General features: G+C 42.5%; 7 protein-coding genes and 1 pseudogene across 10 annotated transcripts in view; 4 read left to right on the forward strand and 4 right to left on the reverse strand.

The window, feature by feature from the left end:
- Positions 1-1773: 1773 nt before the first annotated feature.
- cops8 (COP9 signalosome subunit 8) lies at positions 1774-16513 on the reverse strand. Its single transcript, XM_080786536.1, has 7 exons — positions 16441-16513; positions 14685-14755; positions 13901-13949; positions 13368-13500; positions 5062-5169; positions 4260-4322; positions 1774-2494 (listed from the first exon to the last, which is right to left on the reverse strand). The coding sequence occupies exons 1-7, from the start codon at positions 16510-16512 to the stop codon at positions 2415-2417; spliced, it is 576 nt and encodes a 191-aa protein (XP_080642662.1). The 5' UTR covers position 16513; the 3' UTR covers positions 1774-2414.
- Positions 8594-10269, reverse strand: trim63b (tripartite motif containing 63b). Its single transcript, XM_080786535.1, has one exon. The coding sequence runs from the start codon at positions 10108-10110 to the stop codon at positions 9064-9066; it is 1047 nt and encodes a 348-aa protein (XP_080642661.1). The 5' UTR covers positions 10111-10269; the 3' UTR covers positions 8594-9063.
- A 2517-nt stretch (positions 16514-19030) lies between the features above and the next one.
- On the forward strand, positions 19031-20648 carry LOC308330936 (diacylglycerol kinase delta-like; annotated as a pseudogene). Its single transcript has one exon. The product of its transcript is annotated as a diacylglycerol kinase delta-like (transcript).
- Positions 20649-22807: 2159 nt separating this feature from the next.
- LOC308330937 (uncharacterized protein) lies at positions 22808-28159 on the reverse strand (the record flags this gene model as incomplete). Its single annotated transcript, XM_080786004.1, has 2 exons — positions 22808-24793; positions 26294-28159. 2 exons carry the CDS (start codon positions 28157-28159, stop codon positions 22808-22810), a joined length of 3852 nt encoding a protein of 1283 aa, XP_080642130.1.
- A 1913-nt stretch (positions 28160-30072) lies between these two features.
- On the forward strand, positions 30073-45272 carry stk17b (serine/threonine kinase 17b (apoptosis-inducing)). The gene is made up of 7 exons (XM_080786550.1): positions 30073-30545; positions 34393-34605; positions 36380-36515; positions 37087-37213; positions 39100-39148; positions 39592-39771; positions 40188-45272. The coding sequence occupies exons 1-7, from the start codon at positions 30424-30426 to the stop codon at positions 40426-40428; spliced, it is 1068 nt and encodes a 355-aa protein (XP_080642676.1). The 5' UTR covers positions 30073-30423; the 3' UTR covers positions 40429-45272.
- cUnh2orf69 (chromosome Un C2orf69 homolog) lies at positions 41214-49694 on the reverse strand. The gene is made up of 3 exons (XM_080786551.1): positions 49242-49694; positions 47470-47708; positions 41214-47175 (listed from the first exon to the last, which is right to left on the reverse strand). Exons 1-3 carry the CDS (start codon positions 49488-49490, stop codon positions 46698-46700), a joined length of 966 nt encoding a protein of 321 aa, XP_080642677.1. The 5' UTR covers positions 49491-49694; the 3' UTR covers positions 41214-46697.
- Positions 49695-52014: 2320 nt separating this feature from the next.
- Positions 52015-57656, forward strand: ftcdnl1 (formiminotransferase cyclodeaminase N-terminal like 1; the record flags this gene model as incomplete). The annotated part of the gene is made up of 5 exons (XM_080785680.1): positions 52015-52129; positions 52716-52811; positions 54275-54430; positions 55896-56084; positions 56805-57656. The coding sequence occupies 5 exons, from the start codon at positions 52015-52017 to the stop codon at positions 57233-57235; spliced, it is 987 nt and encodes a 328-aa protein (XP_080641806.1). The 3' UTR covers positions 57236-57656.
- Positions 57657-61723: 4067 nt separating this feature from the next.
- LOC308330567 (nck-associated protein 5-like) overlaps positions 61724-71262 on the forward strand; it is a 65025-nt gene continuing 55486 nt past the window's right edge. For all 3 annotated transcript variants that reach the window (XM_080785489.1, XM_080785491.1, XM_080785490.1), the window contains exon 1: positions 61724-62198. In XM_080785489.1, the coding sequence (XP_080641615.1) occupies positions 62083-62198 (116 nt within the window). In that variant the 5' untranslated portion in view covers positions 61724-62082. The remainder of the gene's footprint in view (positions 62199-71262) is intronic.

Consider the following 71262-nt stretch of genomic DNA (forward strand, 5'->3'; position numbering starts at 1 on the left):
ATTGTAAAAGAAAATAAGAAAAAAAACCCTAGTGAAACAAAATCTCTCTCTCTCTCTCTTAAAATTTGGGGGACATATGGATATATATGCAAAACGTTTGGTGCAACAAACGACTTCCTTGCAGCATCTTAAACATGTGGCGGGATGTCCTTGTTTGCATGATCTAAACAAATGAAATGTCATCTGCTTCCTTCTTTATAGCAGCATCAAGTCAAAACTGTGGATCAAATAAATCCTACAGTTGTGTTTCTCATTCTTTTGAACAGGAGAATAGTTGGCAGGCATATTGGACTGAGCACATGGTAGCCAGACAATGGGCCTTAAACTGATTTTACATTTTCACGGCTTGCCTACTGTGCGTTTCCATTACATAATGCATATCTTCAATGTCGGGCAGAAACCTCGTATGCCCATCGCCATGATTCATCTTAAATTCTTTCAGAAATGAATGTCAACCGAATGTGAAACCTAGTATAACTACAGTATGTACAACTCTTTAAATAAAGAAACGTTAATCAATGAAAAGCAATCATCAACAAGAACTTGTCTAATAATGATCCATTGGAAGTTGGAACACAGGTTCCTTTTACTAATTGCACAATATAGTGTTACCAACGGTAACACTATACCCTACAGTATTTGCTGTATGTTAACATCCATTTTAACAGCCCTATACTGACTAAATAGCAGTGGAGAGTGGTGGAAAAGTACTAATTTTTTTTACTAAAGTAAAAGTATCAATACTGCAATGTAGGAAAAAAAAGTCTAGAATTTCAAATTTGCGTGACTAAAAGTATTGGTATCAAAATATACTAAAGTACCAAAAGTATGCAGTATTCAGAATGTCCCATTTCTCAAGTTTAAAAATGCACATTACCTTCGGGGGCACGGTGGCACAGTTGGTAGTGCTGTCGCCTCACAGCTAGAAGGTCCTGGGTTTGATTCCCGCTCGGGACGCTGTGGGTGCTGGCGGTGTGTTTACTCCTCCGCGTCATCAGTGCCCATACCCGAAGGCGGGGTTGGCGAAAGGGCCTTTCTGTGTGGAGTTTGCATGTTCTCCCCGTGTCCCCTAGGGTAGGTACCCTCACAAAAACATGCAGTAATCCTGGTCACTAAACTGCCTCCCCCTGGCCAGCCGGGGCGCCTGATGGAGGGGAAAGGAACTGGTTGGAATAACGTGTTCCTTCCACGCGCTACGTCCAACCAGGGAAACTCCCCCCTGTCAGGTGTAAAGGAGCAACTTGGACACTCAGGCATGAAGGAAGCATCAGTTCAAGTCCGTTGCTCTCCCCTTGTCCCCCATATATGGGGACTAGGTTGGTGGAGGGTGTGTCTCTACACACCCCAGGATCACATTAGATGATTGACACAGGGGTGAAAAATGGGTTACAAAATCGTGGGATAAAAAAAATATATATATATCTTTTTTTTAAGAAAAGCACATTACAGATCTTCTGAAAATAGCATCTGATCTACAAGCTCGCAATGTGCCGCTGAGCTTGTAGATTGGCTATTTTCAAAAGGCCGAAACGTAGGTCTGACGTTAATGTATGTTTTGTAATAACCAGTAAGCTGCCCTGAGGACGAGGTTGCGTGTCTATATATATGAGCTTGTTTTCAAGAGTACAAGTACAAGAGTACGCAGGATTCAGAATAAATTCAGACCTTCCTAACATCTTGAAGCGATCTGCAGCGGATTCTAAAAGATGAAAATAAAGTACTTCTGAAGAAGAAGAGACGAATTCTGAATTACAAACATCAAAATATTTATTCATCAGTCGAAACATAAAACTTCAAACGCCTAACATCTAAAGATGGGAGAAGTTAACATCTAAAGATGGGAGAAGTTAACATCTAAAGATGGGAGAAGTTACTAGAGAGTTTGAGGCCAACAAGTGAACCAACTCTCATGCAGCGGCACTGCATGCACTGTATGGGACTCTGATGTATCGTATTCATCACTTCCACCTGGCGATGCGTGCAAAGACGTCTGTCACCTGAACAGATTACAATTGTCTTTTTTGTTTTAGTTCTATATGGCTCTATATTCTATATGGAGACCACGATGTACTGACCACCACATAAGACAGAAATGAGAATTCAATATCCTATGACATCCGTGTCTAGTCTGAGCTTGGATCCAAGTACTGGACATACAATCAATCAGCTAGGAAAAAAATAAAACAAACAAATAAAAAGGGAGAATAAGAAGGTACGGTCAAACTGAAGCAGGTCTATCATTCTGTAAATATAAATAGGCGAGTCAAGTTGACAAAAGCATGCCCCAAAATACATATTTGCGCATGTACTTGTATGAGCGTGTTCTGCATGCGTATCTTATCCAAGAGGGGAATCCTGGTGACAGTGATGAGGGTCTCCTCCTGGCTGAAGAGGATGGAGGAGGTGGGGTTCAATCAATTCTCCAGGAAAGCCACGTAGTCAGTGAGTCTGGCCAACTGCTGCTCATTTGGAACCAGCGAGACCGGGGGCGGATCTGTTGAAAGAGAACGTTTGTTGGAGATGAAGAAACAGGGAGAGGTTACAGGAAAAGCTTGAGAGAGGTGTCCTTCGTCTTTGTCTCTTAAAGGACAACTCTCTCTCTCTCCCTCTACCCCCCCCCCCCCCGACACGGTCGAGGCAGATGGCCGCCCACCCTAGAGTCGGGTTCTGCCTGACGTTTCTTCCTAAAGGGGAGTTTTTCGTTACCATTGTCGCAATATTGCTTGCTCTGGGTGGATCTTTGTTGGTTGTAAAGTGTCTTGAGACAACTTGTTGTGATTTGACACTATAATAAAATTTAATTGAATTGAATTGAACTTTAGTTTTTTTCAACCAAGGTTCATGTTTTAGGTTGTTATTAGAGAAAGTAAAAGATGAGTGTTAAATGTTTTTTCATTTGCTGCTTTCTTTCGTTTTAGTGATTTTAGCTATTTTTACAGGGGGGGGCGGGCATTCGAATATGGGGCTAAATATGGTATTTTATTTTACTAAATGTAAAAGAAAAGGAAAGGAATGTGAAGGGGGTGACAAACTGACATGCTGAGCCATACAACACAGTATGACAGCCCCCTATAGTACCCCCTTCACATTCAGTAGATCCTGTGATATTTTGTGGCCAGATGTAATTTCCTTGAGTCTAGTAGGACTATAGTAAATAATAAAGAAAGAAATAGCTATAAACCTAAAAAGAATACATATTTATTTTTAACAAAACATTGATAATCACTGCCTTCAACTCTCCAATATCGAATGTTGGGCATTGGACCCAAAAATATGGCACCAGTCAGCTATTGGGCAACTTAGAATGTCGGTTCAGTGAACTTTGACCGGCTGTCAACAAAGAAGCACATGTTTGACCCCACTCGTCAAGCTCTCCTCCTACAGTTTTCTTTCAGTGAGCTGGACCACCCCAACTTCAGTTAAGCAAAAGACACACCTACAAATCGATTTCCATGCGCGTCACCACCAGCACTACCTACACATCTTAAGACTAGATGCATTTATACGTTTTAGACACTTAGTGTGACCGTACCCAAATTGGAACAGAATTGTTTTTGCACTCTCCATGGTTTTGAGAGGTCTTAATTTCTGACTTAACCAATCATCTTGTTTGCAATATTAACGCTTCTAAAGAACAAGAGAGATCAGACTTGACAGTGTGAGGTTGTAATGGAACATTATACCTCTCGGTTTTGGGGGAAATGGAAGGCGGGGCTTTTCAGATTAAAATCTGCCATCTGCTTGGCACTCCTATCACCTTTATTCTGAAGAACCCTGGCACCATCATTAGTTTTAAGGCACATGCATGTCTTTTTGATGATATGTTTTGGGGCGTTTTTTTAAGCCTTTATTGACAGGGTACAGTAATTGGACAGGAAAGGGGGAGAGATATGGGAAGTGACAAACGCCGTCTGGCTGGCTTGGCAGCCTACAGTAGGTGCCCAGACGGTTGAGCTAACCGTCCGGGCCGGCACATGCATGTCTGCACTCTGCACAGTAAAATCCTTTAACTATGAAGAGTGTAGAAATGGAACCAAATGGGAATGTAAAATTAACACTGGGGATTAGATAGTGATGGATGGGACATCCTGCCAGTGGAGCTCGACCAAAGAAGAGAAAAGCAAAGATGTGTGAAAAGACTGATGGAGTTTGAGTCTGCCCTCCACGCTTGGACCGCACACGTGTGCTACAGGTGTGTGTGTGTGTGTGTGTGTGTGTGTGTGTGTGTTGAGATGGGAAAGAGCGACAGTGCCACCTACCTGGTTTTTGGGGCATTACCATCCTAGTTGCAGGGTCTGCCTGCCAACCCTGACTCACCACACCTAGAGGGAGGTAGGGAGGGAGGGGGAGAAGGAGAGAGAGAGAGAGAGAGAGAGAGAGAGAGAGAGAGAGAATGAGAGACACAAGAATATCAGTTATTAAATTAGGGAGATGGAGTCATTGGCTAAAAATACTGATAAACCTCGTCCCCCTGATCAGAAAAATATAATTTAAGTTTGTATAAAGACAAAAAAAAGAGTCACACACACCAACTAGCTCCAGTTTGAAGCACCATCTTTACAGTAGTGGGAGTGGTACTTTGAGCAAATAGCTCTTTCTAAGATGATATAAACCATGAAAATCTAAAATAGTAGCCTGATTTTACACTGTAAGATTTCCTGCGTAAATTCAACTCTGACAGGGGGGCTACACTGGGGACAGAACGTAACCATACCGCGGGCGGAACGGAAGCAGCTAGGTGGCTCCATCGACAATGTGTCTGTCCCGCGGGGAGTTCCGTATTTACGTTTTTTCCCCCTCTGAAGGCGATGTGAAGAGTTGCGTAACCCCCACGTACACGCGGAAAAATAGAGCACTTGGGCGGAGCTTACGCACCACCTGCGCACCGCACCCGCGCTCGGTGTAGCCGGGTTCCATTGATTATAGTGGCAGCGTACCGTTGCGGACTCAATTCCACGCCCAGTGTAGCCCGGCCCCCAGAGTATACAAATGTACATTCTTAAACTTAAATGAACAAAGAGGACTTTTCTGTGTATGATGGATAAAAGTTAAAAGAGTCACCTTTGACAGCTTCCTCCACAGAGTAACCTACGAAGGCTGCAAAGTCATCTGCTGCTATGGAGGTGTAAGCCTGGGCCACCAGAGCGTACGCACGCTGACGTGTACTTTCTGTGATGCCAAAATGATACAATATAGTTAAGCAAAGGTTAGACATGAAGCAATCAACACAATCAAGCTACCCTGGATTTTCAGAAGTAATTTAAAACAAATACAGCTAGTGTCCTCAAGAGTTCCATATTCCATGGGGCTCACAATGTCCCAGGCTGTATGGCCTTTTATGGCCTTTCAGGCTTTCATGAATGCATACTTTCTGTGGAAGCAATGAGAACCTGCTGACTGCAATTTATAAAAGGGTCATTTTAAAACGGTGTTTGACAGACAACATCATATTGGCTGGGTACTGGAGACCATGTGCCATGTGCTGTTTACGTCCTGTGGGAACGATGAGTTACAAGAGTTAGATCTTAGATGGTGAGCGCAGCAATACATGGTGGGTAAAAATAGAGTGTAAAGGTTTTAAGTAAGTAAGGTATTAAGACAGTATGACTGACTGAATGTGTCACATCATGGCACATTTTAAGATGTGCTGATTTAGCCATTTATGAAAATTGGTGATCAACACCACAAAATAATACAAATCCACCTATAATGATGTGACCAAAATAGGGATGTCATTCGCCAGGTTCTAGTGGTTACATTTATTTTGGTTTGTCATAGCTAGATGGATGAGAATTAACACTGGGTGCATACATCAGATTGTCATTCTAAATGTATTTCTGTACCACTGGGCTGAAAGTGAAAAACCTCCTATTAAGTAGAATGAATGCATGAAGAACATCATGCCAGCATTATACACTTGGGTGCTATGTGAAGCTAGCTCTACATGTTCTTCTGTAGGGATATGTTGATAGCAAGTATGGTAAGCATGGTATGTCTGTGATCTGTGTGCGTACTGTAGAGGTTAACGTTGCATTCCTACAGTATGACTCAGTTAAGATGGGAATGTACGTCTGCTCCACTCTTCACACTCACAGTACATTGTTTATGAAAGCACGTAAATAAAGCACATGGCACATATGAGACAGAAATACATGTTGAACGTGTGTTAAGTTTTAACATCGTATTCAAATTGCATGTCTGTTATGCCTCTGCCACTGACTGACCACTAGGAGACTATTATGTCTAGATAAGCAAGTCAGTACATGACCTTACTTACAGCTATTGTATATCATTGTAGTCTAACAGCTGACCGCATTATAACTGATACACTGACAATAAAACATACTTAATACATATGCTACGGGAATAAGCTATGAGTTGTACTCCATTAGTCATTAAACATTGAGCTGTCACTGTGCCACGTGCCAATGCACATTCCTTGTATGAAGGTCCAACTTGGCTATGATTTCATGTATTTGGTGAACTATCATACACCGTACTAAAACATTCACATCTAAAACAACATGGGATAAAAGGTTATGTGGGATGGATTCATTATATTCCATTCCTTTTTACGGTTGCCAGTTCTCTTCCATGTGCACCTGGTTCTGATGAACAGGATGCCCTCAACCACCCCATGCACTCGCATGAGAGGTGTTCTGGGGGTAAGAAAGACTACCGTATGTAGGCTGTCCAATCCAAGGCCCACCAAAGAGCAAGTCAAAATCTCAAGGCACCCCTGTATCTGTGCAAAATAACCTCCATGACGTGTTGTCACTTACTTACTCTATAAAAGTTTGTTTTTATCTACTAATGCCAAATAAAAAGTGTATATACAGTATATTGATATCAGTACCATGTTATTAATATCTTGTATTGTATGTAGTTGGATAAGGGCATTATACAAGAGACAATTGCTCTGCCCGTGATACACAACGCTGTAAGTAAGTGCCAGACAGTTCCATGAGTGCTGGGATTAATAATAGTCAATAATAATAATTAATACAGAAGTGCTTGACCATATCAGCCAACATGAAATAGACAGTGGACACATGCCATTAGTGGCCACGTAATCTTCGAACCGCCGAATGCAGCAGAGCGGGGATATGTGATCATAACGGCGAGCTGATACAACAGCTCTGTGTCGCTGGGACTTGTTTGTTGCTGCTCGGACAGCTATCATGTAAATACCTGAGAGGGTTATGGCCTGTCCTGCTTTACAGCCTAGCAACGGTTTGTGTGTGTACCAACAGCGACCCCCTCCTCCCCCCCAGCATTAGCAGCAGTAACAATAACAACAGGGATGAGAAAGGACAGCTGTGAGCGGGAAAAATGCAAGGGGATTTGTTAGGAGGATTTTTCCCCCAGTTCTGCTGTCCAAAAGGCGCTTCCTGTTAACCCTGTACTCGTTTTTGCTTCTGTCTTAATGCTGAAATTGGTGGAAACCAAGGGAATGAAATATGTTCACTTGGCAGACTATGTGGAGACCTCATTTCCTCAGATTTTCTTTCTTTTTTTTTTTAAGTCCAACGTATGCTGGAGCTGCAGACGTGGTCTTTGGAGTCGGACACAAAAAATATGAATCATATAAACAGAAGGACTGCCTCTCCGCCTTTAACAAATGTGCTTTCATAGTTATTTTTTATGAGGTGGAGCACATCTCTACAGAATGAATACTTATTTTACGCAATCAAACTTCTTTTATGTAATCACACCAATAATGTACAGGAATTCTATTTATTTTTTAATACACAATATTGCGCTATTGGCGTGATTTCACAGGTCTAACAGCTGCACTCACTGTACATTAAAAAGGAACAGGGACTTTTATGAAGTCATTATTCCAAAACTAAGCCAAGCAGGTCACCTCAGGGTTTTTTTTTGCTGGTGTATATTTTTACCACAGCCTCTTGACCGATAGGGTGCTATCAAGATATGAGTCATGTGGCGCCTGGCCATGTGGCCGGCCCACCCGCTCCAATCTCTGCCCCACAAAATTCTGCTGCCGAGGAAGGCCAGTCCATGGTGGGGGTGGGGTAACCCCACCTGCCCTGCACAGACTGGTCTATTCCAGGGCTATCATTTCTCAGCCTCTCGCCATTTAAAAATAGACGCCGCTCTTCACCAGCAAAGGCAAAGCACAGAGCATTTGGCAAGGACTTTAGATTCATTAACCCATTCTGACCGGGGACCCATTTTGGTGTTGGCATCATGTTATGCTTTAGCTATTGAAAAACAGCAGATCTACAAGCTCATAGCGCGCCACCGAGTGGCGCGCTACGAGCTTGTAGGTCTGCTATTTTTGAAAAATCGAAGAACGACTGACATTTTTTTTTATCTGATCTCAGGTCAGAATGGGTTAATCAGACCAGTGTATGTCCAGTGGAAACCTCGTATGAATCTGATCTCAGGTCAGAATGGGTTAAGTGAGGCCAAGTAAGTGAAACACTGAGGTGTCTGCAAAAATATAGTACATCGTCAGGTAAAGACTTAAGTTCAGCATAGTTGTGGTTTTGACCATGTTTTGGGTTTAAATAGATTACTTCACATTGCTTGGATGAGTTGAGGCCTGATAATAAAAACGTGAATCAAATTCAGACACCTTGTTTATTTTCAGCCTCCATTGAAGACAGAGCTTGTTGATTTTTATAGTCAATGATTCAAGTGCACACGATAACTTCCAAGCATTAATTAAATTATAATAAATCATTTGTACAAACGAGAAGTCAACAAATAAATCACTAATCCCTTAAAGCTGTGTGTGTGAGGGGAAAAGCAGTGTCTTACATCTTAGAAGACAGTCAATCTGCGTCAATCTATAATTCCATTACATTAATACTACCAGACTAAATCTGGCATACAAGTACAAAAGTATAAAAAAAAAAGGTTAAGAAAGAGTGAGTACAAATGTGAAGTCAATTATTGCACTCGATGGTTAAAGCCCATTATAACTCTGTTACTTTCAATAACAAATTGCAACTCATGTCCCTGCCATAATAATAGCGGTTTAAGAACCTACAAAAGTACATTCATCATTTCAAAAAGTCTCAATTTCCAAGTTTATCACTCCTCTTCTTCACCCTCTGCATCCTCAAACTCATCATCATCAACAAGTCCAAAGTCCATTTTTGCAAGAACCCTTTCCACATGCTCCGTTGACAGCGTGAAGTGGTCCATCTTCTCAAAACCTGGTTCTGGTCTCTCTTCACCCAGCGAGCCCTTGGCAGCATCCTTGGTCTGTGAGATTAGGCCCTTGGATGCCAGCAGGAACTCTGCAGCGCTACTCTGCTCCAACGCCCTCACCGCTGTGTCGGTCAGCTCTGAGCTGGATTGCAGACGCTCACCATAGCGTTGAGCCAGAGCCCGCAGGGCCGCCACCTTGTCGTCCTGCTCCTTTCCAACTTGTTCTAGCAGCAGGCCTTTGCGCTCTTCCAGCACCGCGTAGAGCAGGTCGAAACGTTCTCCGAGCTGTTGCTTGGCGCGCTGGGCGTTCTCTTGCACCACCCGGCAGGCATCTTCCATCTGGTTGAGCAGGGCCTGGAGACGGCCGTTGCTGGCCACCAGGGCATCAATAGCATTACTTAGTTCACCCTTCTGGGCCTGGTAAATACTAGCTAGAGGTGACACCTCGCAGTCCTTGTGCTGGCCAAACACCTTACACATGGAACATGTTGGCATCTGGCAGGTCACGCAGTAGATATTGATTCTTTCCTCCTCGTGTTCTGCGCACATGGGCTCAAGGGATTCCTTGGGTTTCAGGGTGGGTTCTGTGCTTCCTCCGCTGTCCACACTACCCTCCTGCTGCTGCTTGTAGAGATCAATGATGTTCTCAACCAGGAGGTTGCGTTGCAGGCCGTGGACACCATGTCGATCCAGCACGACCTCAAAACGACAGGTAGGGCAACGGAACACGCCACCAGAGAAGCGGTAGGGGTTGCGCGAGTCGTAGAGGTCGCTGGCACAACTGCGGCAAAGATTGTGCTGGCAGGGCAAGATGACCACGGGTTTGGTGAACATCTCCAGACAGATGGGACAGCTCAGCTGCTTCTCCAAGCTCTCCATTGGGCTGGGAGGACGAACCACCGACCCTCCTGTCCTCTGGACGTCCATTATCTTAAAGCTAAAACAAAGGAAGCTCCTCTAAACTAAGAAACTAAAATGTTCTTTTTGTGTTCGTGTCCACAAGTTGGTAAAATGTTCAAAAGCAGAGACCTTCTCCTTCAGTGTCTGACTAACAACTGTTAGGTGGTGATATCTGTTCTGGCTAGCAGCTAGCGACCCCCCTGTCCTTTATAGCAGCCCTTCACAGACACTGATACCCGATATCTTTCTACCATCCAGGTCATATATTCCTCCCTGCTTGTTTGCCAGGGATCTTTTCGGGGAAACTGGCCCCCACCCCACCGGCTGCTGCATGTGTCACATGTCACAGTGTGAGCCATGTTCCCCTCTCGCAGTGACAGAAATCGGACAGAAGTCTCCTGGGGGAAGGTAAACACGAGGAACCCCATGTGCCTGTCCCATGAGTTTGCAGGGGTAAACAACATGTCCCTGTTGACACCCTTGTGATGCAGTTGTTGTGTCTACATGATTACAACGTTACATCATGCCACAGTGCACTACAGGGAAACTTGAAGCCAAACTAGACGCATCGCATCCCATGTACTGTAAGATAGGGACTCGTTTGTCGAAAACTGATATTGTGAGCTGAATGGAAACATTTTCCTGGCATCATAGTATTTTTGTCGTAATTGGGAAATGCATTACTAAGGGGTGGAACGTGGAAGGTCTTTATTTTTTTCTCGTTCCATTATTCATTATAAATTATCATTCATTTGTATACTGTATGTGCAGGGCGTTGCTGACAAAGAGCACTTGTGCTCAGCTACTATTACCCTGAGTAAATATAATTAAAGAAAGAACCGATCATACCAGTGCACGCAATGGGAGAAGACGCCGATCAGACCACCCATATATTCACTCGTATACCAAAATTAGTTTTAAAATGCAATTCTTTTCGATCAATTAATTAATTACAATGTCTCAAATTAATTAGATTCATTTTATCGAGTCCCAGCCCTAGTGTTTATTATAGCAATTCAACTATCACTCCATATTTAAAACTTTAGATTGATTGAAAATCATAGCCAGTAAAAATGATAACTTTAGGTCATTTCATTCCTAATCTTTCCTCCATAACAAGCACTGGCGCTCTCTTTTGTATTGTTGTACTGTTGTTTGAGTGTTGAGTGTTGAATATTTAATTGGCTTGCCACTACAATGGAAAGTGTTTTTAACCTATTGTACTGCTGTAAAATATCAATAAAATATTCAAGTAAAAAATAGTCAATCGATCAAAACTCTCAGTGGTCAGACTGTGCATAACAGCTCAATGTCAGGAACCACGACAAAGGGACAAGCTATTCTTAAACTCTCTTACAAAGCAAACATGTGATACATGAGGTGTGATATACAGGGTAAATATAAATCTATATATCCAATTGATTCAATGGTCTTAAGGAACTATTTCTGAGCAAAAGAAAAAGAGAATCCCCCCCACTGTACAGCTGATGTGATGACTGAGCGGAGATAGTTTTTCGTACACCGCACTGCTGTACTTTAGTGCCTTACAAAACAAAGTCAAACTGGCTGCCTTTAATTGCCCAACGTGTTTGTTTGCCCCAGCTGGGACACAACTTGAATGATGTCATGTGTTCAAGTGGAGCCCCCTGCTGAGTGTACAAAGATAACAGCAGTGCAAAGGAAATATAAGGCATGTTTTCTTAATAGAATTAATTTAAAATTGGGAGAGAAACCTGATAGTTGTGAATTATGTTATCATGGAATATGCTTGTAATAAATAAAAAATATAAATACTTTTGACTTGAGTAGATTAACAAATGACATGACATAACAAAAATGTTACTAAAAGGTCTAAACTGCATTGAGACAACCCACACATTGCTAACTGAGAGGTATATTGGACTAGCTGTGATGAAATGATAAAACTTGCCTGAATTTAAAAGGACAATACATTGACGCAAAATCAACAGGACATCAAAATGGACAGTCAGTTGAAAATAAAAAAAATCACACCCATGTTCATCGTACATCATCATGGCGTAAAATAGACCCTATGTATATGCTCAGACATATTTGTCCCTTCATTGTCAATGGGAATTTAATGTTTGTGTAGGACAAAGTTTGTGCATACACACCAAAAGCTGGACATCTATCTAATAATACAACAGAATATCTATCTAATAATTTAGCGATCGCTCGCCCGCTGTCTATTTCGCTCGGTCGCTGTCTGTCTGTCCACTTCCCTAGCATAGAGCAAGACAGCTGCTTGCTTCCAGCACCTCCTCACAACGCCACAGCCCTGAACGCACCCAGCGTGACTGCGTGACACACTGAACATCACCATCACAAGTATTCATAGGTTATGATCCAAAAGATATAAAAGTGCACAGGATTGTAAGTTTGTAACTGTTGCCAAGGGAATTCCCCGTCCGGGTGGACTTAAACAATGTTGTTGTTAGATCATCTGTAAACAATTCCCCCCCTATCAGTAATGTTGATCTATTGCATTGCATTACCCACACTGAACATCATTTGCTGTTCATATATTCAGAACGGGTAAGGATCAACAGAGCAAAGGCAATATAGCGAATTGCTAAACTTTCCTATTTGGTTCTGGTGCTGTTCTCTTATGTTATTGTTACTCCGAGATGGCAGCACTGTGCCTTAGCGCCATCTGGCGGTGATGTCAAGATTTCAAGCTGACATGCTGAGCCATACAACACATTATGACAGCCCCCTATAGTACCCCCTTCACATTCAGTAGATCCTGTGATATTTTGTGGCCAGGTGTAATTTCTGGCCTACTTAGAACGATGCAAGTTGGAAATGCAATAATGCATGCCCCACCCAGATATTATGCGTTGGAGCCTCTACAGCGGTGCCCGTTGGGCACTGGCCTACTTGGAACGGTGCAAGTTGGAAATCCATCCCCACCCAGATATTATGTCTGTGTCCCTTTTATGCCCATATATGGACTTCTTTGTCAGGCATGCCCAAATATGGAGTCTATACAGAACAGACCAGCTCCATCCATATGGACACTGGGCAGGGGCACTGTCCAGACCCGGGCAGAGGCCTTTAGGGGACAGTTCTGGACAACCGTGGGTCCCACCGACTTGACACCGGGCACTGCACTCCCTGTGGGGGTGCGGAACGCGTGTGTCGAATTTCTCGAGTTACGTGGATTACAGACGTACGTACAGACGTACACACAGAGACTTGGTGCATTTATAGTTAAGAGTTAAGTATACCGTAATCTAAAAAACACTTGATTTATTCAGTACCTCGCAGGGCCTCCATGACCGGCTGGATGTTTTCAGACCACTGGAAAGCTGCAATCGACGTGTAGATGCCAGGGAAGTCTCGCTGCCAAATGCGTTGTCCAACAGCCCAAACGGCTGCTAACTCTGGGTTTGCCTGCATGTAACAAGAGCCACGAAAAGTCACGGTAATGCTTGTCATGAGGCAGCAACTCAACAAATTGTTTGTACAGTATGTGATCCTGCTGATCTATCCTGTATGTTTTCTTCAATTGAAATTGTGAATAATGTATGTAATGCCATTTTATTTTTGTATTTGATGCAAATATGGGGAAAAGTATTGAAGTCAAGGTATAGTAAATGTATCGAAAATGTCTGAAGGATACAATACAGTGGGTACTGCACCATATAATTAATTGATTGTTGTTATTCTGAAACATTCAGTTTATTGATCAAGTTCCCTTGCCCTTTTATTGTTGAATCAGAAGTAGTGCACTTTTGTGATGGCCTTGAGCAATATTTCAGCAGAGCAGCTATGAGCAGATAAACCTGCTTACCGATTTTATTGCTTGAGGAATCCTCTTCCAGAGATACCTGGCATTATTCCTGTTGGAGCAGCAACAACAAAATGAGCATGTGTGTTAAGAAACGTATGATACAACATAATTAACTGCAGTTATTTAATCCAAGTCAAAGGTGATAAATTAAATATGCCAGTGAGAGCATCTTTCATATTCAGTTAAGTGGCAAAAACCCATTAATGACACATACATTTAATGTAAAATACAAATCTACAAGCTTTAGGCACAGTATAGCACAGTCACATCTTTACATTTCTGGTGTGATTTTATTCGAGACTAGAGCCTGCAATGAAAGTAACCCATTCTGGGCGGGAACCCATATTGGTATCTTACCCCCTCAGGCCGGGAACCCATATTTGGGTTCTGTACAGTATGTACAGTATTCAAAAATGTAATTTTTTTGATGCTGCTATATAAATATTTGAAGTTTTTCAGAAACCTTAGGTCAGGATTTAGAGGCATTTTTAGAATCGGCCTTAGGCCTAGTGAGTACCGGTAATCAAATGGTTCTGTAAATAATTTGAACATTATTAGTGTGTGTAAGTGTAATTGTAAGTGGGTCACAGAAAATCAAAGATGGGCCCGGACGGCTGGCGTAGATGGAGGGGTGGGTGTCACCCCTCCATCTCTCCTTTCCCCATTTTCAGACCATAAAGGCAGAAAACCTTAAAATATCTTTAAAAAATCAAGTCAAAGATGTCTCAACTCTGAAGGTGCCACCACTAAAACTGAACAATCTGAAAATGAAGGGTCAACTTACATGTCATTTTGAACTAAATACAGAGAAAGCAACTGAGCGTAGACTTGAGGTGTTGCGATGCCTCCTGGTGCCTGTTAGAAATAAGAGCACTGGTTATACTGTAGGTAGCCACAATTTGCAACACTCAATTATTGGGTGGTGCTAGCCACTCCTATACGCAGCTATGTGTGTCCGTATGTACAGTATGTCCCTGTGTCCATCAGAGTACGGAAATAACGTTTGTTGACCACCAAGTGTCACTGTTGTGCAGCCTAAGGGCCGATTCATACTCCTATTTTAGAGCCGAATAAAACTCGGTTCGGCTCTGTAGAGCCTACAATTTGACGTCATTTGAGGTTCGGGGGGGCGGGTACCGTCCTAAAGTCGGCTCTTCGGTGCTACTGAAAATTTCTGACGAGCCGAAATCATTTCGGCACTACAGCGCCGAAACAGGAGTATGAATCGGCCCTAACACACACAGGCCAGGGAGGAGGGCTTGTACAGTACAGTATTACAGCACGAGTTTAGTACAGCACCACTCAGTTCAGATGGGTCTCATTTTTATAATGGGTTCAATCTAGAGTTGCAACATCCTCCATTGACAGCCCATTCATCCAAATAGAAAAGTCTGATCTGCTTGTATTAAACGGTGTTAAACTCACCAATATTGCAGCTGTAATGCCAGAATACTCTTTCAATCTGCAAAGCTGAGCTACTTTCTGTTAAGAAATTCCATGCAGGTGATCATTTTTTCTAAGTGTTGGAGTTTGGAAGCACTCGTTTTCATTAATTCATCATGCAAATTTGAAACAGGTGGTACGCAGGGCCATTCAGTGACTTCCGAAAAGCGCTTCCAAACTCCAACACTTAGAAAAATAATCACCTGCACGGCATGTAAGTAGCACATAACATGTATAGTTGTGAAACAAATGCTTTTTATGAAACAAACGCTTTGCAGATTGAAAGAGGATAATTCAAGCTTGCCTTACAGCTGCAATGCTGGTGAGTTTAACATAGTTTAAAACTAGCAGATCAGACTTTTCTATTTGGATGAATGGGCCTGTCGATGGAGGGGGTTGCAAGTTCTAGATTCAACCATTATAAAAATGTGTGTTGCAAATTGCGGCTAGGTTATAGGCTGAAGCTCTAACATAACCCAACTGAAAAATATAACAGACTTACAGTACAATTAAAAAGCCACTTTCACCAATTGGCTTTGCCAGTAAGACACCAATTATGATGATGATATAATATGTTATATCATATTGATATCAATATGATCATATATAATATGATGATAATGATATTAGCCAAGGAGTTCCTGATATAATGATTCTGGTGTCTGAGGAGATGAATAGTCGAGTATATCATAGTATGGTTGTGTGTAACGTGTTTTTTAGTTCATTGTTTCCGTGCTTATTCTACTGTTAATAAAGTTTCCAATCAATCAAGCCCCTAAATGTTGATATGTATATCACTTGGCTGACATAAACAACCTGTGTGGACTTGACTGTCACAAGCATGTATCGCGCTCCATTACTAATAACTATAAAGCATGGCAACATCAGCTCGTTAATTGGCATTAACAGCAGCTAAAACGATCCTTTATTACGAAGATAGCGTAGCTTTAGCATTAATAGCTTTAGCATTGGATACCATCAAGCTAACACTGGCTAAAGCAACCGTCAATGAGTCAATATATAGTTTATAAACCACCTGACGAAAAGACAACACATCACCTTATTATTTATTTTGTAATAATATTAAAGTATCTGACCTCAAGTTCTTGTGCTTCACACTGTTCAAGTAGTTTATCATAATTCTCCTCCATAATCACAGCAGCCGGCATGTTGATGCACCAGCGTCAACCATTGGCCACACTAGCAGTAGCAGTGTCTTTTTGGCAAATTTTAGACTTCTAGTGGACGGTCTCTTCAAAATAAGAGTATCCTCTAGAGTAAACTGAAACCATTGAAAAACTATTCATTTGCACATTGAAACTATAGATAATGTAAATAATATAGATAATGTAAATAAAATAAAATAGACGTAGGCCTATACACAGGGGAGGATTATCCAACGGGCCTGTTGGGCCCGGGCCCCTGAGCTTGAGCGTCCGCGTGACCGTGAAGAGGCTCAAGCTCAGGGGCCCCCAAGGGGTAACAGTGAATAACAGTGACACACACGGTCCTTGTCACTGTTATTAACAAGGGGCTCATTCATTTGTGTCAATAAAATAACTCCAAAAGTCCTAAACCATCATGATACGGCATACGGTACATTACTGCAAGTGTTTAAACCCTCAGTTTGAATTTATTTGGCTTAGTTTTTGGCTGTATATTATTTTTTAAGCAATCCCTTGCTGTAAATTCTGAATATCGCAGGCCTATATGTCATAATTGTTATGCGTAAACGTGTGCAGACAGTATGCGCCACGCTCCGGGGGGTGGTGGGCCAGGGGCCCATCATTTCTATAGATCTGCCTATACATTATTAATGTGTGCCCATTTAATGGGCAGTAGGCCTACATATAAGTAGCCTACTCTAGTATACGCCATTTAAAAAGACTATCATACATGCATTTTTGAGCCCTCCTATATGTACAGGTTTAATGTTTGTTTTTAGTTCAATGTTTGTTTTAAAAACGCCATTGACAATAAAGAGAATGTAATGTTTGTTTTGTCTCAATGTTTGTTTTACATCATCATGTTGTAAGATGATATAAAGAGCGCCCCTCACTTCACACAGGTGTGATTTTTAAAATAAATGTATGACTTTAAAAAAACATTTATTACCAAGCTCTTATTCTGACTTTGAAGGCCTTATATTTGCTAGCTCACCACCAGAAAGTAAACAGGAAGTGTTGTATTTGCTCGAAGGACAGAGCTGCGACTCTCGCCTACAACAAAGATTGTCTATATACAAAGATATACGAACTCCATTGGAGCCAGAGGCGCAATGGACTACAAATCCTACAAATGGTCTTCTGGGCATGGTTTGCTCCTCCTCTCTCTCCCAGGCTGACAACAACTGACAACGTCGTGTGGATGAGCATTGAGAGCATTATCTTCTACTAGACTTGTAGTGTGCCCGTCGGCCACCGGCCTACTGTATATGGAGATATCTGTAGAATGCAGTACCTGTTGTCATAGCACCCATTTTAACTGTCTGTCTCCACATGGAGATCTCTGTATCTGTCTGTCTGCCTGTATGTGGAGAGTGCAAACTGCAAACTGACAAAAAAGTGGACTGGTTAAGTAATCAATTGGCAGCTGTGGGGTTGACATGGCAATCAATTGGCTGAGGCAGAGGCTGGAAGTTGCACAGGTGAGGGGATTTAGGCTGATTAGGCCCACTGGCAGAGCCTGACCAGAGCCTTTTGTGGTGATTCTGGAGAACCGTGGGTCTGCCCGCAGGGAGTGCAGTGCCCGATATGTGCACTACAACCGTACACACACGCAGACACACACAGAGACGTGGCGCATCTCTGTGTGTGTACGTATGTCTGTACGTCTGTAATCCACGTAACTCGAGAACCGTTCGCCCCACCTACTTCAAATTCGACACACACGTTCCACTTCCACACCCCCACAGGGAGTGCAGTTCCCGGTGTCGAGTCGGTCAGACTTCATATTTGGCCATGCCTAAATACGGGTTCGTCCCACCGACTTCTGAGATATAGGCTATCATATAAATTCAGTCGATTTGTCAGGCCTGAATTTGGGGATGAACTCATCACTCACCAAGATTAATTCGGCTTTTGGCTTTTTTATTTTTGGTATGGTGTTAGGTCAGATCTGCATGCAGTGCAACATAAGAGTGAGCGCCTCTAGTATGGACAATGTGCACACTGCTGGGTGATAACGTCATCAACACGACGTCATATTGACTCCAATTTGGTGTGGTGGATTATGAATTCCCACAGTGATGTCAGTGTGATGTCAATTGTTCACTACCTATTTAAACCTTTCGACATGTAATTTCCCTGCTGTTCATTTGAGAAATTGCTGTGCATGCAACTGCACTGACATAACCGTTTTAGATCACTGCAAGCGTGGACACATGGACACACAAACGGACACCAACAGAGGTTACTCTTTCCACAGCTATAGGAGGGAATACTGAACAGAAAAACGTCAACCTGCTGCTTTGTCAGCTGAATGTGTACGTGGAATAATTAATATATTGGAAATTGATGTATACCTTTAGCGGGCTCTAGAAATTTATTTTAATTGTATTTATGGATGGCAATGTAATTTAATGAAAGCTGCTCTACCTTCTGGTTCAACAAATTGACTGTGTAAGGCTGGTTTAGGGTAAACACGCTGCCTCCCTGTATTAACCCTGACACGGCATGGTATTTTGAGTCTACCCAGTACAGTATGGACCTCAATGGGATGCATAACTGGTATGCTCGTTGTCACACTAAACTAACATACTGTAATGTCTGTAGAGAAGCTATATCTGGAATAACCTCACATGGACTATCCTGTGAAGTGTGCAAGTTCAAGGCTCATAAGCGCTGTGCTGTCCATGCGACCAACAACTGTAAATGGACCACCCTGGCATCCATATACAAACACATCGAGGATGAGGAGGGGATCTCCATGCCTCATCAGTGGTTAGAGGGGAACCTGCCCATCCATGCTAAATGCACCATCTGTGATAAAACATGTGGCAGTGTCCTCCGATTGCAAGACTGGAGATGTATCTGGTGTAAAGCTACGGTACACACTCTTTGTAAGGAGAAGCTGTCTTCCAAGTGTCCTCTGGGGCGGTGTAAAGTCTCCATTATCCCACCGACTGCACTCAACACTATTGACTCTGATGGTTTCTGGGAGGCATCCTGTCTTCCATCCTGTACCAGTCCTCTCCTAGTTTTTGTCAACTCTAAGAGTGGAGGCAACCAGGGAGTAAAGTTCCTCAGACGTTTCAAACAGCTGCTGAACCCTGCTCAAGTGTTTGATCTGGGGAAAGGAGGACCACACCTAGGTCTGCGTCTGTATCAGAAGTTTGATAAGTTTAGTATTTTGGTGTGTGGTGGTGATGGAAGTGTCAGTTGGGTGCTGTCTGAGATAGACACACTAACATTGCACAAACAGTGCCAGCTGGGTGTGTTACCATTGGGAACGGGGAATGACTTGGCAAGGGTTCTGGGATGGGGTTCAGCCTGCGATGATGACAAACAAGTACCTCAGATACTGGAGAAACTTGAAAGAGCTAGCATCAAGATGTTAGACAGGTGGAGTATTATGGTACATGACACCACGTTTCCACAGCAACAGTCCCCCTCTAATCCCTCTATGGTTACAGAGGATTCCAGTACTGAAAACATGGAACGTTATACAGAGAAGTTTGTGATGAATAATTACTTTGGCATAGGCCTGGATGCTAAAATCTCCCTGGACTTCAACAACAAGAGAGATGAACATCCGGACAAATACAGAAGTCGTACTAAGAACAGAATGTGGTATGGGACTATGGGTATCAGTGAACTGCTACAAAGAACCTACAGGAACCTGGAACAGAGGGTCCTACTAGAGTGTGATGGTCGTCCCATTTCGTTGCCCAGTCTACAGGGTATCGTTGTTTTGAACATTCCCAGCTATGCAGGAGGGACCAACTTCTGGGGAGGAACCAAGAAGAATGATTTTTTCGCTGCCCAGTCGTTTGATGATAAGGTGTTGGAGGTGGTTGCTGTGTTTGGCATCATGCAGATGGCTATGTCTAGAGTTATCAATCTACAGCATCACCGCATCGCACAGTGTTGTATGGTAAAGATCACCATCCTTGGAGATGAAAGTGTTCCGGTGCAGGTAGATGGGGAGGGATGGCTTCAACCTCCAGGATTCATTAAAATCATCCACAAGAACCAAACTCGGACTCTCACTAGAGTGTGAGTGTTTGAGAGCATTCTTAAGTTGTGGGAAGACACAGAGATGTGAATACTCCCACCCACTAACATCCCTCCCTTCCCAGGCTTGAGGTCAGGTGTGTGTGGCTGTGTGTGTGCATGTGTGTTTGTTTTTTGGGGGGTATTTGTCTCTGTACCTTCACATACGAAATACGATATGTTATCTCTGGATTTAACCCACATAGCAATTAGGAGCAAGTGCCTAAGTGGCATTAATAGTAATACAGTGACTGGGGGACAAATAATGTTTGATTTCAGATTAAATAAGGCAAACAGGTGAGTGAGACTGGATATATTAGATATGGTAGTTCTGCCAAGAAACAGCACCAGCTGGTGAGTTGAATAACCCAAGACCTCTCTCAGAGTGAGCCTCCTGACTGACACGATTTGTTTCCAATCCTTATCATCACCACATGAGACAGATAAGAGACTGTATCTACTGTACCTTACAGTTACAACAGGAGTTCCCATACCTTTTCATACTGTGACGTTTGTGGCCCAGGACCCAGAAATACATTCTCACCATGTAAAATATAAATCACACCTGTGTGAAGTGAGGGGCACTCTTATCATCGCACATCATCATACTATCATATCATCTCATTCCGGCAAATCAGGGACAACAACAACACAACTACAACTTTTCACCGTTGAACCAGCTCTCTTTACTGGCAGACTAAGCCAAGTCTATGGCATAGACTGTAGTGGCAGTGAATCTGCAATGAATGAAAGTGACTGCCATATACTTTTCAAAAAGCTCATGTGGCTGCCAGCCACAGTGGGCCCCTCACTTCATAGTCACACGAGTGTGATTTTTACTTGACATGCTAATTGTATATTTTAAGAGCCAGGAAAATAAATATTTACATCGCTTGGATTATCATTGTTATGTTTTTTCATTTTCATTTTTTCTTAGACTTATGGTATAATTTCTAATAACCATTGCAATGTTTTGTCACTTACAGATGGCATGCCATGATTTGTTTTGACTTTTTCTGTTTTCTATGTGTCTATGGAGTTAACATTACTCTAATAAACCCCCAGGTGTGGTTAGAATATTGAAATATGTCTTCCCTGTGCATTTTATTATAGTACAATTGCTAATAATATCCATTATCAAAGGTCTCAAAGTCATATGCAGCATATTATTATTATATTATTATATATAAGTTATGATAGTTATAATGTGCTGTTCCACTGAGCATGATAATTATACATTATTACCAGCACCAAGCTATAATGCCTTATAAGCGCTGCAAACGCATTATAATGCATTATGAATGTGCTTATGATGCATTATAGACCCGACCTTTAATATACAGTCCCACAAGGCTGCAATTCCTGGAAGATATGGGCAGGTGTGCTAAGTGCTTCCTCTGGACGCTTCAAGCACAGGAACTATAGTTAGAAAAATCACACCCGCGTGAAGTGAGTGGTGCAACTCCGTGTGGGGGTCCCCGAGAATTCCAGATCCACAGGACCGCGGTCAGGGTTCTGGCCTGTGTCCGAAACGGTTGAGAAATGACAGAGTTACCGTGTGGGGGTCCCCCAGGGGGTCCCTCTACTGTACTGTACTGTCACTGTACTGTACTACCCCAAATCCAGTTAATATGTGTGTAATAACCAGGTGTCACAACAGTGACACCTGGTTATTACGCAATTTTCTTGCTCGGACAGACCCAGCCAGGGACGGACACAGCCAGCCAGGGATGGACACACATAGCTACTTAATGGAGTGGTTGCACCACTCAAAAAGTTACCACACTAAGTGGCGGCAACCCAAAATAAGAGAATGCAAGATAAAGGCACAGTTGATCATTTTGTATTGGCTAACACGTTTCGGCACACACGTGGCCCTTGCTTATTACAATTAATCAATTAACAGTACACAATAATCACAGATACAATGTCAGGAGAACAGATAAAGCACAGTGACACAGACATGCTGAGCAACACTTTATTGGACGCAGTTTTATTTAAATGTAAAGTTAATTATAATTATCTTGACTCTGTCTACGCCTCTACGGACCAATGCACATGGTGAAGGTTAATAGCAGCAGGGACCACACTTTTGTACACCTAAAAACTAATCAGAAAACCAGAAAGAAAATGTCCGGCAAAAAAAACCTCACCTGTGTCTTTGTCATATTCATGCAGATCACACAGATTGTCTACTCCATCACAGATGTGGACTATCCTGCCCATGGCCCACTGCCGTGTGGGTCTCTGGCTAGGGCTCGAGCAGGTTGTCTGCTTTCAGCGGTATGGCTGCAAGTGCTGCCTTAGTTGCCTCTGTAGGTCTCTTCCAGGAGAACAGTTTTTTCCAGATGCTCTTCTTTTTGAATTTATTGTTATTATTGTTAAGGCACTCTTTCTGCCTGTCATGTTCCAAGCTATGATTTGCCAGCCCTGCTTCAACGCAGGCAGCTGCCTCTCTTGATCTCCTCCAGAAGCATAACCTTTTCCAGACACTCTTCTTTTTGCACTTGTTAAGGCACTCATCCAAAGCTTCCCTTTCATTAGCCCAAGTCATTTCTTTAGTGAGTTTGATGTTCTCCTCTTTCAGGGTGCTATTTTCAGCCTCTATTGTTAGTCGCATATCATCCATGGCTGCTTTGCACAATGACTGCTGAGCGTGGGACTCAAGCTGATGTCTGATGGGCATCTCTGGGATGATATGCTTACTTGATTGTTCCTCTTCCTGGAGTAACGAACCGAGCAACTTCGCTTTATCTTGAAGGTCATTGGTGATTTCTACCTTCTGTTGGATCTGTTCCAGCTCAGCAGCATACAGGTCCACTTCATAATCGACCTCCTCTGTCATCTCCAACACCTTCTCATCCTCCTGCCAGTGAATTGACTCCTTGAACTCAGCTTGGTGGTCTTCTAGAACCTGTTCTTCCATCTCCACCATTTGAGACACCGCCTTATGAAAAGTAAACAGCTGAGCAGAAACTTCCTCCTCATTATGATCACAGTGCAGTTTGAGGTTATCTTTCTGTGTGGAGCTGCTCAGCCAATCCTTGTCCAGAAGCTCTAGCTGGTTGACTGCTTGAATGTTTGGTCGACCCCTTTCTATTACCTGGTTGGGGTTAACTGTCAGCTCCTTCACCCTGTTAGCGTAGTGTAGGGTGTTGAGGGTATTTTCACATGATGCCATACCAGGAGATATGGTTGCAATCATGCACGTATGTGAGTTCTCCCCAATGAAGGAATCTCTGAGGACCTGAGTAAGCTTGCTGCCCCTGAAAGGTGTGTGAGCCTTGTTATGTCCCAGAGCCCTGATGCACTCCTTTAGTGCCAGCAGACTCTTGTTAATCTCGGCTCCCTCCAGACGAGTCTGGCGGTCACCACTAGATGCTTCAGCTCCTCTCTCGTTCCCAGCCAGGTCAATGAGCGAGAACTTCCCGTGCATCGTCCCCTTGCTCCGTAGAAGGATCTGGAAAACAGCATGGCTCCTAGAAGAATGTGTGTTTGCTGAAGTCTGACCCAATGCTCTGCATCTGTTTCCCACTTCAATGAGTTTGAGAACATCCTCCGTACATGTGACTTCTTTCTCCTTTAGTCCTACAACCTGGACCTGCTGTTGACCATCCTCCATCACCCTCAGCTTAGCTTTATTATTCAGCAGGTCAAACACCTTCCCATTGTAGATTTCAAAGAAGGTTGTGTACACTTGTAGTTCTAAATTACTATACTTGGGTTTCTTCAATGTGAGAAACACATCCTGAGCAGTTAGCATGTAGATTCCTTTGGAACAATCCTGGTTTTCTACAGAAGAATCTCCACTCATTGTATAAGTTTTACCACTTCCTGTCTGACCATAAGCAAAGCAGGTAGCCGTGCCCCTCTCAAAGATGGTCTCCACCAGAGGCCTGGCTGTGAACCTGTACACCATCTCATTGGTTTTGAAATCGTCAAAGGCGTAGTCAAAGCGGAAGGTCTGGTTATCCAGGTAGCGAGTCAGGTCCAACTTCTGTTTGGGTTTGTGGACCAACACCACATCTTTACTGGGAATTGTGATCACATCCAGGTGGTTCATGGTCAGTTCCTTCTTATTGAGGGGACGCTTCCTCACATAAACACATATTCTCTTTTTTTTAATCGGGTCTTCTGTGGTCAGAGGTCTGTAGTCTAGGCTGGCTCGGAAATCCCTGATCATGATATCATAGTTAGGAATGGTGGTGTCTATCTTTAGTGCTCTCTTCTGGCTCTGCTGCTCTAGTTGACGCATTTCCCTTTTTCCCTCGAGTTTCGCCCCACCCTCCTTCACATAGTTGGACATTCTCCTCAAATTCTTTGTGTGTCTCAGTTGTGTCTGAGCTTGTGTTGATTGTGTAGGCTGCGGGGCGAGGGGAAATCGTTCAGACTCTTGGGGTCTGTGGTTTTCTAGAACCTGTTCCTGCATCTCCACTGTATGGGACACTGCGTCATGGAAGGTATCCAGTTGAGGAGACACTTCTTCCTCATTTGGCTGCTCACAGAACAGTTTGAGGCAGTCTTTCTGTGGTGAGCTGCTCAGCCAGTCGTTGTCCTGAAACTCTAGCTGATTGACTGCCTGGATGTTGGGTCGATCCCCTTCCATTACCTGGTTTGGGTAAACTGTCAGCTTCTTCACCTTGTTGGCATAGTGTAGTGTGTTGAGAGTATTTTCACATGACGTCATACCAGGAGATATGGTTGCAATCATGCACATATGGGAGTTCACCCCAGTGAAGGAGTCTCTGAGGATCTGGGTGAGCTTGGTGTCTCTGAAAGGAGTGTGAGGCTTGTTCCGTCCCAGAGCCTTGATGCACTTCTTTAGTGCTAGAAGACTTTTGTTAATCTCTGCTCCCTCCAGACGAGTCTGGTGGTCAGTGCTGGACATGTCAGCTCCTCTCTCGTTCCCAGCCAGGTCAATGAGCGAGAACTTCCCGTGCATCGTCCCCTTCCTCCGAAGAAGGATCTGGAAAACAGCATGGCTCCTAGAAGAGTGTGTGTTTGCTGAAGTCTGACCCAATGCTCTGCATCTGTTTCCCACTTCAATGAGTTTGAGAACATCCTCCGTACATGTGACTTCTTTCTCCTGTAGTCCTACAACCTGGACCTGCTGTTGACCATCCTCCATCACCCTCAGCTTAGCTTTATTATTCAGCAGGTCAAACACCTTCCCATTGTAGATTTCAAAGGAGGTTGTGTACACTTGTAGTTCTAAATTACTATACTTGGGTTTCTTCAATGTGAGAAACACATCCTGGGCAGTTAGTGTGTAGATTCCTTTGGAACAATCCTGGTTTTCTCCAGAGAAATCTCCACTCATAGTATGTGTTTTTCCACTTCCTGTCTGTCCATAGGCGAAGCAGGTAGCCATGCCCCTCTCAAATATGGTCTCCACCAGAGGCCTGGCTGTGAACCTGTACACCATCTCATTGGTTGTCGAGTCATCGAAGGTATAATCAAAGTGGAAAATCTTGTTCTCCACATAGTGGGTCAGGTCCACCTTTTGTTTTGGTTTGTGGACCATCACCACGTCTTTACTGGGAATGGTGATCACATCCAGGTCCTTCATGGTCAGTTCCTTCTTGTTCAGCGGACGCTTCCTCACACAAACACATATTCTGTTTTTTTTAATTGAGGCTTCTGAGGTCAGAGGTCTGTAGTCTAGACTGGTTTGGAAATCCCTGACCATGTACTCTATATCACAAATAGGAATGGTAGTGTCTAGCTCCTGTGCTACCTGCTGTAGTTGACACCTTTCCAGCTTTTCCTGGAGCTTCTCCCCCTTCTTCACACAGTTGGACTTCCTTCTTGCTTTCTGGAGTTGTTGTGTCTGAACCTGTGTTGGCTGTGCAGGCTGTTGGGCAGGAGGTGGGGCTACTAGTTGAGACTGTGGGGGTTGGTGGTCTTCTAAAACCTGTTCCTCCCTCTCCACCTTTGGAGACACCGTTTCATGGAAGGTATCCAGCTGAGGACACGCTTCCTCCTTCTGCTCACAGAGCAGTTTGAGGTAGTCTCCCTGTGGTGAGCTGCTTAGCCAGTCTTTGTCCCGAAACTCTAGTTGGTCAACTGCATGGATGTTGGTTTGACCCCCTTCCATTGCATGGTTTGGGTGAACTGTCAGCTTCTTCACCCTGTTAGCATAGTGTAGTGTGTTGAGGGTATTTTCACATGACATCATACCAGGAGATATGGTTGCAATCATGCACATATGAGAGTTCTCCGCAGTGAAAGAGTCTCTAAGTACCTGGGTGAGCTTTGTGTCTCTGAAGGGAATGTGAGCGTTTTTGCATCCCATAGCCCTGATGCACTTCTTTAGTGCTAGCAGACTCTTATTAATCTCAGCTCCCTCCAGGCGAGTCTGGCGGTCAGCAATGCACGCATCAGCTCCTCTTTCGTTCCCAGCCAGGTCAATGAGTGAGAACTTTCCAAGCATCTCCCCCTTCCTCCTTAAAATTATCTGGAACACACAGTGGCTCCTTGAAGAGTGTGTGTTGGCCAACATCTTACCTACTGTTCTACACCTGTTACCTATTTTTATGAGTTTAAGAACATCCTCCATACATGTGACGTCTTTCTCTTGTAGTCCTACCACATGAACCTGTTTGCCTTGATCTGACACTTTTACCTCAAGTTTTCCATTCAGTAGGTCTAACACCTTCCCATTGTAGATTTCAAAGAAGGTCACATGCACTTGTAGTTCTAACTTCTTGTACTTGGGTTTCTTCAACATGAGAAACACATCCTCAGCAGTTAGCCCATAGATTCCTTTTGAAGAATTCTCGTTCTGTCCAGAAAGACTTCCACTCATAGTATGTGTTTTTCCACTTCCTGTTTGTCCGTAGGCGAAGCAGGTAGCCATGCCTCCCTCAAAGACTGTCTCCACCAGAGGCCTGGCTGTGCATCTATACACCATCTCATTGGTTGTGAAGTCGTCAAATGTGTAGTCAAAGTGGAAGGTCTGGTGTTCCATGTAACGGGTAAGGTCCACCTTCTGTTTGGGCTTGTGGACCATCAACACATTATTACTGGGAATGGTGATCACTTCCAGGTCCTTCATGATCAGTTCCTTCTTGTTCAGCGGACGCTTCCTCACACAAACACATATTCTGTGTTTTTTAATCAGGTCTTCTGTGGTCAGGGGTCTGTAGTGAAGACGGGCACGGAAATCCCTGATCATGTACATGATCTGATGCTGTAGTCGAGATCTTTCTCTAAGTTTCTCCCCCTCTGTCACACAATTGGACTTCCTCCACATGTTCTGGAGCTGTCGTGTCTGACCCTGTGTTGGCTGTGTATGCAGTTGGTTGAAGTGGTGGTGGGCTACTTCCGGCTGTGGGGATTTCCTGGGGTGGGTCACCACTCTGTTATATCTAGCTGGCTCTACGATGGTTCTTTGCATATTATTTGCAATTTCATTGATCTTCCCAGCGGCAGCAACTGAAGGAGATGGTATCTCTGGGATGGGGACAATGCCCTCATCTGGAGACACATCTGGGTTTTGAGCAAATATAGTCTCAAAGTCAATCTCTTTACCTTTAGTGCCTACATTCTCAATCCACTCATCTGTAACACTCTTGTTGTCCTCATTAAGTGAGGCCACCATCGCACACATGTGTGGGGTTAGAGGTTAGGTTATCAAAAAATCTAAATTAAATCCATTAGTGCCAACAACTGTATTTATATTCCCTAACACACCAAAGTTGGTTTTGTAGCAGCTATGTGCTGATTGGACAGTATTTTGACAACGTCATAGTTGCTGTGGCAGCAGGGATCAAAAGCGTACTCCTACAGATGTTGTCCAAACATTACGCAAATCTCTATAGGCATGTGATCAAGGGGATGTTTGGACTTAGCCATTTTCATGAACATATGCACTGACCTGGTCTGAGAAAAGGGAATCAATCTGTTTTCAGAATCAATGGAGTGCTGGCATCGTGTCTTTGGGGCTGTTTGGAGTTGGCATATGTGAGGGGCACTAGCCCCTCCTATGCCCAGCTTTGAGGGTGTGTGTAAAGTTGTAAACACAAACATTGAATGCCATAATGAATGGCCAGTGTTGAGTGTTTGTCCCAACACAAACATTAAATGCAATTGAAAATGAATGGCCATTTTTTAGTGTTGTTTAAACACAAACATTGAAGACAAAAGTGAGATGCAAATTGTGATTGGCTAGAATAGGATGGTGATGTATGATGATAAGAGCTTCACAGTTTACTTCACAGTTCACAAGGATGTGATTGTTATTACTCAAGTACAGCACACTCACTTCAGACTGGTCGTTATTACGGTAATACAACAATACAACATCAGAGCCAGGGGGATTACTAACAGAAAACAAAAGAGTGAACACAAAGCAACAGTTCTCGCAGCTTTCTTATTTTTTTGTTATAAATTCTAATGTACTGCTTGGCCTCAATCTCAAATACAATGAAACTTTATTTATTCTTTTTTAAAGGTTTGTAGGTACCCTCACAAAAGACATGCAGTAATCCTGGTCACTAAACTGCCTCCCCCTGGCCAGCCGGTGCGCCTGATGGAGGGGAAAGGAACTGGTTGGAATAACGTGTTCCTTCCACGCGCTACGTCCAACCAGGGAAACTCCCCCCCTGTCAGGTGTAAAGGAGCAACTTGGACACTCAGGCATGAAGGAAGCATGAGTTCAAGTCCGTTGCTCTTCCCTTGTCCCCCATATATGGGGACTAGGTTGGTGGAGGGTGTGTAGAGCCCAGGATCACATTAGATGATTGACACACGGGTGAAAAATGGGTTACAAAATCGTGGGATGAAAAATATATATATTAAAAAATATTATTATTATTATTTATTCATATGAAATGTGTCTAGAATTTAGCTAGAATAGAACATTTTGCCAATAAAGACAAAGTCAAAACTATCGACTGAGATATAGGCTACCGGTATACATCCTTATTCATTCCAAAATGTGTTGGTACAGTTACAAAATAAGTGCAGCATTGTCTCTTGGTACATTTCACACAATGAACAGTACTGTTCTACGCTTTAATATCTTTAAAGTTAAAATGGATGAAGCAGCTAATTCGATTTGGAACTATATAGAGTTTTAAAGGATAGAGTGCGGACCGGTGCGGACCTGGAGCAGCAGTCCCGCCCCCCGCTATTCATTTCAATAGAAGTTGCTCAGTGGCGTTTTGAAGCACCCGGAAGAACGCTCTACTTTTGACCACCAACGCGAGCATGGAATCTTCAGCTTGTATGTTGAACCCATAGTTATTATACAATGTATATATTGTATATTGTATATATACTCTAAGGTTGAACCCCCCCTCCCTCCAGCGGTGCCAGTGCCAAACAAAGTCAAATTCACGGGCCCACCTGCAGTCCCAGCTTTGACCTGTAGGCTCGCTTGACTGCTTCAACGTTGGCCATAATGTCTATGGGCCAGGGGGCTTGAATTAGCGCGACAGTGTTTCCAGGCACTGGGATCGTTTCAACAACCAGCGCGCATGCGCATTGTCCATGACGCGCCGCAAACAGAAGGATGTGAAGTGAAAATGTTCAAACTGTGTGAAGTTGGTGAGCTGAACGTACTGGAGGCAACAACAACAAAACAAACGTTTGTTTACTTCCGTGATATTATTCATACTTAGTTTATGAAATCGCTACTCGTTACAGTAACCGAAATCGATCAAATTCATTCTTTAATAACAAAGCGGCAATCAACCATCGGAGCTAACAGAGCTAATGTTACGTTACATGCCATGACCATAAGTAATGTCCATGACCAACGGTTGTCGTGTCATCGTTAGGAATCCAACACAGCTCGATCTTCTTTTTAAAACCTATATCTGATAGTTTTAATTGAAGTTTCAGTTGAAGGGGAAGAGGATTATGTCTCGGAGAAGGCTGGACAGCCGCAGCGGACTCACCGCCGGTCTGCTGGTAGACAGTCAGACCCCCATCAACACGGAGCCCCTGGAGACCTTCTATGAGTTGACTGGAGAGCTGGGCCGGTGAGATTATTTAAAAGTTATTTACTGTTTATGAACTAACTGGAGAGCTGGGCCAAGTGATATTATAAATGTTATAACTGTTTATGAACTGACTGGAGAGCTGGGCAGGTGAGATTATAAATGTTATAACTGTAATATGAACTGACTGCCTGGAGAGCTGTAGAACTGTTCAGGGTGGTGAGATTTAGCCTCTCGTATGTATTTTTTTTTTAATTTTTATCGATTCTGACATTTTTGTCAGAATCTATCATCTATAAAATATACGAGAGTTTAAATCTTAGGCTAGGTGAGATTATAATTTATAACTGCTTGTGAACTGACTGAAAAGCTGGGCAGATCTGATAGCCCTGGACCAAAACCACTGATTTAAGTCAGAAAGATGATCAAAAGTATAAGGCTGCAAGGCATGCATGCAGGCACGTATTTCACGTGTCTTGGTTGGTAAAATAGGGGACAGGCCACTAGGCAAAACACCTGATCATATTTCTTTTAGCATATTAGAATATTCTTTTCATTATATGTGTCCATATTGTTTTTTTACGTCTTCTGGGACCACGTTTTTGCCCTCATGTAGCTCTGAATCTGCAGTACATTGAAAGTAGAACATTTGAAATGACCCAACAAGGAAAAAATAACAATAGGCTTTACTCTCCCAATAATAGTATAGATTTGTCTCTGCACAATGTGAAAAATATGTTGAAAATTTCATTAGGTTTTTGTGGTGTCTTTAAATATGGCAAATGACAAATAATTAACCAAAACCATCTCCTCTCTAACATTCCCTAGCTTCCTCTCTAATCTCAAGTCTGATTTATTTAAATACCAATTTTACATATCAATGACCAATGACATTTTACTTGACGATTAATTGTCACACTGACACAAATAATTATTTGAACATTGAAAAATTCTGTTTGGCTTATCGTAAACAAAAGTTGCACAGGGCAGATATGATTGATTACTAATTGTGATTATTCAAATAATTGTGTTTGTGACTTGAGAAGTTGGTGCAAAGCATAACTTGTTCTCTAAAAGGGTTTAGGTATGATAGGGCAAGCTACAAAACTCCATCCCAGAGGAGAAAGTAGGTCATGTTTAGTAGCCACAAATAGCTGCTGTACAGCAACAATAGAAGGACGAACAGCACACTTAATATTCCACTTTCTGTGTGTGTGTGTGTGTGTGTGTGTGTGTGTGTGTGTGTGTGTGTGTGTGTGTGTGTGTGTGTGTGTGTGTGTGTGTGTGTGTGTGTGTGTGTGTGTGTGTGTGTGTGTGTGTGTGTGTGTGTGTGTGTGTGCGCGCGTGTCCATGGTCATATTCAAATCAATCACATCATCTGTTGCCCCCATTCTACTTGCAAATCAGGAGGAAGGAAACTAACTCATGTGGAAAGCAGACTTGAGTTCAGCTACTGAGAAAGAGGAAATAGCTCTCTCTCTCTCTCTCTCTCACACACACAAACACACGCTTACACACACACACACACACACACACACACACACACACACACACACCATTAGGTAGCATACATGCTATAGAACCTTTCATATAAAACATACAGGGGGGGGAGTCATGGCAAAAGCAAAAAAGGTTGAGATTTTGAGAACCCCTGTTCTATGGGAACATAATTGAAGAAAGCCAGCAGCTCAGAGCATAACAAACGGGAACAAAATACATTTTGTCTTCATATCTACTGTATTAAGCTAAACTTTACGTGTGTATTTGAAAACCGGAAGTTGTGAAGTGTCACAATCTAAAGTTAGTCACAACGTGACTAACGTGTGGTAAAAAATGATTACCTTTTAAGGAAATCGTTTCACTTAAGTGTTAAACATTGCCCATGTGACCTAGATGATACTGTGCACAGTATCCACCAATGCTAAAAGGAAAGAGGGGAGGTTGGGGTACTACTACTTTGAAGGAGATATATTTTGACTTGTCACTTGAGTGGTAAAATATACCGACATTTTCAGCATTGGGTATGTCAGGGTGTGATATATTCAGGAAGTACCTGATTGAACATCGCCTTTATGTCGCCTGTTTGTTTAATGTATAATGGAGGGCTGTTTGCTCACCTGCCAAGTTTGCCAACCAGGTCACCTTTGTGTTGAGTTACAGGAGACAAGATAAGCTTTACCGCCTCGGTTTGAAAGTTGGACTGTAGCCATAGCCAATATCCAACTGTATTGTCATAGGCCAGTGCGTGGTTAAACTTCTCTAACATTTCATGTCAAGCACCCCCATATTGATACGGCTTATTAAGTTGCGGATCTACATTTGAAAAGATTTGGTTCCAATTGGACAGACGGACACCTGTGGGAAGATCTTAGTTGTTAGATTAATTCTGCATCTGTCTATTGTAATAGAGGAGAGTAAAAGGTAGAATCTAAAATGGTCAAACTGTGCATTTAGCTGTGCATGATGTAGATACAAAATAAGTATTTATACTTTATATAATCACATATTTTCAAGAATGAAGATGGTTTTATTTGTCTCTCACTCATACAGGTTAAAAAAATGCAAAATGTTGGTGTGACGTGTCTTTTGCAGCTTCATTCCCATCCTAACATGTTAGGAATAAAGATAAAGGGACAGGTGTTAACCTTGCTAGATATGGACCCAGGTTAATGTAAAGGGCCCATGGGTGGGGTTTGGTTAAGATTACACAATTAATACAAAAAATATTCCAATAACTGCAAACAAAGCCCCACATGCCTTGACAACTAGTTTGTTGTTCTAACATCTATGACATATCGTGCGATGACTCACACGCTGTTCACAATAGTTAAGCCAAGCCCATAGTGCCTTGTCACTTGTGTAATTTAATCTGGAGTGATCATGATGGATGATGTTGGGCTGAAGGAACAGTCAGATGTATCACTTTCTCTTCTCACATGGTCATATAGTTGGTCATCAATAGTATCAGTAATCGATGTACTGAGTGCTAAATAATGGTCAAAGTTGATATTCTGAAGTACTATTAAGTATTAACATAATGAAATAAATGAATATCATGTACTAGTCTGTATATCAGCAGATGTCTAAACTTCATGTACTGGAAATCACTCATAACTGGTTAAAGGAAAGGCCATGGAAAGAAGATATTTCTATGACTTTTCTCTACATTGTTTAGAGCTACAATAACACAAATACTACTTCAAACTATCAATGTTATTATGTAATTCATAATAAATATATTTTAATATCTTTTGTCCTGACATTTTACGTCTATTACTATATAAATAGAAAACAGAACAACAGACATTGGCGGTTTGATCATTCATGGTTGTCTTGTCCAGAGACAACAGTGTGTCGGCAAGCAAGTGTACATTATTTCCACTTTTGTGAATGTGCTTCTGTACTTTACTTTTTATTTAATTTAACCACTTAACCACATGACACCTAGCATTCCTATTCGGGGCGAATATTAGGCAAAAATACCTGATCTACAAGCTGATCTTGTAATGTATTATGAAATATAAACCTTAATTAAATCCAAAAATCAGGTAGGTTTAAGGTACGGCCATGACAGCAATGATAGGAAAAAATATATATAATATTAATCAAATTCGGATATTCGGTTTTCGGCCAACTGTTTCCTATATTCGGTTTCGGCCAAGAATTTCCCTTTCGGTACATCCTTTTCTAGTTCTACTGTCTGACAACTTTCAGTCAAAACATTGGTAATCTGTGGTCTAGCCCAGGACCCCCAAATCTGGATCGGCATCGGTTCAGTTGGGCTTTATCTATCGCATTGGAGGAAGGGAGGTGTGATGGAGCGGAGATGAGAAGCAGTCGCTGGTTGTCACAACGTTATGCTGCATAATGCTGATATCTGTCTTTATAGGGGGAAGTTTGCAGTGGTGAAGCGCTGTGTGGAGAAGGCCACAGGGAAAGTATTTGCCGCCAAGTTCCTGCGGAAACGACGGCGAGGTCGTGACTGCCGGGCGGAGGTTGTGCACGAGATGGCCGTACTGGAGTTGGCTCGCCACAATGCCCGCGTGGTGAACCTGCATGCTGCCTATGAGACGGACCACGACATCGTGCTGTTGCTGGAATAGTGAGTTCAAAACCAAAAATCCAACAAACTTATGTATGTGTTTGTGTGGGGGCACAGCCTGGTGTGGCTCAACCACATGACCACTCTCGGGTTCAGACGAGGAGCTTTTTTAAACGCACGCACTCACGCACACTCACACTCACACACTGAATCACACACAATCGGTGCACACCACCACTGGAGCAGTTTATGGTTCAGTGCTTTTGCTCCAGGGCATGTCTAAAACCTTTAAGACTAATTAAACCAGAGATTCGCAGTAAGACTAAACCGTTTTAGAACATTGCAGCGAAAAAGCAGCATTCAGAATTAGCCTGTCGCAGGTCGGCTGAGTCGCTTGAGATTCATTCCACTTGTCGAATCACAATCAACAAGTTTCAGAATCAAAAGTTCAAAACATATGAATTTCTCTGCTTAGAGAACATAATGTTCTCCTATCCTGCAGGGGTGTTTGCCCTTAATGTCAGAGCACTGAGGTCCCAAATTACGTCATGACTCATTTAATCCATGTAGTGTTTAGGAAAGCAATACAACAAGACAAGACACATTGATTTCTTATTGGGAAATACTGATGTTTCCCATACCTGGAAGGGACAGATCTTGTTGTTTATTTTTGATATCCTGGAGGGACTGTGCTGGATTTGCTCATTGCTTGTAAAGGTTGTTGTGCTGTCAGGTCCTAGAGTTTGTGCATCAAGGAAGGAAGTAAGTTGTTTTGACTTGACAAGAGTTGTTACTGTGGAAATGGCAGCTGGTCTCCGCGCGTCGATTTGATGTCACATGAGAATTCTTAGCGTGTTTGCTAAATGACAAATAAAGAAATCTTGAAATAATAAATAAGTAAAGTAAATTACTTTTTCAGCTGAAAGAAGCTCCATGTTTAGATCATAATCCATAAGGGGTGCGCACGCTTTTCCGACACACCGAAGATCCGAAGCGGGGGGGACATGCGATGCGAAAAAGCGATGGTCCGACATGCGCTGCTCCCGTGCTTGCAGTTAGGGTTAGGTTAGGATTGAGGTTTCGGATCAATAGTATGTCGGAACTAAAGCCTGCACCCAATCCATAATGCTCTCCCAAGTTTGTGGAGTTAAGCAAGTTCTATGGACCACATTTTCTGCAAACTCGCACAGCAAGTCTCTTTTATCTTTCAGTTTTTATTCTCTCTGTATCGACATACCAGCAAGTAGATCCATAATGCAGATTGGAATCTGCAACGCTGACCGGAGGTGCATTGCTGGTGTTTTCCAGCCGCACCCTTGGCACTGTTTACTCTGAAGAAGAGAGACCTGAAAAGAATAGTTTCCACCTCCTAGTGGGCCTGGTACAGCGCCGTCTCAGCACAATATACTGTAGTGTATACTGTAGCTCCTGCCCTGAGGAGCACAGAAAGCCTAGAAACATTAGTGGCACATTTAAAACTCCATGAAGATAAAATACACCTTATCGCTTGAATTGATATGAACTAAGTACAGCAGTCAGTTAGAATAGTGTTGGAGTTCCTTTAACATTGTTGCTTTAATCTCATGATCCCATAAGAAGTCAGTAGACGTTTGAATAAACCTTTGATCCACATGTGTCTTCTTTTGTTACCGTGTCTTCACTGAAGTTAAGTTCATCTGTTTTTATGGTAGGTTATTCTTTTGAACTGCATGTTTCAAAGGTGTTATGGTGACAAGTTATGTTTATTGTTATTTTGTGTGTGTGTGTGTGTGTGTGTGTGTGTGTGTGTGTGTGTGTGTGTGCGTGTGCGTGCGTGCGTGCACGCGCACATCAGTGCGGCAGGTGGAGAGATCTTTGACCACTGCACTGATGAGCTGCTCCCAGAGGCACAAATTACCAGACTTATTAGACAAACCCTGGAGGGGGTTCACCACCTCCACCAGACCAACGTGGTCCACCTTGATCTCAAGGTCTGTGAACACACACACACAATTTTCACAATTTTTGAAATTCTATGACCTTTTTGAATATTTGTAAATGTTCTTAGCCCTATATGCCCAAAATAGAGAGGCCAGGTTGAAAGTGGATAAATGAGCATACCAAAGGATGATGATGATGTAAATATTTTACGCGGCTGTTTTTGTGAAGATTCATCAAAATTATTCGAATGACTGATACAACCATGCAAACTAATTTCGATTTGCGCAAACAATTGTGATCCGGTGATTATGTAATACTTGCCACACATGCATACGCACATGAGAGGATTTCACACCAGGTCAGGACAGCCACTTTTACTGTTCTACAAGCCAAAACAGCTTAAAATGACTAAAATCAAATGAATCAACTCTCCAAGCAATGTTAGCTGTCAGAGTGATATATCGACTCCTCCGTAGAGCCAAATACCTTGCTATATAGTCATAAGCAGTACGCAGTTACATGGTATCTTGTAGTAATTTTCCACTATGGTTAAATCACTTCCTGATATGCACTTGGGCATATGGCTCACTGTCTCTTTCCTTCTTTCTGGTTGTGTTCTAGCCTCAGAACATTCTCTTGACCAACCTGTCTCCTCCTGGGGACATAAAGATCGTGGACTTTGGTCTGGCACGGCGACTGGGTGTAGTGGGAGAGCTCAGAGAGATTCTAGGAACACCAGAATACGTGGGTAAGCCAGTGATAATAAAATGGATTCATGTCATTCAACATTGGTCTGCCACATCTGAATATGAATATAGAGTTCAGAAGTCAGTGATAGTCACCATGTTGACTTTGATAGTGGAAGGAAACTAGTAGTCCGGCAGCCGACAGTCTTCTTTTGTTTAAAGTGGGAAATTTGGTATAAAGTCTTTTTTATTGGCCTAAAATATTGTCATACATTTGTGAATCCACTTGCTGACCGGCTGTCAGTATGGAGCAATTTCTTTTAGGGGTTTCTTGTGACCCTACCATTAACATCCTATGGCAGGCAAAAATGTCAAACTTTCCTTATGCTTTACTGTATGTAGCATGTGACATGTCAAACTAGGGGGTTTTCATGATTCTGAATCCATTCCAAGCATTAGTTTTGCAAAAAAAACACTGGGCTAAAAGCGGCCATAGACGTTGAGAAATGTGATGAGGTCAGCACATTTTAGGCACATTTGGGCAAGTGGCTATGGCTGCATTTGCTCATAGCCCTTAGCTAGCATTACAACCAGTTACATTTGCTCAGCAACGTGGTACAAACTCACAAATGATTTACGATCGTCGGGTGTGCGGCAGCCCACCATGGACAGCTCTCGAACCTTTAGAGATACAGCCCTTTTTTGCCCATTTGCTCCACGCTACGCGCCTGGTAGATAGCACCAGTAGGTACCGTTAGCCTAGCTACATTTATGAACGTAGATGGCAGAGAAAAAGCTAGGTAGGATCACAAGAAACCCCTATTAAAAAATGCTCAATAATGATAGCCGGTCAGCAAGTGGATTCATGAATGTATGTACTGTATATAGACAATATTGTAGGCCAATAAAAATTACTATATAGCAAATTTCCCACCCGTCCACCTCGGCTGCCGGATTATAGTGTCTGCATTGACAATTGGCATGCTATCCCTCGCAGTTCTGCTTCCTGCTGAATCAACCTGTTGTAGGAGTCAGTAACGCAGAGAAAGCCCTCTCCGCCCTGGTTCCCACCTACGGATTACAGCCAAATATGTTAATTGGAACAGGATGTACCACAGAGGATTCAAATCCCTAGTTGGTGCAGTTGGGGGAACTTTCCCCCAAACTTTACCCATATGCCCCTTTACGCACAACTTGGCATATGAGCCTACAGAAAATATACTGAGCCTCCAGGATCCATAAAATCACATTTCAAGTCCCAGTCTTCAGAAGGTGGTATACAGACCCTGTTTCCTGTTCCAATTCAGTTTGCCAGGCTTTGTTTGATTGGGTCAGCAGCAGCTTTGAACCAGAAACATAATACGCCTTCACATGTGTTTTCAGTTAAAATCTGATGCTAAGCCAATCAAATGAAGCTATGGGATGAACTGGAACACTTACAAAGCTACTAAATAAAGTTGAGCTGGCTTTATCTTCACATTAGCAGTTGCAAAGCTACAAAACGAGCAAGTGTTGTTTAACAATTTCCACCCACCTTCTCTCTTCACACAGTTCCTGCTTGTAATGGGGGGGAAATTTATTATTTCCTTCTTCAACAACCTTTTTTCACTTCAAATGCACTTTGGCAACAGATATGCTGCATCTTTGGTAGCTGCCAGTGTGAACACAGCATTAGACCAAAAGCCAGGCATACCATTTCTTGTGTGTTGGTTATCCAAGAGTTTGGAACATTCACTATTATTGTCGGGTTGAATCCATCTATAGTTCTATAGTTCATAATGTGATCAGGCTGTCACATCCAATACTTGGGAATGAACTCCATCAGAAACTTTACTTAATCTTTACCAAAACAATCTGTGTAATAAGACGTTTGACCTGACGGCTTCTTCTGGTGATGATAAAATATAATTACTCTCTTTTACTCTTCTTCCTTCATGGCTCCATTCAGCCCCAGAGATCCTGAACTATGAACCAATCACAACAGCAACTGACCTATGGTGAGTCCTTTACACAATGCATGCATGAATGTCAAGCCAAACAATCCCAGATATTAATTACATTAGAGGATCCTAATCTCCTCAAGACTCAAAGACTCAAGACTCAAAAGATACATTTTACGGCTCCCCGGGACCCAAACTTACAAAAATGCTTTATGATTGATTATAGCTATAGGATTTGAACCCGGACAAGTGCTTAATCCTTTACCTCTGCTTGCTCTAGGGATATTACTTTTTTTTTTACCTGAATACAGGATTTAAATGTCTAGAAGAGCATAGAGACCACCCCATTTGTAGATTTGTTTTTTAATGTATTCACACACACACACACACACACATTACTTACATGGTGGAGTTTTTACATTTTTTTAAATATTTTCATTATCTAAATATGAAGAATGGAACCCGTGAAGTGGTGTGTTGTTGTCGTTTGTTTTCTTCAGGAGTGTCGGGGTCATTGCCTACATGCTGGTGACGGGTGAGTCCCCGTTTGTGGGGGACAACAAGCAGGAGACCTACCTGAACGTGTCTCAAGTGAATGTGGACTACAGCAAGGAAAACTTTGCCAATGTGTCCGAGCTCGCTGTGGACTTCATCCGCAAGCTGTTGGTCAAAGCACCTGAGTGAGTCACCCTGAAACTCAACGCTTTCTTGGCATATTCTGGGGGGGGGGGGGGGAACATCCGTTGAGGATATTGTGTACAGTGAAAAGAGGAGGGGTTTTTGTGGTTAACTACTCTGACTCTACAAACGTGAGTTCCTGTTGTCAGGATGTTTATTCTGTACCAATAACCACATTGGTATGCCAATTATGACACAGACAAATACAATAAGGGACCAAAGTCCCTTCGGGCTTGGTCCCTTAACAAGCTTGCAGAAAGCACTTAAATTCACTTAAATTGTTTTAAAATGTTTACAGAATTTCAAAACTGAGGATGCCTATATTTGATGAAACATTTATGTTTTTAGTAGACAGAAAGATAAATCGAAGTTAACTCTTTTGGATGACATAAACTGAAGCATCATTGTTCTCGCCCAGGGACCGTCCCAGTGCTGCAGACTGTATGAGCCACCCGTGGCTATGGCAGCAGCAGACGCCGCCTCTTCTGGGCCCGGAGCCAGTCACACCACGCACCTTCTTCCGTGAGAGGTGTAGCGGCACGAAATGGGCCGCCCCACCAACGGAGGACAAGGAGAACTTCCTGGACTCACCCCCTTCCCACGCAAAAAGGTTCCGCTTTGACGAGGAGGCTCTGGCTGCCGGGGACGGTGACCTCTAGAAAAAGAAGGGGAGCAGAAAGGAGGTTGTTAGTAGGTTTTTAGGGACTGTGTCGACAAAAGTTGAGCTGCCAACGCTTTTCTGCCATTCATTGCTATGGTAAAGACGCACTCTTCTTCCCAGTGACGAGGATCACGTTTTTCAGCATGCTCAGCATACAGCATTTTTTGGCTGAGTGCCCCTCTTAAAGTAGAAAATAATTTACTTTTGGAGAGGAGCACACCTCATCAATGTCATTTATTGATAGTTTCTAAGTCCATGGGTGTCAACAAATGCTCCATGCGCTAAATAAGAACAAGAAGCGATCTGGACATGATATTTAAAGTGGTCCTCAAAATACAAAAATAAATAAAAAAGCTTTCTGTGGACAGTGGACACAGCCCTTAGGTTTGTTTCAGAGAACCATCTGCCAATTGGCCAACACGCGAGAGCACTTATGCCTGATTTATACTTGGTCGCATGTTTTGTCAGCCACCGGTGTGCAACTAAGTATAAATCGCCCTTTAGGCCTGATTTTGTGTTCCATGCCTTGGTGGAGGGCAGGTGCCCATCACGCAACGCCAAAGATTACCAGCTGAAGGTTTTGAAAATTTCAACGCTGATTTATCACTCTTTATTTTTTTCTTGGTTCATGTAATGTGTTGGTCTAAAATAAGTAATAACTTTTATTGTAAGTTGATATTTTCTATGTGCTGTTTCATGTTTATGCTCTTCTAGTGGTTTCTGTGTGGAGAATCTCAAGGGAAAATCTATGCAATGATTCGTACTCTTCCGTTTGTGAACTAACTTTCTTTCTTTTTTAAAGGAACTTGAAACCACATGGACACTATATCTTACTTTGCCTAAAGGCCTGAACCTGTTTTGAAGTGGTCTTAGTGATTGGGCCCAGCTAGTGTTATGTTACCATACGGATTACACACGCACACATGCGCACGCACACACATATTTAGCTAAGCAACTCTGTATGTGGTCATGAATGATAATAATTCCCACTTTTAAAATCTCTGGCCATGCAAAACGTAACAACAAATCATTACCCAGTTTTCTGCCTGCCTACATGTGATCAACACGTTTCCGTGTCAAGTTAGTATTTGGGTCTTCCGGTGACATTACCGAACGGTAGTACGTAATGTTTTGTAACCGAAACAGTGGCACAACCCTGTTGATGTTTGACGAGAAGCTGTACTTCCTCTTTATGGACAAACCAGCTGTAGGGCAGGATTACAAGCAAGCATATTACATTCCTTTTTCCAGCAGTTCTTTTCTCCAGCTCTCACGCATTCAGCAAAATAAATCCAGCATAATTTTGTTCCCGTGGGCCAGCCCCTGAGGGGTACAGGCTTTATATAAACCTTTTAATAACTGGGGAACTCATGCATGCTAAATGTGGAACTTAACCACTTAAAACCCTAGCGTCCCACTCCCTATTCTGAGGTGAATATGTAGCTAATAGCTGTGCTGCAAGCTCACGATGCAACACAATGTGATGTATTGTGAGCTTGTAGATTAACTATTTTCGGATATTTATATATTAAGTGTAGAGCGAAAATGGGAGTGGCCTCTACGGACTCTGATCAACTAAGTATATAGGGTTTAACTGGTGGAAGACCACTTCTAAGGGCACTGGACTAGAATTCCATGCCTAATAATATATGGATAGAATTGTATTGTACACATTAAGTCTGTAAATGCAGTCATTTCAACAAAAGAAAAAAAAGCCCCTGTTGGAGGGAGAGGTTATTTTTTTATACCACATTGTGTGCCTCATTTAAAAAAAATCTATTACGTTGTAAGTGAGCCAACAGGTCCGGCTGGTGTCTGTTTAGTAGCAAGACAACAGATTAAAACGGACTGAAAAATGACTAATTTGGTCACACCCTTACATACTGTCCATGTCACCCCTTTATTACATACACTGTAAAATCCTGAGTATTCATTTTAATTGACATTGAGGATTTTACTGTGTAGTGGCAGAGAGATATGACTTAAACTACTTATGTTTTGGTGTTCATTCAGACATTGACCTGAGCTTGTCCTGTGCTTCCCCAGTTTTTCCCCCTGTTTTCATTTTGAATCAGCATTAAAAGCTATACTATGTAATGTATGGAGCTGGTGGCCTAAAGGCCAATTATACTTGTAGGTTAAAGTGTTGTCCAAGTGCACCACTGGAGTGTATAGTAAATAATTCACCTTCAACTACCTTCATCCGTTCGCGTTCTTCCTCATTCTCAGGGCATGAACTGTCAGTCTCTACCTGTTTGCCTCTTTATATTTGCTGATTTAGTTTTATACTCTTAATATGATTCTTTATAGGCCTATTATTTATGTATTGGAGTAGTATGTTGTTTGTTTATATTTGGATGTAAAATCTGTGCTGGTGTGTTTGGAGCTGTGGTTGTTCACTTCAGCCTTGTGGGAGGCAACGTTGTCCTGTTCTACACCCGAGACACCAGAAACATGCAATGAACTACCTGTAGAAAAGCAGCTGGTTTAACGTTTTGGCCGTACAAGGTTTCCCCCAAAAGTGATTGAAGAATTGTATTCTGCTTGCTTACAGTGTTGAAATAAGTTGATGTTGCCATTGCTCTGGATGGGGACTGGTTGCTTGGATGGTTCTAGGAAGTGACGATAGAGATTATACGGGATGGAAAGATTGTCCAGATGGTACAGGAAGACAATGTGAGAGGCCTTTGATCGGAAGCGAGATTGTTTCACAGTTGAGTAAGCGTTGTGGTTCGATGGTGACATAATCTTAAATTGTGAAATGAAGTTGAAATGAGGGTGTGCAAGATTTTTGGAAAAGCAGCTGAAATATTGAGAAAAGCAAGAACAGATGATTCTGATCTTTTTTAAAGAGAAAGTCCTTGAAGATATAAGTGAGATTGATGAAAGGCTACTGTATACTGAAATAGTCCGCCAGCCGACAGGCTTCTTTTGTTTAAAGTGGGACATTTGGTATATAGTCTTTTGTATTGGCCTAAAATATTGTCTATATACATACATTCATGAATCCACTTGCTGACCGGCTGTCAGTAATGGGCAATTTTTTAATGTCAAACTTTCCTTATGCTTTAAGTAGCATGTGACATGTCAAACTAGGGGGTTTTCATGATTCTGAATCCATTCCATGCATTAGTTATCCACAAAAAACACTCCTTGGGCTGAAAACGGCCATAGACGTCATGCCAAATGTGACGAGTGTCGCCAGGCAACAGGGGATACGCCCTCTCCTCTTAATAGTCTCCCTGTCTGAAAGGTCACACTCCTGTGTTTGAATAAGGCCAGCACATGTGATGAGGTCAGCACATTTTGGGCACATTTGGGCAAGTGGCTATGGCTGTTTTTAACCCAAGGAGTGTATGTTGTGCAAAACTAATGCTTGGAATGTATTCAGAATCATGAAAACCCCCTAGTTTGACATGTCACATGCTACTCAAAGCAAAAGTAAAGTTTTACATTTTTTACATTTTTGCCTGCCATAGGATGTTAATGGTAGGGTCACAAGAAACAATTGCTCAATGCAGCCGGTCAGCAAGTGGATTCATGAATGTATGTATATTTTAGGCCAATAAAAAAGGCTATATACCACATTTCCCACCCGTCCACCTCGGCTGCCAGATTAAAATGTGGAATCTGAGTTCCTGTCGGATCGGTACACGCCAGCCATGTCCTATACGTCAAAGCACGATAGAATAACTGTCCACGGTGGCAACTGGCATACTGATGTTTAGAGCTCAACTCTGTCAGCCTCCAGCAAAGCGTTCCCTTTTGTTCATAGAGGTGCCAAACACATTGTTATTGTTTGTTGTTGTACAAGACCTCAAGGTTTGCCCAAGCGATGTCACCAGAATCATACAATGGCCTTTGTGTGTCACACACTGTGGGATTATGGGTGTTTTCGTGCACGGCCATGTGCTCATCTCTATGCTGTCATCCTCGGGAACTGAAACACCACTGTTAAAAAATATAAATAAAAGTAAATTCATCTCAGCAAGATTTATTAAAAATCATATTTGTCTTACCATTGACTGAGTATAGTGAGTAATTCTGTAATTACGGTGAGATTGATTCATTTAAATGTTTTTCAGACTTGTTTTGTGTTTTTATTGCATCAGGGTGACATAGCTTAACCCCTTAAACCATACATGCTTTGTTGACCGGGATCGCCCAGGGGTCTAATATCTGCGGCCCTCGTTTTCCCCTCTACACCAAATGTCTCACTGGTCAAATCTTCTATTATGAAATTCTCAGAATAGGGATGCTAGGGGTTCATGAGGTTAATTTGATTCGATAAAGGACGTTTAGTAAATTGTATTGAGAGCAGTCAATTACCAACCCGCCCACTTTCACTTGTAGAAAAACATTGTTTGCAATTTCATCTGATATATATTATATAAAGGTGGTTGTATTTGGCAGTGTAGTCCAGCGCTGTCAGACAGTGTTCACTTAACTGCAGTGTTGAATAATTAGTTTTGTGCTGCTGACCTGATTAAGATCCCTGCAGCTGCCAGTCATTCTGTGTTGTGTGCTTGTTTATTGTCTGAGCATGGAAAAAAAAAGAGATGCTTCATTTGCACTCATACCATCACCCTTGAGAACTAGAGCAGTGAAGTCATCGTGATGTCATCTCACATTCCTGGTCGACTGGAGCAAAAAAGTTTGAGTGAAACTCAACTCACAAGCAAAGTAACTATTAGACATGTATGTTTATTTGGCTTTGTTTTTTAATGTATGAGCATTTTCATTGCATTGAAAGAAATCTACATTGTATTCTGATTGACCACAGACCAATATGTAGGTATTATACAGCAAGCTGGAAAGCTCATTAAAGATTGTAGACAATTATGTAAACCTGTTTTTTCTTTTCTTCTCATCTTCAATGAATAATGCAAATCATTTGGTTTTGGTTTCCTATAATATATTTTTATGCCATTGATTTATACACTTAAACCCTATTTTATTATTTGGCTATGAAGTGAAGCTTGTGGATATGCTATTTGCAAGACAATGTTGACAAATCTCTTATGCACAAAATCTTTTCAAATGGGCTCAAATTCGGTTGATGAAAAACTATAAACGTAACAAATAAAATAAAAACGTAACTACAACAACCAGTGTTAAAAACGTGGCACATCATCCTAGACTGGGGTTGCTAACCAAAACAGAAGTATGGAACCTCCCCAGCCAATAGTTGTAATGGGCTTGTATTAACAGATACTGTACACTTCCCCCTGCCGTTGAGGAGAGCTATGACTCAAAACAAACTACAGTACATCACTCATGTACAGTAAGCAATCTGAGAATGAATGATCACAGGACAAAACATGTTCATACTTCATAGCAGGTATACTGTAGATCAGGGATGGATGTGATATCTCACCTTGTTCTATATTAAACCTCTCCGTGTGCAATGCAAATGTAGCTATTAATAGTGATCCGCTGTATGTGAGACCTTTTGGGGGGAAAGTGTACAAAGTAAAAGTCATTGAATGGCAGGAGGTAAAAGTTAACGCTAGTTTATATTCTACACTGAAATGTTGAGCGACAATTCCTTCAGTTGAAAAATTGTCATTTTGTTAAATAATAAATTAAATTACATTCGTTAATTTACATTCATGAAAAAGATCATTTCAGGCATGACAATAGTGCAAAGATGCTACTGTGTATAAGCTTACATAGCAATCACATCCACTGGAATACATTACTCTGTAAACATGCTTTAGCTTTCATCCAGTCACACATTAGACCATATTACTGAACATTTCAGACAAAGATGACATTTATCCCTGGCAAGGGCTGAATTTGGGAAAGAATGACTACAGAAGAAAGCATGTGTATCAGACAACTTTTGAAACATACCATATGATACATTGAGTTGTGGAATGCAAGCATCTGAAATCCTAAATGAGTCTGACAACTAGTTAACAACTGGAATGTTAAAATGTATGCCGGAGGGCGGAGACAGTATTTGTGAGGCTAGGTTCTGGGAGAGGGGTTAGAACAGGTAATTAGAGGATTTCATATTTAAGACATGTCTTGGGATATTCTGCCTATAATTATGGTAAGTACATTTATTAAAGGGAGACTGCCAATATTGTTTGCGTGTTCTCAATCTACAACCTTAAAAGCATATATCACAGAAAATGAGGTCATAAAATTCAGAGTGCAGAGTCATTTACTTCCAAGTTTTAGACTCATGAATATGTGGCTGAAATCACCTGGTGTTAACAGTCACCCTATAAGCCTACCCACCCAGAGTGTGAATGCCACTCAAAACTCCAGGATAACCCGGAAGTGGTTGTCGATGGAGGCGGGTTTGTCCTCAAAGTGCAGCTTCTTGTTCACAGATGCACCAAAGTCCTCCAGGATCTTGACAAAGTGTCTATGTTCCCGGCCCACCCAGGCCCTCATGGGATCACACACCTCGTAGGGCGTCACATGGGCATGGATGGCCATGCCGCTGCCAGCTAATGCCTTCAGCACTCGTTTATCTGTCACCCAGGTCTCACTGCCACCAGGGTGACCCCCGTCCAGCCAGAACATTTCGGCGATGCGTCCCATGAAGGGTGACAGCGCTGGGTCGGCATACGCACCAGCCAGTTCGTAAGCCATCTGGTTCAGAACCACGCAGCCTTTGCTGAAACCCACCAGAGTCAGGGAGAAGTCGGAGGGGATGGTGCCAGCACCTCCTGGTGGTGGAAGGGGGTTGGGCAAGTTGGCTCGATCCATGCCATGACTCAGGAGCGCCCTGAAATCAAATCAACCACATTGTTTAGTTTCAATAGACACAAGGCTAGAATGACACTTTGTGCTAATACGATGTGTTGTTAGTTTGTAGATCAGGTATAATGTTTTTAAATAATTGTAGTGTAAAAAGTACAATAAAATACATTTAAATACTCAAGTTAAGTGAAAGTATGAAAGTACCACAACATTGTAATTGAGCAAATGTACTTAATTACTTTCCACCACTGCTTCCCACTGGCTGGTCGAAGTTGATGGCTGAACATCACAAAATTATAATGATGCCACAGTGACCAACCTGAGGTGTTGAAAGGCCCCACAATCAGGTGAGTAGGCCGAGTGCTCAGGCGCTCCGAACATGTTGCTCACTACAAAGTTCTGGTAGCAGCTGAACTTGTGCAGGTACATGAGGGAGGCTCGCACCACCCAGATGTACCGTCCGGGAAAACGGCGTCCCAGAGCCAGTGCCGTCTGCTCCAGACTCCAGCACAACCACTGGGATGCCTCTTGCTGCACAGCCATCTCCTCCTCGAAGTTCTGCACAACACAAACATAAGAGACACATTGCTGTGACTATAGGCACGATACTGACATTTAGACTTTTGATTTAGCCAAGACACCAGTAGTAGTGGTATGTCCGTCACGCCTCGTGACACGCTCCATATATGGCCGTCTCCATATACTGTATGAAGATCATGACACTGACCCCATCAAACCCTTAGCCATACATGGAAGAATGGATCATCACCTAGATCTTCATACTAGTGTAGTGTATATGGAGCCGGCCAGCAACTCTACATCTGATCTGACCTCAAACCTTAGATCTCCATAATTGAGATGACCTGTTCTGACATTCCATACTGTATGTTGATCCTTCCCCACCTGTCCTTCCTCTTCGATGGCCCCCTTTTGACTGATACCCGTCCATTCAAACTCTAGACGGGCCCGCCCCAAAGTTATTAGCGCAGCTGCGCCCGGCAGCCGGCGAAAACTAGAGTTTCCAACAGGCCCGAAAATTACACCAGTGGTGATATGACTGCATTGCACTAGTATGACAATCATAAAATGTCACGATCGTAACAGCACTATTCATACCACGCAGGCACCATCATCAAAAGGAGGCATGTCCACAGTTCTACTTCCCACACAGAGTGGAGAGGTTCATCATGGGCTCAAGGATACTCTGTAACCTCACCAGGAAACCCTGACTGCAGCTGCATTACTGCCTGGTACAGAAGATGCTCAGTAAGCATGTTGCTTTTGAACTCTAAACGTTAAACTGTAAAATATATATTGCCTGTGCAGGTTTTATTATGACACTATTGCTCATAAGTTCAGTCAATGTTCTACTAAAGTGAAAGTGTCATGTTAAGGCATATTGCATACCCCGGCACCGCTCTATACTGCTCACCTGTGGTCATGTTATAAAACATCTAGTAAAGTTGCATATGTTGCAATGAGAATACTCCTACGCCCAGAGGGGCCAGTGCTAGTCAGGTGTTTGTCACTGCTGGAGTGAGGACTTTTAAAGCACTTCTAAGAAATGCTTAGGAATGTGACAAAAACAAAACAATATCCATGAAATAAAGGCTTCATTGGGTGTTTAACTATATTTTATGCAACAAGTCTGTACAGGATTTGTTGATCTATTTGACTATTGTTTTTATTTATTTATTCATTTTACCCTTTTATTTTATTTATATTGTTAATTATCCACACTGTGACTGTCAGTTGTACACTTGTACTTGAAGTACAATAATGGCATTCCCTACAGCAACTGTAGCTCTGGCCCATATATAGCTCTAATTCCATTAGGACCAGAGCTACTACAGCAACTGTAGTGTACTGTACAGTATGTTTATGTCACAATAAACTAATCTGTTTATGTCATAATGCTGCTGTTTTGTTGAAGTAAATTATGGTGCTTTATAAAATGATATGCTGATGAATAACTGGTTGTATGGTATGAGGCAGTTTAAACGGGGCTAGAGGCACTAACTTTTTGTTACATTTGTTAGTGGTAATAATATTGTAAACTCGTACACAGTACTCAGACCTGGAAAAACAGACCTGAATGTCACCGGGGAAGAAGACGACATGTGATCCAGATCCACCGTCCTGGACCTCTTCTAGGTCTGATCCGCATCCCGAAGGCCGTAACAGCAGCAAGTCGTTGACTCGCTCTGGGTGGGATCCAGGGACACCGACCAGACGCTGGAGCCTCTGTGGGCTTGCAGCGCTTGTATCCGGGCCCGGGGTACCTGTCTGACACAGTGGGCCGGGGAGCTGGGATGAGGATGAGGCCGACGGCGAGCTCATGACTCTCCGGCTGCAGCAGCGATCAGAGAACAGCCCCCTGCGTGCCTGCGAACGACGAGCATGAATAACAAGAATACAAATGCTCTACTTTTCATTGGTATTGGTAATATACATCTATAAGATTACGTGCAGTGGTGTTCTTCGTTTACTTCTATTTCTGTATTGCTGCATTTTAGTTTGGAGCTTCGAGCCCGAGGAACGGCGGAAATCATTATTTATGTTAAATATTAATTTATCCGCCAGGTGGCTCCGTGGGTCATTTTTACGTAAGCCAAGGCAAACGCTTCCACCTCCAAAAGCAAGTACAAGTAGAAAGCAAATACAACCCATAAGCATTTGAATAATGCATATCCTGTCTACAGGGGACACGGAAACTGTGTCATTTGCATGTTGGTGCAAATGAGATATAGTAGGCGGGCTCTAGACAGGACCCGAACACTGAACTGCTAATAGAAACCCAAGCTTTCCACTGGTACTACGGGGGCGTACCGGTATATTTGCGCATGGCAGTTGTCTAGTAGATCCCATGGCCTGAAGGGAACTCCGCGATGTAATTGGATAATGAGTTGATTGTCATGGTAACCGCTGATGATAGCAGCACGAAAACACACACTTCCACCAACACCTACAGAAACACGTGAGTGTCACTCTCAAACAAACTATGTTTTTATGAATCAGAGTTGTTTTGTTTATTGTTTGACTTTAATGTCATGAGAAATCATTGCAAAGGCAGATGAAGGCTGGCTACGCGAGTCTAATGAGAAATAACTGCATTTTCCTCCGGAGCTGGACTTTGAGCATGTTTTGCTTTTGCACATAGGCTATGGTCTTTTCTTTTATCTTTAACAGACTTGTGTTTGTGGACACTCAACCAGCTGTCAGTCAATTCCTGGTCAAACAACAAGTGAAATGTGCTCAAAGTAGTTAAAATTGGCCAAGCTTACTGGAATAATTGCTTAAATTATTGTTCAAAAGTAGGCCTACATGCTTTTAGAGATATTAAAAAGTACACATTTCAACACGTCCTTTTTCATATCAATTGCTGTATTGAAGTTTAGAAATGATGTTGTCCCCTAAACTGAGCTACAGTTTATATAGGCCTATAGATGATATTTTCGGCATTGAACATATGCAGTGGTGGAAAATAACTAAAATTGTAGTACAATTTTGAGGCATTTGTACTTTTGATTGATTCAACATTTTATTCACAGCTTCTAGAATGGGCTACATTTCAAAGAAAGCACAAGTCAATACAAGAACTGCAACGAGGATAAAACCATAAAAAGCACCATCAGAGATGTACATTTAGAGACGTACAAAATATATATACTTCTATGAAGGAAGAAATTAAATAAAATCGTATACAGTAAAAACCTCACCTGTGTGAAGTGAGGGGCGCTCTGGTCGTCATCCAATAAAGAATGAATATGCTGAATTAAAACTGTTGCACTGTGTTAAAAAAGCTGATTTGCTCGTCCACATAATAACACAGTTCTCCATTCATTGTCAATGGCATTTACTCATTTTACTGGTTGTGTAATTGTGTTTGACAAATAGCCGATTTGCTTGTCTACTGATGCAATCTGGCGGAGTCAGGTTAGTATATAGCACCCCTCAAAAAAAGAGGGGAAACGTGTACAGTATGGAAAAAAGGCGGGGAACTTTTTATTTCTTTTTACAGGGGCCAATTTCGAATTGCAGCCACCTGTGCTCTTTGAGAGCAGTTTTGAAGGAGTCTAGGGATTCACATTTCTTAATGACCCATTGTCAGCCTTTTGATAGGTCCCTGACTCCCTGACTGACTAACCACCAGGCTCTTTATGCCTTGTTCTGCCCTGGTCCAGAGGCTGTCCTTATGGTTGTTTATGTTGAATTTGCTGAAACATTTAAAAACATTTATTCATGCCCAGTCACTATACTGCACCTAATGTTCCTAATGTGTTTTGCAAAAATCCACCTGTTGGTGGTGCCAATGTGAAAAGGGTGAGATATATTCCTCAGCCTAGTAGGAAAGTGCATGAAAGATTTGACATAAATTGCACGATGTGTTCATGATTTGAGGCTTTTTCTTCAAAACGGGCCAATCCTGCAAACTTTGAATGCCAATGTCAGCCGATTGGAATATGAAATATCAGACAGATCCGTCTTGAGCACGACTATAGAGATACTGTGTAACAATTTGTGGGATTTTTGGATATAATCTGGAGGAGTAATATCAAAAAATGTGTTTTACTAAAGTCGGCCTCCTGGTGGCGCTATAAAAGGCAGATGTGAAAAATGCAGATCAAAGGTTTGTCCTTGGCCTCTAGGGTGTGTGCATGCAACGTTTCACGCAGATTATAGGTAATAAAAAGGTGAAAAGCTGCCCCATAGTGACGCTATAACAGGCCGTTCTGGAAAATGAAAAGATGTTCATCGTTGGCCTCCATGGAGTGTGTGTTTGTTAGCCAATGACCAATGCTGACGACAATGATTGGGATAACATTCATTTTGTAAGATGTGTATTGCTGTGTGTTGCAGAGAGATGTCTTCCAGTAATCTGGGCCGTCGGTTGGTGGCCTGCCTGCTCAACGTTTCAGAGGCTCACAAAAAGGACCTGGTGGAGACGGTGGCCAAGGCAGCCGTATATGACCTTCATGGTAAAAACATGTGAAGGTCAAAGGAAGAGCCCTCGGGAGTTATTAGCCTTGGGGATCCATGTCATTCTAAATGATTGGGTTTTGGTTGATGAGCAGCTGACAGAAGAACACAACCCACTAATGTGGGTTGTGCTCAGGGCAGGGGTTGATTGTGGAGATCAATCAATTAAAAATGAATATATGTATTTACTATCTATGCCAAGCAGCAAATGTCCTCTCAAACCCTACAGCCCTTTTTTCCCTCTGTGGAGATTAATGGGATCAAATTTGTGTGTGTGTGTGTGTGTGTGTGTGTGTGTGTGTGTGTGTGTGTGTGTGTGTGTGTGTGTGTGTGTGTGTGTGTGTGTGTGTGTGTGTGTGTGTGTGTGTGTGTGTGAAAATACATTTTATAAGTAGACACCTTGACAACACACTACAGTAGTTTTCATCACATCGGTAACTATTATGACATAATGGTTATGTCATCATACAGTAGCTCTATACAGTATGTTACTGTATATCATCACCCTAATAACAGTATGTTATGCGTCATCCTCTGTGTGTTCTTTGATAAATACCATTTAATTTCCTGTTTCATAATTATCAGGGGAGAGACGGGAGATGACAACTGTGCTGAACATCTTCAATGACCTTGACTACAATCGCTCTGTCATCACCATTGTGGCCAGTATTGATACCATCAGTAAGTGTGTTTGAGAGGGAAAATAATTTTATCAGTATTATTTAGAATCAAAATGTCCTTTTTAACCTTTTTTTGGACTATAGGATCAGGCTATCACATGTGATAAATAAGCTTGACTTGTTACTTTGCCAAAAGCAGAACATTTAAATTGTTTGTATATCAGACAGAATTCTAAAATGTGGCCGATCGACTGATAGAATTGTAAAACGCAGCCGTTCGATTGATAGAATTGTAAAACGCTGCAGTTCAACTGATATAATTGTAAAACGCAGCCGTTCGACAGGTAGAATTGTAAAACGCGGCCGTTCGGCTGATGGAATTGTAAAACGCAGCCGTTCGATTGATAGAATTGTAAAACGCAGCCGTTCGATTGATAGAAGATAGAGATACACCAATTACTAGTAGTTTTGGCACTGTGGGCAGCAACATAGGGAAGCACAAAGTGCTCTAAAATATCCTGATGAATGGCTGTGTTGACTCTGGACTTGATACGACACAGTGGACCAACACCAGCAGATGACATGCAGCCAGATAGAAATAAATATCGCCCCAAAAGAAATGTTTTTGTTTTTTATAATAAATAAATACTTGAATAATGTGGTGCGACGTCATGTGTGTGCATGCAGGCCAACCCACTCCTGGCCAGGTCCACCCAATACTTCAGTTCTGGCTTTGCCACTGATGACATGGCACTCCAAGTCATCACTGACAATGAAAACGTCACACTGTAGTCAACACAGCCATATATCAGGATATTTTAGAGCACTTTGTGCTTCGTATGTTGACAGGCTTTATGGAGATGCAGAATTTCCTTTCCAGCTGGATTTGGCACCTGCCTGTAGTACCAAAACTACTAGTAACAGGTGTACTGACCATGGTATTACTGTGCTTAACTGACCAACCAACTGGCCTGACCTGAAAACCCATGTAGAATCTAGGTTGTATTGTCAAGAGAAAGGTGTGACACAAAAGACTCAATAATACAAATGAAATTACGGCTGTTATCAAAGCAAACCTGGGCTTCCATAACACCTCAACAGTGCCACAGCCTGATCACCTCCATGCCACTCCCCATTGATGAAATAATTTGTTCAAAAGTAGACCAGACCAATTATTGACTGCATACATTAATATACTCAGATTCAGATGGTCGACATTTCGACTTTTCAATTTTTTTATATATTTTAGTGGTCTCATAAAATATTCTAATATTTTGAGATAGGATTATTAGATATTCATGAGCTGTATGCCATAATCATCAAGATTAAAACAAAGGTTTTAAATACTTTACTTGTGCAATGAATTGAGAATACATTATGTAATGAATTATATTACGGAAGAACATGAACTTGGAGCTGTATTTACACACACACACACACACACACACACACACACACTCACACATACAAAGGATAAAGGAGTGCTGTTATTTATGTATTATTGTGTCCATCAATGTGTTCCAGAGGATGCTGTGTTGTCTGCGTGTCAGAAGGCCTGTGGATTGATTGACATGCGTGCTCACACGGGGGTCCACCCATGTATGGGTTCTGTGGACCTTGTACCCATCTACCCACTGGGCGACGATGTGGGAATTGATGAATGCACAAAGGCAGCTCGAGGTGAAGTGCTGTGTGTGTGTGTGTGTGTCTTCATGTACAGTATATTATGTATGTATTAACACATGCCGTGTCTGGGTGTGCATATGTGATCGTTCCTGCGTGCGCGTGTGTTTGCCCTGTAGGTCGAGTTGACTTAGGAGGAGGTTAGCATGAATTGTGGCTACTTCAGGGGAAGCTATAGCCGTGGCATCCGTAGCCTGTTCTCAGGAGTGGGGGTGGACAACCCATGTGTCCAGAAATGTATTGCATCTGGCACAAAACAGTCCCAAGTCCTAATGCTCAAAACTCCCACTCGAAATGTTGATAGCTATTTTTGGATTTTTTGAATTGGTAATTGCATATTGTTTGAATACATACAGTATTAACCACTTTCAACCTGTCTTCCCTACTAAAAACATTAAGATAAGCTATTTTTGAAATAGGGCAGATAAGTGTGATTGTGTGAAATTGTGTGAATCTAGATTATTAATTGTGGAGACTGTACTGCACAGTGTACTGTATCAAGTGTCTCAGTGTTCTGTCCTTGAGGCTTTATGGCAGCATGGATAACATCATTCATCCAGAAGATGCTTTAATTAATGTGCTGACATTGACTCACTTCCATATGGAGCTGGTGGTCTTACAGCGTATACTGCCAACTCAGCATTCATATGTTTGTTTCTTGCACATCAGTTTATCATAAGCAATAATTCCAACATTCCTACTCTCTCCTACATGTCTATCTCTGCGGTGTGACTGTACCATACTAATTAGCTAATTGCCTTTGCATTGGTCCACATGAGTCTATTGTGTTGCAGAAATGCATGCATGCATGTAATAGGCAGTACATGTGCAGCGTGAGCTAGCTCACCTCAGGTGTCACGTGTTTAAGCCTGATTTATGCTTTGTCGTACGACGATGTTGCATGCCAAAAATAGCAGATTTATAAGCTCACAACGTGTTGCATCCGCCATGCGTCGTGAGCTTATAGGTCGGCTATTTCTAATGATCCACACCGTCACCCGTTTGACTGCTTTGGGCTGGCCAGGAAGATTTCCATTAACATGAATGAGCAACCATCTAGGGCTGCAACCATCGATTATTATCAATGAATAAATGTTAAATAATTCTAATAATTTATTTTATTTTAGACTAAATTAATTTTAATAGACAAAATCATGATTTTTGGGCTTACTTTGTTGTACAATGATGTTCCACCAATATGCGGAGGGGAAAAAAAGTTTGATCAACAGTTGCACCGCTAAAACAATGTTCTCCCTAAAAACGAGCATGGCAGTTAAGCCTGAGTTGTTACCTTCTATCAGTGGCTCAATTAACCATTTACCGCATAATCACAAAACACTGGTTTTGAATCCAGCATCTCTATACCTTCCATTTCCTGTAGCACACGAATGCCTTAAACGAATCAATCATTAGATCATAAATAAACAAACCGCCGAACCAATCCTCTGTTATTGGGGAACAGCGGTGGCCGAGGGGCTTACTGAGCGCGTACAGGGGACCAGCGCGTTCCTGTTTGGCTGGGCTGACTGTCCTCTTCAACGGGGCCTGGCTCAGCGGAGGAAGGACATGGGCTGGTTCAAAAAGACACCAGACATGCAGGCCATCAGGCCTGATGTGGGTCCACAGCCCCAGAAAAGATACGGCCTCACGGGTAAGAACATCTACTGTATGTCCTGTACTTACTAGTATATTCACACTGTGTGGCGTGTGCTGTACATTATAGTATAATTACACACGCTGTCGGGAGGAAACCACCGAACTCCATTTTTTAAGTTTTTGATTTATTTTGCATGAATCAGTGCTATTTGGACATTGAACCAATGAAAAGTAGTAAAAAGATCTTTGGTCAAATCTCATAACTCCTTTGGGCCCTCAACTGTCTGCTAAAGCAGCTAACTCCACCACCTCTCCCCCTCTCATGCAAGTAATTGACAATATAATAAAGTCACAATACCAACTTTGATGAAGCAATTATTGCTTTGTTTAAAAATATAAGGTTTTCTTCATTTCCTGAAAAGTTTATATTTTTCCATTTCCTGAATGAACATTTTGGATTTAGGTGGTTTCTTCCCGACAGCAGAGATATTAACACTACACACAAAATAGAACAGTGGCGTATCAGAGCGTCAGGCGAGGCGTGAACGCGCGTCGCACGGCCGGTGTGGGATAGGTTCATTGAAAATAACGGAGGCGGCTGTTTTGACGCACAGCGTTCGCAGACGGTGTGTGTAGCCCTTCAGCTAGGCCATACAAGGCCACACCCGACAGAAACCAAGATAAAATGCGTTGCGGATGAGACACGTTGTGAGCTTGCAGGTCGGCTGTTTTCGGCGATCAGGCTTTAACCTTTGGCTGCTTCCGTGACTTGCAGGCGTGGGGGCCAGCCCCTATGTGATGAACTGCAACGTCACCATCGATACCCAGGACATGGCTCTGGGGCGCAGCATCGCTGCAGCCATCAGAGAGTCCACCCCGGGGGGACTTCCCGGGGTGCAAGTTCTGGCACTGCCTCACGAGGGCGCCGTGGAGATCGCCTGCAACGTGGAGAGCGTGCAGGGGAGTCCACCCGACCGCGTGGCCGAACCCTGGCCCACGTTCAGCATCGGTGGTCAACCTTACTGCCACATTCCGGCTTCTGCCATCACGGCCAGAGTGTCAGAGCTGGCGGGGAGGCAGGGTGTGGTCACGAAGGCCACTGCGCTGGTGGGGTTCACCCCCACAGAGTGTAGGTTTCTAGCAGAAGGAGCTCTGCTTAATGGTATTGCAGAGTTCTGGAAGGACCAGCGAAGGATACACATGTAAAAGCACTTTGAAGAAGCCAATCAGAACCTCGGTACTACTATGTTTTTTCATTCTCCGTTAATAGCAGATCTGCAAGCTCACAACATGTCACATTACAAGCTGGCATATTGCGATGTATAATCTACTGTACCGTGGCTGTATTAACCTCCATAACACTATTGCCCAATGCCTTTTACTTAGTCTATACACAATTAGTGTTTGGTGCTAAAATCATTGACATTGATTTTTCCATTTGTTCTCTTAAAGAAACAGTCACACGTTACCACGACCCCACCCCTATGAGTTGGAGTTGATCTAAACTTGTTGAAACCGTTTGTTTGCCACAATAAAATATGTTTGCCACAATAAAATAGGTTTCCTATGGTGACATTAGTTACAGTTCCTTAATTAGTCAACCCTCCATTCTTTATTCTGTTTTACTTTGAGCCAGCTGTGCTTGCTAACATAGTTGTTAATTTGATAATGTGATTACACAACAGAACAGAAACAGACTGAAATCTACTCTCTTTTATAAGGCAGATGTGCTTATATTACTTGTACTGTGAAATTACGAGCATGTTTTGTTAACACTATTTTCCAATTGTGTTTAATAAAGGACATGTTATTATTTACTTATTCATTTCTTACTTAACGTATTCCTTTAAACTGATTTCTAAACCATTTTCACGGAGGGCCTAGTTTAGTTTTCAGGACCAAACAGATGAAATAACCAAACCCAGAAGTCATCTTGGCAATGCTCACTGCCTAAAATGACAGATGTGGGGAAAACGGCTTTGTATGAGACTCTGCTGAGGTCATGGGTCATCAATCCACTCATCTCTAAACATCCAAGCAGGAAGTTTTGTCAGTGTATGACTGTTTCCTGTTTGGGGATAAATAGGAAACAATGTTTACTGATGACTCCTTAATGATGATTCTTCTCATTTTCTTACCAGCAGCAGTACATAGCTATGTGGTAGAGTCACTGTCTGTTAGTCACAAAGATGTTTTCATCACAAGTCATTGAGAAGGGTTATCTACAGCAGCATTTTGAGGAGCACATTTTGTAAAGGGGAATCAAAGTGAATGTGTTCTTAACTTCTTATTAGCATGACCAATCACTTTAAATTAAACTATTCAATTAAATCATTTTACAATGTATAAGCTCTCATCCAGAGCGACATACAGTAAGCAAGGTTTGGTTAATAATCACAGATTGCATGCAGAGAGACAGTGTAGTGCCTCAAGAAAACTAGGACACTAGGCAGGTAAACCATGAAACCAGCATCTGTCTAAATAGTATGCTAATCAAATAACAATCTGTACATTGAAACTAGAATAAAGGGTAAACGATGAACATGAGCATAATAATTTACATAACAAGAAACCAAAAAATATGCATGTATTTATTTATTACCCACATAATGGCTCAATTGCTTCTGCCTGGCGGTCAGAGCATGGCTTATTGTACTGTCTGCTATACAAAGTGTAAATTGTGTGGCACAGTAACCGTTATATGACATGCAGGGGAATTTGGCCTGGGGACGGGACGGTGGAACTGGGGCGAGATGATTCTAGTCATGTCTTACATAAGCACAGTATAATACACTGAAAAGGAGTCTGTCCATATTGTAAGGTTGTATGGATTTGAAAGCTAAAGTGTATACATGAGCTGATGCTGTCTTGGACAATAGAGATGTAGTGTAGTGTGGTGCACGGTAATGGAAAAGGTTCCGAACTATCGCTAATTAGAGAGCGTGAATGCTATATTCACGTTAACGTTAACTACATGAAACCTAGCGTCCCTATCCCTATTCTGGGGTGAATATTCAGCAAAAAGGGCAGCTCTACCAGCTCACAGCGCGCCACGTAACACATTGTGACGCGCTGTGAGCTTGAGGATCTGCTACTTGGGTGAAGAGATTTGATGTTGAAGGGGGGAAAGGAGCAGACCTAGTGTAGAGCCCTGAGGGAACACTGGGGACAGGGTTTAAGTGGATAAGCTGGCGGAAGAGATTTTTCTTGCCTACTTTTTATATCTGAGTGAATTTGGATAATGTTGTTTAAACGTTGTGTTTTTTTGTGTGTGTGTGTGTGTGTGTGTGTGTGTGTGTGTGTTTGTTTGATGTGTGTTGTGAGGCAGATGCTGTGTAGTCAGCATTAGCATTGGTTTGTTCAGCTTGTTGCTTCCTCTGTTCAGTGTTCATACTCAGCTCTTCGTACCTGATCCAGCTGGGGCACACACACACACACACACACACACACACACACACACACACACACACACACACACACGTGCGCGCTCTCCACTCTATCCATTCCACTTCCATTCCCACCCATCTCTCTCTCTCTCAGAGATCCAAACGTTCATGCACATTTCATGTATGACACACACACACACACACACACACACACACACACACACACAGCCTGCCGGGCTAGGGAGCATCAGGCCATAATCTAGGTCACAGCATTTGCCCAGGGGTGACCTGCTCCCAACAAACACACACACACACACACACCCACACAATCATCTTACTATCTTTGTTGACATTTCAAAAGCAATGTTTCATTACTGGACCAACTCTCACCTCACCCAACCTTTTAAACGAAGCCCCAAACCCCAACCCTCTAATCCTAATCTAAACCCCAATCAGAATATTTTTCTAATTGCAACTCTGACTAAACTGACCCCTGTCATTTCTGGGAACCAGAACAAATTCCCCATGAGGTAAAAATCTTTTCAGATTTTGCTATCCATGTGAAGACGTTTAAAACAGCCTGATGGAGAGCATTAACATGCATTAGCTCAAACCATTACTGCTGTCGGAGAGATGACAATACATCGAGCTACAGTGTGTGGATCTTCTTTAATCTTTCATGACTTTTGTTTCACATTGTTGGTGCAAATTCTGAACCATTTTCCTTCAGTATGTAAAAGCTCGCTGTGAGTCTTCTCTTGGCATGTAGACAAGCAATTATGCCATTTTAGTTTTTATTTCCCTGGTAATACAACTATAAATAACACAATTCAATTCCCAAAAGATCCCCTCCCTTTCTTTTCCACACGACTCCTCCCCTCCCCCCCCCCTCTCTCTCTCTCTCTCTCTCTCTCTCTCTCTAACCCTTCTCTCTCCCTCCCTCCCACTCTTTTCCCCATCTTTTTCTCCTCATCTCTCTCTGTCTGTCTCTCTCTCTGTCTCTGTCTGACTCCCTGGTTACCCCCCCCCCCCCCCCCTCCCTCTTTCTCCTCATCCACTCCGTCTCAGTTAACCTTGTTGGTCAAGTGGCTCCGGCTAATTGCTCTAATGATTGTTAAATACTTAATTTCCTTGATTAACTGTCCCCCTCCAACAAAGATTTTCAAGAAAAACTAAAAACAAAGCTTAATCTGTAGTATTTATTTCATCGGCAGCTTAATTGTCTTAAATCTCTCGGAAGCTTTCAAAATTTCCGGCCACTTGTCTTAAATCTCTCGGAAGCTTTCAAAATTTCCTTTGAATGATAAATCATCGTATTTGTGCAGATCAGTGATAATGACATGATATTCATTTGATATGTCTCAGCCTGCATGGAGGTCATGTGACACAGTACCAGAAATAGAGGAGCTTATTCCTTCTATAAATACTACAAACATATCCCTCTCTTTCTGTCCTTTGCTCTCTTTCTGCTTTCTCATTTCCTCCTGCTCCCCTTTTCATCCTTTTTCTTGTGCTCATCTCTCTCCTTTTTATATTCATTCTTTTCAATTCCTCCTCCCTGCTCTCCTTCTCCACTGCTTTCCGCCCCCTCCTCTCTCTCTCTCTGTTCTTCTCTTGATTCTCTATTGTCTCTCTATGATGTCTCTCTCCCCGTCTGTCTCCATCCCCTTCATCTCTGCCTTTCCCTCTGTTTGTGTCTCCAATCTTCCCTCCTTCACGGCAGGTGGAAGTGTTAATCTGGATCATAAAAAACACCCTCGTAAGCCCCCCCCCCCCCCCCACCCCAGAATCGGCAGTGCTTTGGATAGTAAGCTGACAGTGATTTTATCATGGTAATGCGTCATCACACGCCACATCGCATTGTCACAATTCACCCCCACCCCCCTCTTCCTCTTAGGAGCCCCCCATTTGTTGAGATCGTTTGTCACATAATTCAAACCGATCCGCCATTGGTCGAGATGGTGTAGAGTTTTTCATTAAATAAAAAAGAATAATTCGGGGGGGGGAAATGAGGCCACCTGACATTCTGTGAGCTCAGCTGCTGTGGTTTTCTGCCCTGGCAGAGTGGCACACTGCGGCGTCCCCAAACACACGCTGATGCAGTCAGTGGCATCTTGAACCCTCTGTGCAGGAAGCAGAGTGCTACTGTGTGCCACCTATGAAGTCAGCAGTCAGCCCATCCCCCACCCTGAACACATGTTAACATCCACTGCAGGGCACGGGGGCTGAAAGAGAGAGAGGGAGAGAGAGAGAGAGAGAGAGGGGGGGATAGAGAGAGAGAGATAGAGAGGGGGGAGAGAGAGCAATGAGCTGGAAGTATGAGTGAGCATGAGAGGAAAAGACAGAAATAGAGCGATAGAGCAGGCAGAGAGAAGGAAGGAGAGAGTCGTTGACTGAGACAGTGATGCTCGCTGTGTGCTGTTTTATCTTTTACTAGGAGGCAACTCCTCTCTCCTCCATCATTGTTCAACAGCCTCATGGATTTGTTTCCCATCGGGTACCAGTGGAATTCCTTGTGTGGATAGCAGCAAGCTGCAGAGAGAAGGTGCAGTCATGCCTGGATGCCAGGTTTCTCGTGGGCCTGCCTCTGTCATCACTGACCCACTTCACGGAGTCCGTGTTGTGGGCTGAGGAGTTGTCGCGGCTGGCGCTGTGTTGTAGTAGTGGATGCTGTGCAGACCATGCATGCTGTGCAACCCAGCGGTGACCACACAGTGTGCTGCAGCCCAGACTGAAGCCTCTCACTCTCAGTGGACACACACAGGAGGAAGTGACAGAGCAAGGTAAAGTATGATGGACATGCTGTTAATATCAAGCTGGGTGGGAGGGTTGAGAAAGCGAGAGAGATTGTCTGTGTACTGTGAGGAACAACTCCTCTCTACTCCATCAGAGAGAGAGAGAGTATGTGTGTGTGTGTGTGTGTGTGTGTGTGTGTGTGTGTGTGTGTGTGTGTGTGTGTGTGTGTGTGTGTGTGTGTGTGTGTGTGTGTGTGTGTGTGTGTGTGAATATGAGATGCTTGTCTCTTTCCCTCTCTGCAATGAGTTTATTGGCACCTTTGTTTACATTATATTACCAGGCACTTATCAAAATAAATACCTAACGGGAGCTTATGTATATTTTGACGTGTGCGTCCGTGTGCACGTGCGCGTGTTAAATGTAAACGTTTGAGTCCATACCTCTATGTTCTCAGATAGATATATCAGTTAGGATCTGTATTATACTTTACTTAAAAAGTTCTTGTTAATACTTTTTCATTGGTTCACTATTTACAAAACCCACAGACAAACATACTTTCAAGCTGGTGACCATATTTTTTCCTTTTACAATAACTTTAGCTGCTTTGAGGGAGAGATTGACAGGGTTTGACATTTTCAGTTGTTGCTGTTCGTTTGACAAGAAGATCAATGGATCAATTTGGCTCAATTTGTTCAGCCCAGTCCAGGTTTATTCCACTCTACCAGTTCAGTTCATAGTAATTTCAGCTCACTTCAATTCGTTATCATATAACAAAGTCATTATATTGTTTTTCTTTTTTCTTAAAATTTCCAGTATGCAATCTTTTTTTTTACCCCCTTTTTTCTCCACAATTTAGTCGTTTTGCCAATTGGTTCCTCCCGACACCCATTTCTGCATTGTCACTGCTGTTGTATCCTACTGAGTCTGACTGAACAAACAACTAAACAATGAGCAGGCATTAAAACTGGAATGCAAAAGAAAATGGAAGCTGGTACAAAAAACTAAATCTCCCGATTGGATGAAATTGGCAAGACATCTAAAAATTCTGTTTAGTAGAGAGCTGGAGAGAATTCATTTGATTATTGTAATTTAGATAAAGATAAGGGATATGCTCCGTAAACATCAGGAGCGTTTATTTTGGTGACATTTTGGTGACATTAAACTGCAGTTCTGTCATGACTGAGTTCATCCACACAGAATGTGAATACAACAAGTTGTTCATTTTTGTAAATTAACAATGTCGATTTTGTTATTTTGAATTAAATAATCAACCTGTATGAATGAGGCATAACCAAATGAATAGTTTGATGTGAAATATTTGTGACACATTTTCACATCGTTTATTTGTCAACGACAAAGTCCACTTGTGGTCTGTGAAGGCATTGCATGTGATACCTAGCCTTACATTCAGTAGTGTGTTTTGTTGTTGTTGGAGTAAGGAGGACAGTGTAATGTAATTGAATACAGTATCATTATCAGTGTTCATTTGAGGAGGCTTTTGTGCTTCAGTTCCAAAAGTACTTCAAGCTTTAACTACTAGAGAAACAGATCAGCTGGTTCAGATCCACAGACTGTCAAGTTGCACGTGGGTTAGGGTTAGGAACATGTCCTAAAGTTCTGGTTGAGTTGTCAGGCAGAATTCTTTAGAGGTTTACAGGAACAGCAATGTATTATGTATTTACCCTTTACAACTACACACACTGTGAGAGTGTTTTTTCACACTGACATACAGTACCTGAAGAATAAGTGTACAGGGCAATTCTGAAACCAGATTTTCTTTAAAAAAAATTACCAAGAATAGACAGTCTCTGTGCAACTCAAGAAAAGAAAGCCATCTTAGCCCATATCCTTACCAGACACAACAATGGTCCTCAGGTTCATTCTTAGTCAGGATGGTGGTCCCTCTCTTACTACCATTGACTAACCATTGATTTAGTCAAATCAATGGGTTTCAAGTTCAATTGAGACCATACACTGAATGGTGGTGTATACATGCTCATAACAAGCTACTTACTATACAGAAACAAATATGTGTTCACACATATGTTTTTTAAGATTAGTTTGGGGCTTTTATGCCCTTATTGATAGGATAGTAGACTGACAGGAAATGGGAAGAGAGATGGGGAGTGACACGCAGCAGAGGTCGTCGGGATTCGAGCCCGCAAGACGCTGTCAGGCTTGGCATTGCTGCCTAGATTGCCCGGACCACCACACCGGCGGCCCGGGTCTGTTTTTTGCTAATATTCAACAAACACAAGCATTTTGGTTAAGTTGTAAACATGACACAATACTAAATCGATTCTATCTGATTCATTTCTTGTCGATCAATTTTTCAATTCATAATTTTACATCTACATAAATGTAACTGACAGTAGCACCATCACTTGATTAGTAGATTAACATACAAAATGCAGCCGTCAGCTGATGGACAGTACGTGGATCAATAGGTCAGTAAAGGGCAAAACCCCACTTATTTCAAACCGTAATTAGATGCAGTTCTAATGTTGTGAACTTCAGATGCAGTGTCGCTGTCAGCAGCCTGTCTTACTGTGTAATGCAACCACTTAATGAAGCATGACTGAGCTTATATAACTGAGAATATATGCTCAGCACTCCTTATTTTATCCTCATGAAACATTTCTATGGCTACACTCACGGCATCACGGTTTCCCAGGTGCAGTAGTGGCTCAGGAGGAAGAGCAGCTCTCTTGGAATCGGAAGGTTCCTGGTTCAATCCCCGGGTACTTTTGGCAGCTTATTGTAGTATCCTTGAGCAAGACACTGAACCCCTAACTGCTTCAAATGAGTACGTTGGTGCCTTGCATTGTTTCCTCTGCTGTCAGTATGTGAATGGGTGAGTGTAACGCACATTGTAAAACACTTTGGAGGAATGGGATATAGAAATGAATCATTTTATTCATTTTCCTCTCACCTTCTTCTCCCCAACTCATGCATTATGTAGTTGGACTTATAATGCACCCATGATTTGAATTACCCCAAGGCCCATATGTGTTTATCAGGATCATTTGATCTATTACTGCTTTCTTCTTAGTTACAGTACATCTCGTTTGTAGAGATTATTTTAAATCTCACTTACACCTGCAGCCACATAAACAAGTGTCAAATCTAGCTGCAAGTAGCGATAAGGCTGTGCCAAGCAATAAGAAAAATCACACCCGTGTGAACTGAGCGGTGCAGGTTGCTCAACAACACCGATGGCTGGTTGCAGATATATAGTGCTCAGTGTGAATAGGTCACCCAGCGGTATTGCAGCTGTTCATACAAACAGACCCCAAACATACGCGCTTATTGTGCGTATTGCACTTAGTCTGCACACCCAAAGCAAGAGCTTAAGTATATTGGGGTCTTGTTCACAAGTGATGGGAGGACAGAGAAGGAGATCAGCCGGGGAATCGGAGCGGCAGGTGCGGTATTGCAATCGCTGTACCACACTGTTGTGACAAAAACAGAGCTGAGCCAGAAGGCAAAGCTCTCTGTTTAGCGAGCAATCTTCGTTCCTACTCTCACCTATGGTCATGAAGTGTGGGTCATGTGAATACAATCGAACCAGGCTATAACCAACCAGGGGCCAGTATGCAATTATGGGGCGGGACATTGCAGAAAATTATTTAATACTGACTATATCCACAGTAATATTAGTATCGCTACGCAAGGCTAGTGACAGCCAATCACCGGGTCCACTCGGGTATTAGTGATTACCCGAACACAGAGACACAGGAGCCATTCCGAACCTACCGGGGGTGGGGCGGCTGTGGTTCAGGAGGTAGAGCAGGTCGACCAATGATCCGTGGGTCGGCAGTTTGAATCCCGGCTCCTCCTGTCCACATGCGCCATTACGCAGCTATGTGCGTATGTATGTGTATGTGTACGTACGTGTCCCAGCATGGACCCACACCATAAAGTGGCCAGTAGAGTACAGCACAGCGTAAAGTGGCACAGACTACACTACAGTACGAGCCCTGGGCACGTTTGTTCCGGGGACCACCCGGGGACCCCCACACGGTAACTCTGTAATTTATCCACGGTTTTGGACACAGGGAGGCTCGGCAGAACCGGGCCGGCACCCTGGGCACGTTCTTGGGGGTCCTGGCCACGTTCGTTCCGCAGACCACCCGGGGACCTGTCGTTTCTGTAAAGAAACTATTTATCATAGATCGATTTAATAGCCAGAGTGATACGGTCGCGAGTTACCGCAGTGGGGGCAGCCATTTTTGTTGTTTGACGCTGTTGAGTGACGGGACTGATGGCCAATCATCTGCTGATTTTGATTTTAATGTTAGTTTGAAAAGAAGAAACGGAAATGTGTAAAGCCCAGTATCTCATAGCCTACTTCTAGTATGTGACACTAGACAGGCATTGTCTGTCCATGTCTAATTGTCTGTGAGATGTTTGATTGTATACAGAGATGCGTGAGTCCATTCTGTAACACACACGCACATGCGTGTCAGGTCACATACAGGGGTGAATGCTATCTTAGGGTGGTGAGTTGACAATGAATAATTTCCAACAAACATGGCAAATGTTGCATATTATATTGAATTCATCATTGTTTGTATTGAATTGCCAACACTGGTGTGGCTTTTGATCATCTGTTGCAGTATAGGCGAGTCGTCCACTATCCACCCACCTGTTACTTTTGCGTGCATTCCATAAATGTCAATCCTGCTGCCGCCTGCCGCTACTGTACATCTTTATTTTATTGGACGTCAATGCTGCTTTCAAGTTTCAACACTGATGACCATATTGAATGCCTTGGCATCCAGGCCCAGTGTACCTTCTTACCATTGTTTTTATTTAACCATTCATTTAACCTTTTCAGTTAATTTGAGCAACTTAGGTCTGGTGTGTATGCTACAAAGTCAACCATTCAACCATGCTGTAGAAGAGTGTAGATGGCTACATATTTGAGCTCAAATCTTATTTGTGAAAGAACAAATCCAAGAAAGGAAAATAGATTTGCATCTGCTTGCTTTTATGTTGACTTATTCTTTGTTTCTGCTGTGGCCACAGAAGAGGCACTGTGCAATTCAGCCGGTGGCCCAGTGCTCTTAGAAGAGAAAGAGGAAGAGGAATCCCTTGTTAGAAGAATTAAACGATTAAAATAAAAAAAAGCCAGATGCTCCAGCTGGTTTTTGTTTTCTACCAGCCAGGGATTCTTATCTACAAGTTGAGACATGCAGGGTCAACTAGAGGCAATGAATCTACCCTCTGTAGAAATATGGTAAAGAATTACTATTCAGATCAGGTTAACAGGTTTCACTCTCTCCATGTTATCTCCCCAACTACAGCATAGTTAATGCTAAAGCTAATCTAACAACAACCATCATCTTATGGGGGTCACTGGCGTAAATGGGGGTCCATATGGCCCTAATACATTATGCATCAATTTGAGAACCACACAAATCAGAGCCAACTTGAAAATCTGTTTGATTAGACTTGTAATCACTAGTCGAGTGTTGGCTGCAGTGTTTGATTTTGTAAAATAGAAAATAATAGAAAACAGTCTACATTTCCCAAAAAGAAATGCATGTATTATTTAAAACATCTGTCCCCACCGGCCATAAAAATGAATGACCATAGGGGGGATATCAAAATCAGAGGCAAAATCTCTCCCTAGCTAATTCAACCCTAGTTGGCTGAATGCCTCAGAAATGTGCCCATCCAATAATTCAGTAGCAGAACATCAGAGACTTTTAACATGGCTGACCTGACCTTAATGCACAGTATATGGCCCCTTTAAACAGTAGTGGATGTACAGTAGCTTAGGGCAAGTAAATAGATATTGTCTGTGACTATATCCACTCCATGAAGCAGAATGTCTAATGCAATTGATTGGGAGACTGGATATGACCATTGTGCAACTGTAGCCTCAAGGTTACAGAGTGGTTTAGAATGGACTGATGAATGGTTGCTGGTTTGAATCTCCAGAAAATCTGCTTTGAGGACAAGTGACAAGTGAGTAATTAGTCCGGCAGCCGAGGTGGACGGGTCGGAAATTTGCTATATAGTCTTTTTTTATTAGCCTAAAATATTGTCTATATACATACATTCATGAATCCACTCGCTGACCGGCTGGAAGTATTGGGCAATTTTTATAGGGGTTTCTTGTCACTCTACCATTAACATCCTATGGCAGGCACAAATGTCAAACTTTCCTTTTGCTTTAAGTAACATGTGACATGTCAAACTAGGGGGTTTTCATGATTCTGACTCCATTCCAAGCATTAGTTTTGCACAAAATTCACTCCTTGGGCTAAAAACGGCTATAGACATCATGACTGTGATGAGGTCAGTACATTTTGGGCACATTTGGGAAAGTGGTTATGGCAGCTTTTAGCCCAAGGAGTGTATTTTGTGCAAAACTATGGATTTTAATGGATTCAAATCATGAAAAAAACCCTAGTTTGACATGTAAAAGACAAATTTGACATTTTTGCGTGCAAGGCTATTTATTTTTTATTTTAATGAATATAGGCCTATGTTTATTTTAACCAATCTGTGTGGTAGAGCATGTTAATACAATTACAACTAGCACATCTGCAGTGGTTGGTAGTGCTCTCTACACTAGTATGTACAGTACGCTTTCACTGAAACATTTAATAATAATAATATTTGTTTAAGTACTCAAAGTCACTTTACAGAAACAAAATTAAAAATAACTTTATTAAAACACTAGATACAAGTTTAACAACTAAACACTAACAACAGACGAAAACTATTATAGAAATAAAAGGTGGAAAAGGGGTATTAGAATTAGGTAGTCTAAAAAGGTGTTGAGGGCAGAAAATGAGAAGGCTGTGTCTCCCCAGGTTAATTTAGTGACCTGGGAGTTAAGCTCGAGGGGGTCTGGCCCTGATGTCAGAACAGGCCAGCTTATGGAGTTCTGTGTCAGGCGTGCCAAAATATGGAGTGTTGTGTTGTGTTGTCAGAGCAGGCCAGCTCCATATATGGACCCTGAACAGGGGCCCTGTCCAGAGCCAGGGCAGAGGCCAGCTCCATATATGGACCTTGGGCAGGGGCCCTGTCCAGAGCCTGGGCAGAGGCCTTTTTGAGGCGGTTCTGGACAACCGGGGGTCGGTTCAGGGGCCCTGAGTTCTTTGTCAGGCATGCCCAAATATAGTTTCCCAAATTCTTCACTTTTCTGCCCTGACTTTTATCGTCAATATGTACTTTGCTCAGCCAATTAAAACATCACTAGGGGGTGATCAGCCAATCACAAGCCAATGTTTGTGTTTACACAAACCCGGAAAGCTGGGCATAGGAGGGGCTTGCGCCTCAAAGAAAGTGACGTCATCGCCAGTCTCCAACCAGCTAATTAAGCGCTCATATTGCTCATGTGCAGCTATATTTGTTATTATTATATAGAAAGTAGTCTACTGTTGCCTCTCTCAATTTCAAATGCGTCCGTCATATTGCATTCAGAGATTGTGGAATAGTTGTCCGGCTATGCAAGACTATATAGGAGGCTATTGCAGTAGTCGAGTCGTGATGTGATGAAGGCATGAATAAGTGTCTCAGCACTTGTAAGACAAAGGCGGGCGATGTTATGAAGGTGTAAAAAGGCAGTGTTTGTGATCTGGTTGACATGGTACTGGAAGGAGAGTGTGGTGAATTGAATAGATACTATTTTGTACCACATGCTGTTTACATTTCAAACTAATAATGTATATAATCAAGTCTGCAAAAGATTGCAGACTTGGCTGGAGGGGGTGACAATTTAGTCTTGCATGCGGGAGACCCGGATGTGTTACAGTTGTAATTATATCTCTCTCCGTTGGGAGAGCTGGACATGAAGCTTATGGATTGCAGCTTTAACCCTTACTGCTCTAGTGGAGCTTCTGAAGAGAGGATCAAGTTGTTTTACTGAAGCAGTGTTGTAAATTGCATGTGTGTTGATTGATTGATTGATAGATGGATGGATAGATAGATGGATGCATGTGTAAAGATGGAGTGCCATGATTTCTTTCCACCCTAAAACATGATCATCAGGTATTGTTATAATATAAAAAAGTGTACAGTATTTGCTAAAATCATGCTTTTATGTGGACACGCCCACCAGTTCATTAAGTATGCCTGGCTTGCCTGGTGGGTGGTGATGGGTGGTGATCCACCTGAACTGAAGCCGCACCCACAGCTGTTGTATGATAAAGTGGGAGGGGTTAGGGGAGGGGCTGATAGTGTGACGTCACTATATTGCTTTTTAATTCATTGGCCCGTTTGACTGTCAAGGGTGATCAGCCTCCAGGAAGAAACCCTAAATACAAAGTTAATACACCATGGCACATAAAAACGACTTCAGGGTGTCTAATGAAGTACTGTCATACATAAACACATGAAAAACTGAAAACTGGACAAACAGCTCTACTTCAGAGCCCGACAGGATTTGTTTTAACTCGTAATGCGTTGTCTGCACCTTGATAAATATAACTGTACTAAATATATCCCATCTAAAGACTATTTCTGTAGTGAAACAATGAAGGATGATGCTTAAAGAGGAACAATACTTGTGTTTATCCCATGAATATTACAAATAAAAAGAAGATTCACAGAATGACATTGAATAGATCAGTTGGATGTGTGAGTGAATAAGCAACCAAGCAATTTCATTAGTTAGTTTGTTAGTTAGCTGTTTTTTTAACAGCGGTCCAGTGTGTTGTTATGTCATGCATCCCACGAGACAGCTGTCAACACATTACATGTTGCATTAATATAGCACCTTTTCCCAAAGCGTCTATTACATCCACTCATTCATACACAGACCGTGGAGGCAACCATGCAAAGCACCAACCTGCTCATCAGGAGCAGTTGGGGTTCAGTATCTTGCTCAAGGACACTTTGACACTGAGCCAGGAAGAGCCAGGGATCGAACCGGGAACTAGCGACTCAGGGCTGGCTGACAAGTGCATGAGTGATTTGTTAGTTACAGTAGTATAGTAGTTGGTTAGTTATAGGCTCTCTCCCTCTCTTTCTCTCACACACACACACACACACACACACACACACACACACACACACACACACACACACACACATATGGAATGTACACACACACACACACAGTAATCTGTGATGTGGCATATCTATGGCATA

This window comes from Protomyctophum bolini, assembly GCF_963924005.1.
Source record: "Protomyctophum bolini genome assembly, chromosome: 16".
NCBI classification, from domain to species: Eukaryota; Metazoa; Chordata; class Actinopteri; order Myctophiformes; family Myctophidae; genus Protomyctophum; species Protomyctophum bolini.

What these genes read in the sequence shown, in the direction of transcription:
- trim63b (XM_080786535.1), bottom strand. Translation starts at nt 10,110, where the DNA reads ATGGACGTCCAGAGGACAGGAGGGTCGGTGGTTCGTCCTCCCAGCCCA.
- cops8 (XM_080786536.1), bottom strand. Translation starts at nt 16,512, where the DNA reads ATGCCGGCTGCTGTGATTATGGAGGAGAATTATGATAAACTACTTGAA. An exon ending in GTGAAGCACAAGAACTTGAG is followed by an intron (nt 14,756 to 16,440) that starts GTCAGATACTTT and finishes TATTTCTAACAG; the next exon opens with GCACCAGGAGGCATCGCAAC. An exon ending in TATTTAGTTCAAAATGACAT is followed by an intron (nt 13,950 to 14,684) that starts GTAAGTTGACCC and finishes CTGCTCCAACAG; the next exon opens with GAATAATGCCAGGTATCTCT.
- stk17b (XM_080786550.1), top strand. Translation starts at nt 30,424, where the DNA reads ATGTCTCGGAGAAGGCTGGACAGCCGCAGCGGACTCACCGCCGGTCTG. An exon ending in ATCGTGCTGTTGCTGGAATA is followed by an intron (nt 34,606 to 36,379) that starts GTGAGTTCAAAA and finishes CGCGCACATCAG; the next exon opens with TGCGGCAGGTGGAGAGATCT. An exon ending in ACAACAGCAACTGACCTATG is followed by an intron (nt 39,149 to 39,591) that starts GTGAGTCCTTTA and finishes TGTTTTCTTCAG; the next exon opens with GAGTGTCGGGGTCATTGCCT.
- cUnh2orf69 (XM_080786551.1), bottom strand. Translation starts at nt 49,490, where the DNA reads ATGAGCTCGCCGTCGGCCTCATCCTCATCCCAGCTCCCCGGCCCACTG. An exon ending in TCTTCCCCGGTGACATTCAG is followed by an intron (nt 47,709 to 49,241) that starts GTCTGTTTTTCC and finishes TGTGTTGTGCAG; the next exon opens with AACTTCGAGGAGGAGATGGC. An exon ending in GGGGCCTTTCAACACCTCAG is followed by an intron (nt 47,176 to 47,469) that starts GTTGGTCACTGT and finishes ATTTGATTTCAG; the next exon opens with GGCGCTCCTGAGTCATGGCA.